This window comes from Lampetra planeri, chromosome 3, assembly GCF_965212315.1.
Source record: "Lampetra planeri chromosome 3, kcLamPlan1.2.h2, whole genome shotgun sequence".
NCBI classification, from domain to species: domain Eukaryota; kingdom Metazoa; phylum Chordata; class Hyperoartia; order Petromyzontiformes; family Petromyzontidae; genus Lampetra; species Lampetra planeri.
Genome location: NC_136109.1, coordinates 10,127,658 through 10,199,420, shown reverse-complemented (window position 1 = coordinate 10,199,420; position 71,763 = coordinate 10,127,658). Strand labels below are relative to the sequence as shown.

Genomic DNA, 71,763 nt, shown 5'->3' with positions numbered 1-71,763 from the left:
GCCGCATTTGACTCCTTACGGAATGCTCTTGTAGCAGCACCGCCCCTGGCTTACCCCGATTTCGCAAAGCCGTTTATTCTGGACACCGATGCCAGTAACACCGGGATCGGCGGGGTGCTGTCCCAAATCGTTGATGGCGTTGAGAGGGTGGTTGCCTATGGAAGCAGGGTTTTGTCCCCTGCAGAGCAACGTTATTGCGTAACCCGACGCGAGCTGCTGGCCATTGTTTACTTTATACAACAATACAGGCCATACCTATACGGTCAACAGTTTACCGTGCGCTCCGATCACTCTGCGTTACAATACGCTTTGCGCATTGACCAACCATCTGGCCAGCTCTCCCGATGGCTTGAAGTCCTCCAGGACTACAATTTTATGGTGATTTACCGTAAGGGCACACAGCACAGTAATGCGGATGCGCTATCTCGCCTCCCGTCAGAACAATGCGCCTGTTTCACGGGTTCTGGCCGGTGCAAACCGCAAATAGTACGCCCGGTTGCACCTCCTGAAACGGTTTCTGCTGCCCTTCCTTCCGATCCTGCGCCGGGTGTGGACCACGAAAATCCGCCAGCAAGTGACGACTTGCTGGGGATAACGTTGGACGAATGGGGTCGGCACCAAATGAACGATGCGTCATTGGTGCCTCTGCGTCGTCGCGCATGTGATTCGTCCTCACGTTCAAGTAAATCGAACTCTTTTGCCATGCGTCGCGGTCAGCTCATGCATTGGGATGCTGATTCTTGCCAGTACAAAATTGTAGTGCCATCGGCTTTGCGGTGTTCGGCTGTGTGCGCGGCACACGAGCGATTGTCGCACCTGGGTGTGCATAAAACCATTGGGTTGCTAAGATTACAATTTTACTGGCCGGGCATGCTTCGCGACGTAACTGATATTTTAATGGGCTGCACCCAATGTGCGCAACGTAAACCTCCAGCGAAGCCGGCATGCCCACCGCTGCAGCCCATCACGGTATCCCGTGTGAACGAGCTGGTTGCTCTCGACATTTTGGGGCCTTTTCCTACAACGCCTCGTGGTAACAAGTACCTTCTGGTTGGGGTGGAGTATTTTACACGGTGGCCTATGGCCTGGGCCCTCCCCAACCAGTCGGCAGCAGCCGTGGTGGACGCCTTTGTTCAAGGCTATGTGCTGGACAAGGGCGCTCCAGAACGGTTGCTGACCGATCAGGGAAGAAATTTTTCAAGTACCCTGCTGAGTGAGGTATGCCGCCTGTTGGGCACTAAGAAGGTGCGCACTTCGCCCTATCACCCCCAAACAGATGGCATGGTGGAGCGGTTGCATAGAACCCTCACCTCTATGCTATGCCATCAGGTTGACGAATCCCACGTAGACTGGGACCTGCAGATCCCAGGGGTCCTCGCTGCTTACCGCATGGCGCCACATGCAGCGACAGGGTTCTCCCCATTTTTCCTAATGTATGGCAGGGAGGCCATTCCCTCCGCTGATGTGCGGCTTGGGATAGAGCAGCTTCCACAGTCATCGAAGCTCACTGACCATTTGCGGTTCAACCTGCAAAAGCTGTCTGAGGCTCGTGATGCGGCGATCGAAAATTCCGCTTACCGCCAGCAGGCAAATTCGAGGTTGCAGGCCTCTCGCACGTCCGGGCATCAGTGGGCTCCAGGTGATATGGCGTGGCTTCATTGCCCCCAGGTGCCGGTGTCCACATCGGCTAAACTGCTAAAACCATGGCGAGGTCCGGTTGAGGTGGTCCAGGTAATGCGCCCACAGTGTGTTAAGATACGTTGGGGACGACGGCGCTGGTTCGTGCACCCCTCTCGTCTGAAGCCATTTGTTGCTCCGCGCGGCTCTGCGTCACACTCAAAACACGAGGACCGAGCGTGTGATATGCCCGACGAGCTGGATGTCGCCCCGTTGGTACCTAATCCATAGCGCAAACGTCTCATTCCTCCCGCAGATGATGCGGGACTGAGGGAGCCGTGCGAGCCACGAGTCTCTGCACGAAGGCCCCGTGAGCCGCCCAACATGTTTGCCAGGATGCCTGACCCGTCTACAACAAGAGTCTCTGCAAAGAGACCTTCTGACCCACCCAACATGTTTGCCAGGATGCCTGACCCGCCCAACATGTTTGCCAAAATGCCTGACCCGCCCAACATGTTTACCAGGATGCCTGACCCGCCCAACATGTTTTCCAGGCTGCCCGACCCGTCTGCTCCAAGGGTCCACGCAGAAAGGCCTCCTGCCCCTGCTGACATTTTTGCCAGGATGCCTGGTCAGCCTGCAGCCCGGAAAGGGGCACCCATCCCCTACCACGGGCCCGCGAAATACACACGGGCTAGATCGCGTCGCTTTTCTTGATTGCCCATCATTTTTTTTGCGGCAGCTGAATGCTGAATGCGTTGTGCGTCGCGAATGTTGTTATTTGTGATTGGTTCTGACCATGTACATATGTTGCGTTGTTGATGGGGGGGGGGGTATTTATAGTGGGTGTTCCTGTTCTTGTTGGATGTTCCTGTTCTTGTTGGTTGTGGCACACACACACTTTGATTCATTGATGGGGATTTTCTGCTTGTAACAGCCGGGACGGCTGAGGCTTCCGAAGGGGAGGGTGATGTAGTAGAGTTACCCACTCGATATTCACAAACTCGGAGAGCAAATCGTTAACAAGGTTTTCCCGCTCAAACTAACGGTCAGGGTCTCACAAGCTGTGAGAGCTGACCGTAAACAAGGTTTTCCCGCGTGACCAAACGGTCAGGGTCAGATAGGGTGAATTGGGATCGAAAAGCATATTGGGAACGACCAATCACAGGGTTCCACAAGGTGGCCGGGGATTGGACAACCTGGCCACGAACAAGTATAAAGCCAGAGCGCTGAGAGCTCTCGGGGGGTTGGACTACACGAAGACCCAAGACGGCGGAAGAAGCCTAGGACCCTGGACCAAGCCCTCCAGCCCTTATCAGGGCTAGGGTTCAGAATAACCAGTGGTCGGGAGACATCTCCCTAGGTCCAGTCAGAGGACACTGAAAGAGCGGGATATTAAGTAGCCTGTAGGGTACGGGGGCTTGTACGTTCAGAGTGTAACGGGTGAGGGGACCGTATACCCCTCAGTGCATAGAGACTGTGTTAATAAGACGAATAAAAGTGTGTGCTACAAAAGACGTTGAAGAGTCCGTCTGTACAACACTACAATTGTAACAAGGTAAAACTGGTGAGAAAACACAGATACAGCATCTGTTATAATCCGGAAACAGCAACACAATGAACACCACAGCATCAGAACATTGTCTTAGATGACAATAGATCCTGGACGGACCAGGCCCCTACATTACCACTGAACAACTAGACAAAAGCACAAGCCGGTGCGTTGCATACAGGCACATCGTGTATTCATCCCACTGCACCCCAAATGTACAGCATTACACATAACACTAAACTGTGGATGAGATACTTCGTCATCTTTACTCTCAGGATCGCAACATAGGCACAAGTCTGACTCGACCTACTAAATCACAAGTAACATCCACAATAAGGAAAGTCGCAGGCTTCGTTACTAACTAGGCCTCGTATTTACTACAACAACTTAACGGCACCATAAAGGCATTTACATCACTATAACGGTCATTCCAACATTAGAACAGCATTGCCAATATTATAGGAATATAAACAACTTACAGACTATGCTTCTTAAGCTCCCACAATGGACAAGTGCGGCTGTGGTCTCACTGAGATGCGATGCGTGCCGCCATCTTATCTATGTAATGGCCGACGCCGGCGTGGTACATTGGAAATCTAAAATCGTAACTTCCTGGTCACGTGACCAAAATTAGCATAAAAAAACAGGAACTTCCTGTGAACATACGCTCCACATCTGCCGTGAGGCAAGACAGGTCCAATTCCTTGAACCTTTAGCAATTCAACCCCGATTAAGCTTGGAAAACTGAAGGGAGTTCAACAGAACTCACAAACACCATGTGAAAAATCCAAAACAGATAAATAATTTTGATCTTCCACGAAGCTCATGGTCCACCTTAAAATGCATCCGCACCAACCATGGGAGATGCGGATACCTGATGTACAAATGGAAAATTAAAATCTCCAGTGTGCGACTGTGGTCATCCAGAACAGACCATACAACATATAACGATGCAATGCCCGATTCACAAATACGAAGGATACATCGCAGCGATACATATTCCAAGTTAAGATTGCTCATCTGGAAACATTCTTAAAATAAATCTTTCATCATGGCCTTGTGTATACTGTCGTCTTCAACTTTTATGCATTCAGTCTATCTGGCCTCTTTATCTGGTATGGAAAACAACCATTATCCAAAACCTTGCCGATTATATATTTTACTTTTAGGATCGTGTTATTGACGAATGTGTTGCCTTTTTGTGAAGAAGAGTTGCTGTCAAATTACCCACGTACGTGATACGATTATTTTTCGTACTCCATGTTGAAATTTGTGAGTATTGAACTGTCTTTTTGGCTGATCGACATTTCAGATGTCCCCATTGTTTTTAACAGTAGAACATTTTTAAGTGTTTTCGGGTTGTGCCACTCCGCGTTGTTCAACACGATGTCCGACGTTTCGCTCTACATGCCGGGAAATTCCCACTAACACGTGCTATGGCGAACAACACGCGGCACAACCCAAAAGTGCACGAATTGAAGAATATTCACAGCATGTGGCGTGAAATGGCACAAATGTGAAAACCTACGATGGCCTCGAAAAGATTTCCCGACAGCACCGCTAAATATTTTCCTCCACGTGCAAAAGTTGGTGGAAGCGCAGGCCGGTGGAGCGCGTGAAGGTCTGGCCACACATGTCGCAGCCATATGGCTTCTCGCCCGTGTGCGTGCGCTCGTTTGCCCTCAGGTCGGCGGGCTGTGGGATCCCGCATCCGCAGTCGCTGCAGCGGTGCAGTCTATCACCGTTGTGTATCTGCTGGTGCTGCTGGGGACTGAAACTTTGCGAGAAGCACTACAGCGGTAGGGCTTTTCGCCTCTATGCTTGCGCAGGTGGATATTCCGGTGGCAGTGCTGGCGGAACCTGTGGCCGTACACCTTTCAGCAGAACGGCTTTTCTGCGTTATGCACACTCACGGACCCAGGATAGCACACACCAATGTATCACCATAACACACTTTGAAACGGTTTACATGGTAACATCATTCACAAATGTCATCCTGCACTCGTGGAAATTCCACATTATCTTAGCGGGTGCTACTCTTTGGTTATTTCGGTAAAGTCACGTATCAAGAAAAAATAATAAATTAAATACTAGCATACGACGTTTCGATTGCAACACAAGCAATCATCATCAGGATAAATGAAATAGAATCACAAATCTAGTATACTTAGAAATGTAATGTAATGCAACATAGAGTCGGATAACATAACAGTCAACACCCTACCTGGTTGATTACGTTCTTCCTGAGAATGCTAAATTTGAGAGAGAGATAAAACACAGAACCAGAGACATATAGACAGACATATAAGCAGACAGATATCACAGAGATACATAGAGAGAGACAAACATAGGCACACAGAGAAACCATGCCTCTGTGTCGAGGCCTTAAATAGAGAGAGGCGGCGGGGGCGGAGAGAGAGGGAGGGGTTAGAGAAATTAGCATGTCAATGAGTGGCACAGTGAGTGGCACGGTGCAAAAGCTTGACAAAAATATGAGACAGGGAGAGAGACACACTGAATTAAATAACCTAGAAAAATTGTGATGCCGCCGCCACGAAGCCGTTCAGCAGGCGCCCCATCTACGACCTCGCCACCACCAAGCGATGGAGCCAACCCCGCGTCCCCCTCACCTCACCTCACATAAACACACCCGCACGCATTCCCCCCCCCCCCCATAGAGCTCCGAGGGGAGGTCACCTGGCCGACCGGTTTTTATTCGAGAAGCCCTTATCGGGATTAACTTTCACGGTTTCCGGCGACCAGGGAATTGGACGACCTCCCCCGACGCTACTTCGCACCGCGGCGCTGCGACCGGCCTTAAGATTGTATGGCCGCGGCGAGGGGCATTCGGCCACCGCGGTTGAAACGCATCCCCCACACACACCCCCATGTGTCGACGAGACAGGCAGAGGAGGGACGGGGCGGCATAGTTTAGCGTGCCAAAGCGGGCTCGAGTGCGTAGGTGCCATTGTTGGGGAAATTAAAGGGTAAAGCTGGAATTGCAAATAATCAAAGAGGCGACTCGGGCGCATAATGCGCAATTGATGGGGCAAGTGGTGGAGACATGCGGAGGCTCCGCGCTTAACTTCCACAGCAGGCCTTTGTGATGGACGCCGCCGCATAATTTGCATAACCAAGGCACCCTGCATAAGAAAGCGATTGATTAGCATATGCCGCACACATGGCAGGGGAGGGAGCGAAGAGTACGTGGGAAGGGGGGGGGCCTGAGTCCGGGAACTAGGATAAAAGGGAGCGTAGCAAGGTAGAGAGATCTCACTTCACTTCAAGAGGCCCGCGTTCAAGACGGCTCCCAGCTCTGCCCTCCGGACGTCCGCGTGACGTGTCCAGACGAGCATAGAGGAAAAGCCACAGGACGCCGAATACGTCGAACCGTGAGTAGCAAGGTGAAAGGGTATCGTAAGCCGATAAATAGGGAACAGGTCCAGGGGTAGTAGGATAGGCCAGCCTCGTCGATACGTACTGATTTAACAACAAGTCCCAGGTAGTAGACAATAATTCATTAATAGCTGATCGTGGCCTCGTGTGATCTCGTTGAGAGGTGTGTCGCGTGTGGAGCTGTCTGTGGGTGTGGAGAGGGTGTCGCGTGTGGAGCCGTGTGTGGGTTACAGGTGCGCGATTAGGAAAGGGAGGTATCGTGGTAGCGTGAAGGGGGGCATAATACTACTCGGTAACTAACCATGCCTACTACGCGGACCCGCGGTGGAGGGGAATCCTCGAGCGACGGCTCCCACACCATGGGTGAGGAACCCAGCAGTGGTTCGCCTAGCAGCGGGGGGGCGAGTAATGATGTTAGCCCGGCCGTTAGCATTATCGAGGGAGGCAACTCGGGGGCCAGCGACCCCCACAAAGTGGTGTCAGAAACGGGACGATCCCCCGCGGCCCCAAGGGATAGAGGCCCCCCAACCCAGGTTAAAGTAAAATGCACATTTACAGGCAAAGGGATTCCATCATGGAAATCGTTTGCCCGCAGCATCAGGGGGGCTAAAAAGGTTAATGGGTGGTCAGATGAAAAAGCGTTGCATCAGTTAGAGCTACATTTAGATGGGCGGGCAGCTGATTTTGTGGAAGCTTTGCCCGCAAGCGCACAAACTCAGTGGGAAAAATGAATGTGCCAACTCGAACGGCGCTTCGGCACCCATGACAAGGAGGAGGCGCAGGCAGCCTTAGAGGCACGCCGCCGCCAACCCGGCGAAGATCTGCGAGATTACGCCGAGGACGTACGCACGCTGACCCAGCTCGCGTACCCGGAGTACGAGGCAAAAATAATTGAGGGCCTCGCCGCCGGTAAAGTCCAGCGATATTTGGCACGCACCCCGTGGTGGCAGCCAAATGTAGACGGTGCACGCCTCTCCTTTAACACCCTCGTCGAGCGCGCGCGCAAATGCGAGACACTCTCGGGTGAGCACGCGCAGCCTCGAGGTAGGGGACGAGAGTGCGCCATCGCAATAAGGGGACGGGCAAGGGAGCCCCAGAGACCCAGCGGACAACCCCGGGGTGGGTAGCCGGGTTACAGACCGGGATGGGAGATATTGCTGGCCGGGTAAACCAAATGGACGGTAAGATAACCCAAGTGCAATCCTCCGTTGAGACCATCCAATCCGAAATGGGGGACCTACGCGCCACGGTAGGAGGGTTATCTGGAAGGGTAGCCCGACTAGAGGCGGAGGGTGGACAACTGCGTACTGGGGGAGGGAGAGGGAGCGGGCAGGGGGCCCGCTACGGAGCCACCACCCCCTCCCAGGACATGTTATATGTGCGATCGAAGAGGGCATCTAATGAGAGACTGTCCTGAACTCACCAGGGCTAGGTAGACGCGGGGGTTAAACTCCAATGCCCCCTAGAGCGTGGACCAACTAGGGGTGCAATCGACGCGGTCCCGATACAAATAGACGATAATGAGAAAAATGGCGAGCGAGTGATCTCCACACAGGTTCCAGCAACAACGCCCACGGAAACGGTGACTCCTGGCGACTGGCTACGGGAGCTGGTTGCGGGGATCACGGGGGCTACGTCGCTGGTGGAAGGGGAGGTAAACAGAATGTGTACCCGAATCCTGCTGGACACGGGGGCGGTGGCCTCGCTCGTGAGCACAGAGCACTGCAGCGCGATCGGGGTCGACGTGCGTCACCTGCAGGCCCCGGACCGCGTGCTGCACACGGCGAGCGGAGCCGGAATGGGGCTGCTGGGGAGAGCCACCCTAGAGGTCCGCATAGGCAGCCAGGTGTGCACCCAGGAGTTCTACGTGTCGAGTGCGTTGTGTCATGAGTGTATTGCAGGTACCGACCTCCTAGAACATCTGGGACTCAACGTGCAACCCCGCCAGCGATGCGCCACCATGGAGAGCAACGGCGAGCGGATTCCATTCCTGGGACGAGAGCCGACGCGTCCCCACTTCGCACCTGTGGCCGCTATCCTGGCGACGGCAGTCACCATCGGGCCACTCACCGAGATGCTGGTGCCCCCACCGACCCAGCGCTCCAACCATCAGGGGAGGTAATGCTAACTCCTCACCCGGAGTTGGCAAAACGGTATGGGGTCGTGGGATCCGCCACGTTGGTAAACGCAGATGAGGACCGATTGTTTATGCGGTTGTTTAACCCTCACAGTACCCCAGCGATACTGCGACGGCGCACCCCGATAGCTACCGTACACCCCCTGCACGCACGCCACTCTGACGACTCGGTGTTCGCACTCTGGGCTGAGGACCCCGGTCGTCCTGAGGGTGACCAGGACCTGGCCTGGCGAGTCGGCCCGACTCCCCGAGCCGAGGTTTTTCCCCTGCTTGACGCGTTACATGTACCATGGGCGGATTTACCTAAGGGAGAGGCCGATCGGCTGCGCGAGTTACTGCAGGAGTATGCCGACGTGTTCAGTGAACACGACTCGGACATGGGTCGGACCGACCTTGTTAAGCACCAAATTGACACCGGTGCAGCCCGACCCATCAAACTCCCTGCGTACCGAGTGGGCGCACCCGAACGCACCCAGATCAAAGAGGCGGTTGGGGACATGCTTCGCGATAACATAATTCAGCCCTCGGCGAGCCCCTGGTCAGCCCCGGTGGTACTAGTAACGAAAAAGGATGGGTCAACCCGGTTCTGCGTCGATTACCGTAAATTAAACGCAGTCACGCTCGGCGACGCCTTCCCCATACCCCGCATCGACGACACTTTTGACAGCCTCGCTGGAGCGCGATATTTTTCCACCCTCGATCTCGCATCCGGGTACTGGCAGGTGGAGATGGCGGAGGAGGATCGGCCGAAAACCGCATTCACCACCCCGATGGGACTATTCGAGTTTCGAGTACTCCCGTTTGGACTCACCAATGCGCCCGTGACGTTCCAGCGGCTGATGGAGTTGGTGATGCGGGGCTTGCAATGGGAACAGTGCCTGATTTACTTGGATGACGTGATAGTGTTCAGTAGATCTTTGTCTGAGCACTGGTCCAGGTTACGAGAGGTGTTCCAGCGACTGCGAGCGGCTAATCTCAAGCTCAAGCCACGTAAGTGTTACATCGCACAACGCGAGGTGGGGTACCTCGGGCATCGCGTCAGCGAGGCAGGCGTACGCACCGATCCGGAGAAGGTACGCGCCGTAGTGGAGTGGCCACAGCCAAGGAATCTGACGGAGATCAGTGGACGGGGGCCTGCCAGACGGCCTTCACCACTCTCAAAAACCACCTCACCCACGCCCCCACCCTCGCTTTCCCCGATTTTACCACCGATTTTATTTTGGACACCGACGCCTGCAGCAGCGGGCTGGGCGCGGTGTTGTCATAGGTGCAGGATGGGACGGAACGAGTCATCGCGTACGCCAGCCGGACCTTGAGTGGGGCCGAGCTGAACTATTGCGTGACCCGCCAAGAGTTGTACGCCGTGATTTTCGCATGTAAGCAGTTCCGGCCGTATTTGTACGGCAGGAGATGTTGCGTACGCACTGACCATTATGCTCTGCAGTTTCTTCTTACATTCAAGGAGCCGCGGGGGCAGATGGCCCGGTGGCTGGCGCAGTTGCAGGGGTACAACCTGCAAATCGAGTATTGGGCCGGACGGACGCATGCAAACGCGGACGCCTTGTCGAGGCGGCCCACGGTGTACGCCGAGACAAGGCCGGAGGAGGCCTGCACGTGTTTCACGGGGGGGACGCTGCCGGCAGGCAATGGACCCCCGAGAGGCCGCGGCCACTGATCCCCCCCCAGCGAGAGAGAGTGCAGTGTGCGCCACAGAGACCCTCACAGGTGGCACAGAGGATCCCGTCGACCGCCCGGCAAGCACGGGACCCACGGCTCGGGGCCCAGCGGACCACCCCGCCCCGATCGGACGGATCCAGGAGGATGTCGGCTGTGCCTTCCCGGGCGTGAACGACGAGCAGCTGAGACAGACCCAACAGCGGGATCCGGATCTGGTGGCGGTGGAGGCGGCACTGCGGGAGGAAAAGAGCGCCCTACTAGGACCCTCGAGCGGTTTGTATGCCCGGTTGTGTGTGCAGAACGGAGTGGTACGGGAGTTAACCGAGGCCGGCCAGCCGGGGTGCATCTGTGTTCCTGCCCAGGTGCGACCCCAGCTGCTACGGCTGGTGCATGACCATCCGCTCGGGGGCCATGACGGGGAACGACGCACTCGAGAGACCCTGCGTCGCCAGAATCTCTGGCCTGGGTACAGGGCTGCCGCGCTTGTCAGCAGTGCGGGCCGAAACCGGCATGATACCAGGTACCCCTAAGGCCGTTCCGCGTTAGCCGCACGAACCAACTGGTCGGGATCGACCTACAGGGGCCATTCCCGCGGTCCCATCGAGGCAACCGGTATATCCTAGTCGCAGTAGAGTATTTCACCCGATACCCCATGGCAGTGGCCATCCCTGATAAAACGACCCTGGTGGTGGCCCGGGCATTCGTGGAGAATTACGTACTTAAGCACGGGATCCCAGAACGAGTCCTCACCGACCAGGGTAGCGAGTTCGAGGCCGAGCTGTTCCAGGCACTGTGCCGAGAATTCGGAATCCAGAAGGACCGAACCATAGCGTACCACCCCCAAGCGAACGGTATGGTGGAGCGCATGAATCAGACCTTAGCGGGGAAACTCAAACATATGGTGGCCGCAAATCAACGGGATTGGGACGAACACCTCCCCTACGCCCTTTTCGCCTACGCCACCACCGTACACACGTCGATGGGACAAACCCCGTTTTTAATGATGTTCGGCCGTGAATCTCGTTTACCCTCAGATCTGCTGTTCGGCGTTCCTTCCCCCCAGCCGGAGGAGGGAAGCCGCCCCGTGGAACACCTGATGGAGACCCTGCGAGAAGCCCGAGGCCGAGCATACCCGCAAGGGGAAGCCGCGCATCGGTGGCAAGAACAGGGCGCCCGACCCCGCATGGAACCCCCCTTATTCCTGACCGGCGCTAAGGTATGGCTACACACTCCTCGCGTCGGGCCCGGGCAGGTGGGGAAACTGACGACCTACTGGCGAGGACCCTGGACTGTGGTGCGGCAGATCTCCCCCTGGACGGTACTAATCTATGGCGGGGAGAGGGGTCGAGAGACGGTGGTCAACGTCCACCGCTTAATACCATGGAAAGCGGCCCCGGCGAGAGAGAACCCCGTCACCCGAAGGCCCCGAAATTCCGGGGTACCCGCACCCCCCGTGTTTGGGGGCCTCACACCATACATGGGCCCCACCGGGGCCCCGACCCCGAAATGCCCCGATCCAGTCAGGAGACGGCGCGGACGACGGCTCCTAAACCCTTCTGCTTCTGAGTTTATACCCCAGCCCGCAGGTACCGAGGGACAGGGAGAGCCACTGGAGTGGAGGAGGAGGCCGCCGCAGGAGTTACAGAGGACGGAGCCACCTGCCCCGAGACCAGCCACGAGGTCCGGACGGATCCCCCGGACCCCGCAGCGTTTCCTCATGGGCGCGGCCCAAGCAAGGTGCTCCAGTCAACCCGAGACGGGGACCAGCACCTCGGGGGGCTATGTGATGCCGCTGCCATGAAGCCGTTCAGCAGGCGCCCCATCTACGACCTCGCCACCACCAAGCGACGGAGCCAACCCCACGTCCCCCTCACCTCACCTCACATAAACACACCCGCACGCATTCCCCCCCCCCTCCCCCCATAGAGCTCCGAGGGGAGGTCACCTGGCCGACCGTTTTTTGTCCGAGAAGCCCTTATCGGGATTAACTTCCACGGTTTCCGGTGACCAGGGAATTGGACGTCCTCCCCCGACGCTACTTCGCACCGTGGCGCTGCGACCGACCTTAAGATTGTATGGTCGCGGCGAGGGGCATTCGGCCACCGCGGTTGAAACGCATCCCCACACACACCCCCACGTGTCGACGAGACAGGCAGAGGAGGGACGGGGCGGCATAGTTTAGCGTGCCAAAGCGGGCACGAGTGCGTAGGTGCCATTGTTGGGGAAATTAAAGGGTAAAGCTGGAATTGCAAATAATCAAAGAGGCGACTCGGGCGCATAGTGCGCAATTGATGGGGCAATTGGTGGAGACATGCGGAGGCTCCGCGCTTAACTTCCACAGCAGGCCTTTGTGATGGACGCTGCCGCATAATTTGCATAACCAAGGCACCCTGCATAAGAAAGTGATTGATTAGCATATGCCGTACACATGGCAGGGGAGGGAGCGAAGAGTACGTGGGAAGGGGGGGGGGGGGGGGCCTGAGTCCGGGAATTAGGATAAAAGGGAGCGTAGCAAGGTAGAGAGATCTCACTTCACTTCAAGAGGCCCGCGTTCAAGACGGCTCCCAGCTCTGCCCTCCGGACGTCCGCGTGACGTGTCCAGACGAGCATAGAGGAAAAGCCACAGGACGCCGAATACGTCGAACCGTGAGTAGCAAGGTGAAAGGGTATCGTAAGCCGATAAATAAGGAATAGGTCCAGGGGTAGTAGGATAGGCCAGCCTCGTCGATACGTACTGATTTAACAACAAGTCCCAGGTAGCAGACAATAAATCATTAATAGCTGATCGTGGCCTCGTGTGATCTCTTTGAGAGGTGTGTCGCGTGTGGAGCTGTGTGTGGGTGTGGAGAGGGTGTCGCGTGTGGAGCCGTGTGTGGGTTACAGGTGCGCGATTAGGAAAGGGAGGTATCGTGGTAGCGTGAAGGGGGGCATAATACTACTCGGTAACTAACCATGCCTACTACGCGGACCCGCGGTGGAGGGGAATCCTCGAGCGACGGCTCCCACACCATGGGTGAGGAACCCAGCAGCGGTTCGCCTAGCAGCGGGGGGGGCGAGTAATGATGTTAGCCCGGCCGTTAGCATTATCGAGGGAGGGATCTCGGGGGCCAGCGACCCCCACAAAATTTCGAAATGTAATGCAACACAGAGAGTCGGTCAACACACAACGCATAGCCTGGTTGATTATGTTTTTCAAAGATTGCTAAGTTAGAAATTAAGTGTGAAATTTTAAAGAGAGACAAGACACACACGAAGAACAGACAAAAGCAGAGAGGGAGAGGGACAACAGCCGAGACACACAGAGAGAGCAGAACATAAGAACGACAAAACGAGTGGAGACAGAGAAAGTACACTATATCTTTTATCGTCTATTATACTGTCTATTATACTGTAATTTTTTTCCTTTAAAGCAACGGTGTTGTTAGTGATTAATCTTCTTGGTTCTTTCGGTAAAGTCCCGTAGAAGGGAATAATAAAATAATAAAAATAACACGTAATAAAATAATTCTCACGACGTTTTGGCCACAACGCAAGCAGCCGTCCTCAGGTGAAACCAGGTCTGTCGAGGCGACAGCGTCTGAATGAAACAGCACACGAGCTTGGAGCATATATATAAGCTGGGTTGGAAGGGGGGGGGGGGGGGAAGGGACGCCTTGACAAAAAAATTTGCATATCAAGAGGAATTTAGCATATTTATGGGAAATGCAGGTATGTGATTAGTACTACTTATGTCCGTGCATTATGCAGGATTAGCAGCATCCAAGGAAGGGGATATGGGAAATGCAGGCATGTGATTAGTACTACTTATGCCGGTGCATTATGCAGGATTAGCAGCATCAAAGGGAGGGGATATGGGAAATGCAGGTATGTGATCAGCGCTACTTTGCCCGTGCATTATGCAGGATTAGCAGCATCACAGGGAGGGGATAGGGGTAGCATTAATAAAGGGAAGAAGTGTTAATAGTATGTAGCTGCAGTAACTAAAACCACCACGTAAACAACTAAAGCATAAACTACATAGTATCATCATTATACCAAATATACTCTACAATAAGCTGAGCCACTAACAGTATTACAATTCTACGTCGTAAAAAATATAATATGCTTCCACCTAAACTTTATTCTCTTACATCACACGAGTCTACACCGTACTATATACTGCCATAGACAAACCCAACATTAAATTACATACTGTATTGCTATAAACCACCCTATATCTTATCCATTGCAATATTACACTATGTATTATTCTACCCACCCTAATGTATATCACACTGCTGTATATTCACTATACAATTACGATACTATATATTACTTTGTACATTGTATTAAGCATATACATTTTAATACTATTTGTTATTATACATTGTACCGTTGACCGTCGTGTGAAAGATACTAAGAGGAAGAAATAAAATATGTCAATGTAGCGGAGCAAAGAATCCATTCCCTGCGGAGAATACAATGCCAGTGAGTGGAACGCGGTCTGAAAGTCACCGTAAACGTGAACACAATCAGTTATGATCCGAAATGGTTTATTACGTCCTTCCAATGATTGCTAAGCCAGAATCCATCTTCTCGGTTGAAATTGTCTCTGTGTTTGTATATGTGGATCGCCTCATGAACGAATCTCTCATGGTAGCCAGATGGCTTGCAGAGAACCTCTGTCTTGGAGAAGTCAATATCATGTGAGCCCACTGAATTGTAACAGTGATCTGCCACGGCTGAGGTGTTTGTCCTACCGTGTTTCAAGTCTGCTTTATGTTCACGGATGCGGTCCGAGACATGTCGTTTGGTTTCTCCAATGTAACTGCTACCACAGAGGCAACTTAATTTGTAGACGCCAGGGTACTTTATGTCTGGAACCACATCTTTTACAGACGGGACCAGATCACGGATTTTATGTACTGTGTTGAATCGGACCTGGATCTTGTGTTTTATCAGGATTTTGGAGATCTTTTTTGTGACCCCAGAAATGTAGGGTAAGGTGATGGTCTTGAAAGGCTCCTCAACGGGATCCTTCTTGATGGTTGGAGTGATGGCTTTGCGGATTGTGTAGACGGAGTAACCATTAGCCTTAAGAGCTTGGCGTACGTGTTTGAGTTCACTGGCAATGTGTTCCTGGTCGGATATGCATTGGGCTCTATGGTATAGAGTCTTGATGAGGGAATTCTTCTGGGATGAATGGTGGTGGGAATCCGGTTTTAGGTAAGCATCCGTATGGGTGGCTTTCCTGTAGACAGAATGGCTCATTGAACCATCAGGTCTCCTTTTAATTAGGACATCCAAAAAGGGTAGCTTGCCATCTTATTCGACTTCCATGGTGAATCTGATGGCTGGGTGTATGGAATTGATGTGGTCGAGGAATTGGTCTAGAGCAGGCCGGCCATGTGGCCAGATGACAAAAGTGTCATCTACGTACCTCTTCCATAAGGTCGGGCGTAGAGTGGCAGTCTGGATGGCGTCAGTGAACTCAAACACGTACGCCAAGCTCTTAAGGCTAATGGTTTCTCCGACTACACAATCCGCAAAGCCATCACTCCAACCATCAAGAAGGATCCCGTTGAGGAGCCTTTCAAGACCATCACCTTACCCTACATTGCTGGGGTCACAAAAAAGATCTCCAAAATCCTGATAAAACACAAGATCCAGGTCCGATTCAACACAGTACATAAAATCCGTGATCTGGTCCCATCTGTAAAAGATGTGGTTCCAGACATACAGTACCCTGGCGTCTACAAATTAAGTTGCCTCTGTGGTAGCAGTTACATTGGAGAAACCAAACGACATGTCTCGGACCGCATCCGTGAACATAAAGCAGACTTGAAACACGGTAGGACAAACACCTCAGCCGTGGCAGATCACTGTTTCAATTCAGTGGGCTCACATGATATTGACTTCTCCAAGACAGAGGTTCTCTGCAAGCCATCTGGCTACCATGAGAGATTCGTTCATGAGGCGATCCACATATACAAACACAGAGACAATTTCAACCGAGAAGATGGATTCTGGCTTAGCAATCATTGGAAGGACGTAATAAACCATTTCGGATCTTAACTGATTGTGTTCACGTTTACGGTGACTTTCAGACCGCGTTCCACTCACTGGCATTGTATTCTCCGCAGGGAATGGATTCTTTGCTCCGCTGCATTGACATATTTTGTTTCTTCCTCTTAGTATCTTTCACACGACGGTCAACGGTACAATGTATAATAACAAATAGTATTAAAATGTATATGCTTAATACAATGTACAAAGTAATATATAGTATCGTAATTGTATAGTGAATATACAGCAGTGTGATATACATTAGGGTGGGTAGAATAATACATAGTGTAATATTGCAATGGATGGTTTATAGCAATACAGTATATAATTTAATGTTGGGTTTGTCTATGGCAGTATATAGTACGGTGTAGACTCGTGTGATGTAAGAGAATAAAGTTTAGGTGGAAGCATATTATATTTTTTACGACGTAGAATTGTAATGTATTACTTACTGTTAGTGGCTCAGCTTATTGTAGAGTATATTTGGTATAATGATGATACTATGTAATTTATGCTTTAGTTGTTTATGTGGTGGTTTTAGTTACTGCAGCTACATACTATTAACACTTCTTCCCTTTATTAATGCTACCCCTATCCCCTCCCTATGATGCTGCTAATCCTGCATAATGCACGGGCAAAGTAGCGCTGATCACATACCTGCATTTCCCATATCCCCTCCCTTTGATGCTGCTAATCCTGCATAATGCACGGGCATAAGTAGTACTAATCACATACCTGCATTTCCCATATCCCCTCCCTTGGATGCTGCTAATCCTGCATAATGCACGGACATAAGTAGTACTAATCACATACCTGCATTTTCCACAAATATGCTAAATTCCTCTTGATATGCAAATTTTTTTGTCAAGGCGTCCCTTTCCCCCCCCCTTCCAACCCAGCTTATATATATGCTCCAAGCACGTGTGCTGTTTCATTCAGACGCTGTCGCCTCGACAGACCTGGTTTCACCTGAGGACGGCTGCTTGCGTTGTGGCCGAAACGTCGTGAGAATTATTTTGTTATGTTTTATTTTTATTATTTTATTACTTCCCTTCTACGTGACTTTACCGAAAGAACCAAGAAGATGAATCCCTGCAGTCACGAAAGCTTTAAATCGAAATTTATTGATTAATGTTTTGAGTTTTTGTTTGTTTGTTATTGTGCTTGTGCACCACTGCCAATGCAGCAGCATTACTACATAACATAGCTGTCAACCCATACGGGTTACCCCTGTTATTCTTTTACAGGGAAAGTTAGTTTTCGGGTTCATACGGCATACAGCCGTTTCAATACAGGCAAACATTCTTTGTCTATTTGTTTGTGTTTCTCTCTTATGAGAGGATGAACGTTGAGATGGAAAGTGGCACGGGGTGACCAACAAGATCTGTAATAAGGTAGGGCACTGATAAGGGGTTGGCATGTATGAAATATTATATTTTTATTTCGCTGCAAAGGGGCCCTTGCAGTGCCATAAGTAACTGAGTGTAGCCGGTGTGAGCTCACCTGTAATGAATGACACGTGTGTGTGTGTGTTATGAATAATTGTGCACTCTGCTGGTTGCTACGGGTAGTCAGATGTGTTTAAATTTGTATTATTATGGGACCATTATTTGCATGTATCAAAGTATTAAAAATAAGAATCGGGTGTTATACATTTCTGTCAATAAAACAGGCGTTGTATTAAGATGTTCAAAACACCTTTTGCAAGGAATCGAGTTTGCATTAACCACACACAGTACTTGTTAACATGGAAACAAACATTATACTTGTCAACTCATACAATTTGCCCGTATTATTGTACAGAGTTTTCAGGTCCATACGGCGTATATCCGTTTAAATGAAGGCAAAACATTTTTATCATACGGCCAAATTAAAAAAAAGTTGTTTAACCTTTCAATTTTCTGTGTTCATTGTTTTACATGTACAACATGAGTTTGTGCATCCATATAGCAAGCAAGCAGCATCAGCATGCAAGATCACAGACCGTAAGCATGATAAGTAGCAACATTAACACCAATGATACAAATTTAGACATAAACGTTTTCGTTTAGTAACGTAATTTTTTGTCTATTTGTGATGGAACTTTGTAGGGTGAATTTTGAGATGTTTAAGGGCACGGAGTGATCAATAAAGTCTGAATTTGGCTGTAATAAGATAGGCTCTGATAAGGGATGAGTGCTTGTGGCGAACATGCAAAGTAACATGCTTTAAGACATATTTACGATCCATTGTCTATGAAAAAGGTAAAAAAAGTCTTTTTTTAACAACAAAGATTTCAGTGAATGCGATGGTGGTCATTGATTGGACGCCGAACCCCCACGTGCACAGTAGAGTACAGGGCAAGCGGCCCCATTGAGACATTTGGGCGGATTTTTTTTGCCGGTAAGCTGCATTTCACTTGAGCTCCGATAATATATAGTGTAACAGTTATTACAGTGATATCACTTGAATGTCAATCGACTTACAATGTTAATTGACTGTTTGATCGCCAGTTATCTATCGGTGGTCACGCAGATATGCGCGATTCACACTTTAACGTTAAAGTTCCATTTCATTATACAGTATATACAAATATATACTGACGACAATTGGTTCTTACATATTAACACCGGCGCTCGATTCCCGTTAACAAATTCAGCAGACGTGTTTATGATGTGTGGGGTGTTTTTGATCCGCGATTCAAGGTACGAGATGTTTACTTAAAACAAATTTTGCGCGGAAAATCGGCCTCGTGTCGAGATATTTAACTATTAAATCTCGAGCCCCAACGACTCGTTTTGTTTTTTGATCGATCCAACTCCAAGCGATCGATATACATTTGATTCGGAAGATAATTAGAGTAATTTTGTTGTGTAAAATAGGAGTTCATTTGTTGGAATAGTTTGATAAATGTTCGGTGTCTTTGCGCTGTGCATTGATTGGAGAGGCACAAAATGGCTGCCTGAGAGCTTTGTTTTAACATTGAGCACGTGCTGTGAGAGGTTCCATTATGTACGAAAGAATACTCGTTTTATACGTTTATTGTCAGTAAAATATTATTTCCCTCATATATATACACAATTTGATGTTAAATTGTGCTTCATTGGAAATTGAATAAGTACGTATTTTATACCTGGCAACCCCTTATTAGTGCCTACCTTATTCCAGAACAATTCAGACTGTACAGGTAGTCCCCGAGTTACGACACTCCAACTTACGATATTTCAATCTTACGATGGCGATAGCGATACGATAAAATTGCCATCAACAACCTAACATCGTTCAAGTATGCAGACGACGGACATAATCTTGGTGAGCACAGTACAATATGATACGTTCAATGCATATATGATACGTAGCTTTAGTGATTTCATTTTAATGTTACCACAAAACGATACGTTCAATGCATGTAAAAGTTTTTATAGCAGATAGGATTGTTTCCTGAAAAAAGTTTCTATTAAATTGCAGTTCATATAGGTAGGCTAAGAATTTCCCTTGTTTTTTTTTACTTTACATTTTACTGTGCAATACAGTATTGTAATTAATAAATACATATAGTTTATACAGTACTGTACTGTAAATTGCGCTTGTTTTGCTAAATTATCACCATTCTTTAAAACTCCTGGGTAGGCTAGGCCATCTTCGACTTACGGTATTTTAGACTTAAGATGGGGTCGTCGTAACGCATCTCCGTCGTAAGTAGAGGACTACCTGTATTGGTTTTCCCGTGCCCCTTATGAATCTCAACGTTCATCCTATACTCTACACTATACACTACACTACTTTCCACTCCGCTATACATTACACTACTATACACTACACTACTGAATACCTGTCAACCTCTTATCAGTGCCTATTACTGACCAATTCAGACCTTATTGGTTACCCCGTGCCACTTATAAATCTCAACGTTCATCCTACGTAGTCCCATCGCAAGGGAGAAACACAAACAAATAGACGAAACATGTTTGTTCGCATTGAAACGACTGTACGTCGTATGGACCTGAAAACTCAATTTCCCTGTACGAGAATACGGGGTAAACCGTATGGGGTGACAGGTATATTGTTTTGTTTAGGCAGTATTATCAGGGACTGTATAAAATTTAGGAGGCACAGCAGAGATTTGGGCGGATTTCGTGCTTGTGCGGAATTGCCTTTGTGAATAAGACTTTGAAGTACATTTTGGCCGTCTCACAAACCCCTGGTGCTCAGCTGTTGTAGAGTCGCCCACTTCTCCGGAGGACAGAAGAGACAACGCATCTCCGAACTTTATTATATTTTTGTATTGTTATCTCCTTCGACGACCTGTCCACCTCGTAAGACGGGAGGAGAGGGACAGGGCGGACCGCCTAAACTCTCACGATACAGTTATAAATTATTTTCAGGTCAAAAATATTCTCATCTATTACCTGATTAGTGTTGCTAAGATGCTTGCAGCAGTGGATAAACTAATTTTTTTACTTAATATAAATTGTACGTGACATTCACGTCATCCCTGCAGGCACTTAGAAGCACTTCTTTTCAGGGGTCAAGCAACGAAATTATTATTGAATAGTAGCCCTGAATTACGACATCCCAAACTTGAAGTTTTAATTCGTTATATTACGCATACGAGGCCTGAATAACTAGAGGAAATTGGTAATGGTTTCAAATGGCTCATGCATTGACTCATGCATTCCCTCTCACTTGTGCATTAATCTGCTAGTGATTGACCACAGCTCACTGTTCACAGCCACATAAACAGCACCTTCCACCACTGTAATTATGCCACTTTATTGACCACTTCATGTATCTGTTAGTGATAACAATTTTCGCCCACTCAGATTATTAATGCTTCTTATTTTACATGTACTCACGATGTTTTGAGTGTATGACTGTGTAGTAACGCTTACGACTCATTGACACCGGAGTTGGAGGCACACTTGTTTATTTGAATACCAACTTTGTGACATACACAATTGAGGGGGTATCGGCCCCCTCACCCGTCTATCTGAGGACACACCTCTAGGCTAACCTTAGCCTGCCTCTGAGTCCTCCACTAATGGGCTAGGGGAGGCTATCTTGGCCCGACACTGGTCAGTCGGGCCCGGTACCCAGAGTCCAGACCAGCACTGGCTCTGGCTCTGGTACCACGCCACTGGCTCGAGCCTGCGCGGTCCTGATAAGGACGGCGTACCAGGGGGAGTCCAGGGCTCTATCTCAGACGTCTTCCTCCTCCTCTTCTTTAGCTAAACATCACTCCCGAGCCTCCCGATACATTCCCCTTTTATACACCCCCCTCCCTGAGGGGTGGGGCCCCGGGGGATCGTAACGTCCGAAGCGCGGACGTCGTAGAGGGCACCTGCCCGTGCACTGACGTAGCCCCGCCCACTGTGCTTGTTTACCATAGGCTGCCATGCATAACGGGCTCTCTGTAACAGCCCTACAACTGTAAGAGTCTGTGCAGAAATGAACGTTGGGTTCAAATTCTCCGACATAATAGCCTTGAGCCAGTGGTAAAGACTCTAGATTCAAATGGCCAGGGTCAATTTATCCATGTGAGAATAACTGTTAACTTGCTGTAAAGTGGTGATAATTGTATCAGCCTTGGAGGGAAGGTGAGTCGACCCCTGACCAAGGAATTGATGTACAGCATGTAGTTGACCGTTCTTGCACAGTGTAAAGGCAACATGTTAATTTGGGGGCAAATTACGAGTGTGTGCATGACAGTGGAAACATCTTAAATGTGGAAACACTCTTTGGTTCTTTTGGTAAAGTCACATTGAAAGATAATACATTTAATAATATAATACGACGTTTCGATTGCAACACAAGCAAGCGTCATCAGGTAGAACAAAATTTGAGAGAGAGACAAAACACAGACATGGAGACACACAGACAGACACACAAGCAGAGAGAGACAACACAGACACACAGAGAGAGAGACACAGAGACCCAATGCCTCTGTGTCGACGCCTTAAATTGAGAGAAATGGGAGGGGTTGGGCAAAGAGAGAGGTGGGTCTGCTGGAGCATATAAATTAGCATGTCAATGAATCTACACCGAAGGAAAGAAGATCAAATGGCCCTATGATAGCCTGGTAAATTTTAGAGAGAGAAATAGGCAGTTTGAGAAAAAAAAATATAACATATTTTAGAAATGTAATGTAATGCAACAGAGAGTTGGCTAACACAGTTAATGCACCTCTACGGGGAGGATGTAAGTTGTTTTCTCCCTCTGTGTCTTTTGTCAAATTTCACACTTCAAATTTTGCAATCTTTGGAGATCATAATCAACCAGGCTATGCGTTAACTGTGTGTTAGCCGACTGTGTGTTGCATTACATTACATTTCCAAACGATTTGTTACGTTTTGTTTTCTCTAACTATTTCTCTCTAAAATTTACCAGGCTATCATAGGGCCATTCCATCTCCTTTCCCTCGGTCGCTTCGGGGTGGATTCATTTACATGCTAATTTTTTTGCTCCAGCACCTGCCCCAGCAGACCCACCTCTCTCTCTGCCCACCCCCCCTTTCTCTATTTAAGGCCTCGACACAGAGGCATTGGATCTCTGTGTGTCTATGTTGTGTGTCTCTCTCTGTGTGTCTGTGTTGTCTCTCTCTGCTTGTGTGTCTCGGTGTCTGTCTTTTGTCTTTCTCTCAAATTTTGTTCTACCTGATGACGGTTGCTTGTGCTGCAATAGAAACATCATACTCTATTATTTAATTTATTTTCTTTCTATGTGACTTTACCGAAAGAACCAAAGAGTAATTCCTGCAGTCACGAAATTTTCAAAATGTGGAAACACTGTATATTCCACTTCCCTTAATTCACAATTTTCTCTGCAGCCACAAAATATGGCTTTTACGGTGGCCACCCTGGTGCTGGAGCCGAACGGGGACTTCCCAGAGTGGCTTGAGGCGCAGGGCGTAAACGCGGAGGTGGCCCGGGCCATGGACTCTGAGCTGGGCATCCGGGACTACGGGGTCCTACGCGCCTGCGTCGGGGACGGCATCGTGCAGGCCGAGCTGCTGGCCACGGCGCGCGACCGCCTGCCCTTTGGCTTCTACGCCGTGCTACGGCAGGTGGTGAAGGACCTGCATGGCGCTGAGCTCCATGACGCTAGGATGCCGCACTTGGACGATGCCGCCGCCTCCTCCGCCTCTCCTGGCGACGTGATGCTGGGAGGCCTGGTGGACGTACTGGTTGCGTTGTTCAGCGGCTTGAGCAGTGAGCTGCTGATGTCCGTGAAAAGACTCGGAGCCATGGATGGTCTTAAGTATGAAATGCCTTCATCTGGTGATGCAATCGGTAATGAAATGATGATGGCTGAAATGGATCGCCCAATGGAAAATGGTAATTGATATTTAATAGCATTAAATAATAGATCTAGCTGATTGACACCATGGATAGCGCACTAAATTCACAATATTAGTCTTTGCTTAACCTGAATGTGTAATTTGCACCACTGACACAGGACCACTGATGGAGATGATACCACCATTACACACAGGCAGGGAGACACTTCAGTCAGATTCACTTCGTGCCTACGCGACTGAAACGTATTGCCCTGGTGGGTCGTCCCATTGTTTGTGATAGAGACCGCAGCTTGATTTCACCAAATATCAGATGGAATGAAATTTACCATCAACGCTTGAATTGTGTCATTTCTATTTGTGAATTACAAAAACACTGTCCTTTGATTTCAGGTGAGAGGGCAGGAACGCAACCTCCAGATGCGGATGACTCTCAACCCAACCTGCCAGTGGATCGGATTAAAATGAAGCCGTTTGGAGGTAACATCTTGTCAATGTAGTGTTGAGTGATCCAGTTCAGTAAGGGGGATAACTCAGCTTATTCGAATATCTCGAATGGGCGACCTCTAGATTCCAAGTATATTGTTCTTGATGAGCTACTATACATCTCATTGCTGTTGTTCATTGTTCGTCACTTCTCATTTCACATCAGTTTCAAACTGACACTTTGTTGAAAATCATTTCACTATTATGAGCCCTCTATGCTTGTAGATGCGGCTGACTTCACTGACAATGCAATGCTTTCTAGGACATCGGAGCATGGTTCCATGAAATGTTGTCTAATCAAATCTTGGGTAATTTGCCTTTTTTTTGCCAGTAGATATGTCCATCAATGTATGAATCATGTCGTGTCTTTTTGTGAATCAAAATACACCCTGTCCTTTGATTTCAGGTGAGACAGAAGATGTGAATGACTCTCAATCCGACCTGCCAGTGGTTCTGATAAAAAATGAATCTTTCGAAGGTAACGTTTATAAGTGTAGAGTGTTGAGTTGTCCAGTTTAGTCGGGGGTATCAATCAGCTTATTCGGATATCCCGAATGGGTGACCCCTCGATTCCAAGTATATTGTTCTTGATGAGCTACTATACATCTCATTGCTGTTGTTCATTGTTCGTCACTTCTCATTTCACATCAGTTTCAAACTGACACTTTGTTGAAAACCATTTCACCATTATGAGCCCTCTATGCTTGTAGATGCTGCTGACTTCACTGACAATGCAATGCTTCCTCGGACATCGGAGCATGGTTCCATGAAATGTTGTCTAATCAAATCTTGGGTAATTGGCCTTTTTTGCCAGTAGATATGTCCGTTAATGTATGAATCATGTCGTGTCTTTTTGTGAATCAAAATACACCCTGTCCTTTGATTTCAGGTGAGACAGAAGAAATGCCAACTCCAGATGTGGATGACTCTCAATCCGACCTGCCAGTGGAACCTTTCATAGGTAATGTCTATAAGTGTGGAGTGTTCAGTGGCCCAATTAAGTCATTGGGATAACTCGGCTTATTCGAATATCTCGAATGAGCGACCTCTAGATTCCAAGTCGACCTCTAGCTCTTAATGAGCGCAGATACATCTTATTGCTTCGGTCGTTAATCATATTGTTACTTATCAGTTCACATCAATTTCAAAGTGACACTTAAAATTATTTCACTGATATGAGCCCTCTATGCTTGTAGATGCCGCTGAATTTACTGAAAATGCAATGCTTCCTCGGACATGGGGGCATGATTACAAAAAATTATCTTCTAATACAATCTTTGGTAAGTGGCCCTTTCTTACCAGTAGATATTGTGAGGATATCAATCCAGACCTAGAGGTCATCACGGCCGACAACACAATAGCTTTTCAAATGATTTGTTTTTCATGATTGCATATTTATCTTTTGCATTATTAGTTGAGAGTAAGCATCCAATCAAAAGAATATAAAACATTTTTCAAGGCAGTTGTATATCTGGAGTCTGTCTTGAATGTGTTCATTTTAAATGTATTTAATACAACTAAAAATAGGTCAAAAGGTCATCACGGACAATAAAATATATCCCACTACATGTGGACATCTTGTCCTCAATTTTTATCCGGTCTTTCAACTGTTGCACAATGACATCCGACCTCCATGGTTTATTCTGACAGTCTCATCATCGCCACCTCTCTGATTTTAGGTATTGACTTGTTTAACAGTTGACACATACTTCAAGCACTGCTATTAGTCTCATCTCCACCTTCATTTCGTTTTATGTATTATCTACTCAAATGCCAGTGCTTATTTTTTACTTGTTCAAAAAAAAGCGCAAACTTTCAATTAGAATGCCCCCACATCTTAAGAAAAAACTTGTTTTAAATTATGCTCTCCCTTAAAGTTGCATTGGCGTCTCACACCGCTCTTATGTTCAAAGCCATGACCTCACAGCAGATCGAGGACGAGGGCTGTACGCTTGCTGTCGAGACGGCCCCCGCTCCGTGGGCACACGAGGCACAGGACGCCATTCAAAATGGAGAAGCAGCCTCCACCTGCACACGCAAGTACGTGTCACTACCACCAACGGAGGGGTTCTCCTTCGAGTCGGTAGTGGCGAGCCGAAACGGGTTACCCCTGGCAGCCGTTGCACGAAGTCTGACCATCGGAGATGGTGGCTCCAACAATCCGGGTGTGTTGCCGGGATGCGTCGTCCAGAAACCTTACCGCTGCGAGGTTTGCGGACACTGCTTCTTGAAGCGCGAGTACCTAAATATCCACCTGCGCACACACACGGGAGAGAAGCCCTACTGCTGCAAGGTGTGCGGCCAGACCTTCTCGAACCAGAGCAACCTCAAGCGGCACCACTTCAAGCACACGGGCGAGAAGCCGTACGGCTGCGAGATTTGCGGCCGGGCATTCTCGCAGTCCTACAGTATGAAGATGCACATGCGCATGCACACGGGCGAGAAGCCCTACCAGTGCGACGTGTGCGGAAAAGCATTCACGCATGGGTCCAGACTGCGCCAACACCAGCGTATTCACAGAGGGTCGGGCGCCACCACCGCCTGAGAATGGAGAGTTTTGTTTATGGTGCCGCAGACATGTTCACATGCTCCAGGCCAGAGCCCCGTTATGAATGGCCCCTATTGTAATAAAAAAAGGTTTAGTGTATAAGAGCACTCCTTTGTTTGGTCATTGGTGCAGCCCTGCAATTTCTTGCCAATGCCATTGCTGGTGGTAGGGAATCTTAATGGACAGAGCTCTAGACATGCGCAGTCGTCTTGGAAGAGGTGGGAGTACCCACACTTCACATCCACACGTGTGACACGCCGATCGACGAACTGTGGTGTACCCATTTATACAGAGGTGAGGGCGGAAGATTGAATAAACTGAGACTTTTGTTTCAACTGCCGCCCTGGGAGATCGAATCGAACCAGTGGACTTGGGATTGCAAATCCAGTATGCTAACTTACACCACGACAGCATCTTGTTTATGCTTGTTTAAAATGTATGTTTATATTGACAACACCACATGTCAAGCACAACGCTGCGGGGCTTGAAGACATTGAAGTGTTGATCAGACGTTGACAACCCAGACTCTTCACACATGTGACATGCTTGGATAAACCTATGACGTCCTAGAGCTAGCCATTTAAATTATAAAACTCTAAAGTTCACCATTAATGTCAGATCAGGTAGATGTCCCTTCTGAACCTGTTTGGGAGACCTTGCAGTCACCCTTATTATTGATCCATCAAATTGCTAATGACTCACTTGCCATATGCAAGGTTATCACAGACCAGCACAATGGACCCTCGTCCTCCATAATATGTAACTAACTTGTTAGCTGGACGGTCGTTGCACATGCTTGTAGTCCAGCACTGTAGCGTCGATGATTGGTAGAACATACGAAGTTTGTGAAACTCCCTGTGGGCGTCGAGGTTTGCCAGGAGAAGGCGATAGAGCAAAATGTGTGCTCCACCTGTTTATGGGGTAGAGCCAGAGGTGTGGACTCGAGTCATGTGACTTGGACTCGAGTCAGACTCGAGTCATGAATTTGATGACTTGCGACTCGACTTGGACTTGCATAACAATGACTTTGTCCCACCTATGAGATGTGGACTCGAGTCATGTGACTTGGACTCGAGTCAGACTCGAGTCATGAATTTGATGACTTGCGACTCGACTTGGACTTGCATAACAATGACTTTGTCCCACCTCTGGGTAGAGCAGTGTTGTTCACTAATTTTCAGAGGGAGGCCACTCTTTGCCGATAAGACATCAGTGTGAGGGCCTCCACACCGCCAGCAATGGGGTGTTTTCACATTGTCGGGGGCCGCACTAAAGGCCGTTGGTGGGCGTGGGCCTTGCAATGAAGCTCACTGCGATAAAGCGTTGCCTTTTTGCATGTGGGTTTTTTTCTGGGGACTCGTTTCCTCCCACATGTAAAGACTTAATTGACCGATAACACCTTAATATATAAAGACAATCGCAAAGCTTTGGAATTTATTGGCGGCAACTCACCGCCTCCCTGCCTTCACCGCTTGTCCGTGGTTCCTTTTCGCACCTCCGAGCCACTATCTCCGAAAGTGAGCGGATCCTGTGCAGCACGTTACAATTTTTAATTATAAATTATATGAATGTCATTCAGTGGTGGTGCTGACCTATTGGGGGCCCGATGCAGAAGTCTTATTAGGGTTGGGGAGATGCAGAAAAGATAGAGATGAGAGATTAAATAGCTTGTTAGGTTTATCTTGCTTTGAATTTGAGCTGAAATTGTATCCATCCTTATGGTTTCATGAATCCATGGTCCATTGAGCTGCTTGGTACCCGAAGCTTTTGATTGGTTTGCTCGTGCCTTCAATTGGTTCTTGTTCCTCTGAGGACGATGGTGGTTTTATGTATTTGTAATCGAGTTGTAAATTGAATGAAATAAAATTGTTTTTAACTACCGTCTCTTTGTCAATGCACTATGTTGATCATAGTTTAACCATACTTGGCCACACTTCTCATTGCAAGTTGGTGGTGGGGTAGGGGAGAGCGCTGGTAGAAGTACCAGTGCAGATATCGATAACCACTGATGTTAGCCGTAGCCTAACCGCTGCACCACTGCTCCACTCTGAAATGAGTGTGGTTTTGGTAAAACTTAATTGAAAACATTTTTGGGAGAGATTCAAAAATCCATCTGGTCACCTTACCAAACAAACATTAACCAATCAAAAAATGTGCTTCACTTTCAGTTCTGATGAAATTGGGTGCAAAAGTAATGATTTTGTAACGTGATTAATTTGGCCACAGAATTTGTTCAGTTTGATAACCGTTTTATCTAAAACCAAGATAACATTTCTTAAAATATTAAATTTGAGCATACGTCAATGAGCCCATGTATATATTTTTCTCACATTTACGGTTTTATGTTGAATGTTAACAGGGCTAACTAGTGGCCTGCTGTTGTATTGCAAGGTGTTGCAGAATATGCTTTGTAGAGCTCGGTGTAATATTAAATCACTTAAAGCTTCAGCACAACCACGTATGTATGTAGAACTTCTTTCACACCGTGCGTAGCAAACTGCTAATCGGAGGTGTGGGGAAAGGACAACGAACCAAACAGTAAAAAGTTCTAAATAAATTAGTTTTCAATCTGGATAATTTAAAACTGGATAGCTCCAGTGGCTCCCAAATATCGGAGTGAAGAGCGTTCTCGATGGCCGTCGCTCATCTGAAACCGGCCGTGTTCCGCAATGGGGGATGGATATTTTTACTTCTTTTAAACGGTGCCGTCAATATCCATTGGACATGATCAATGCCACGAATTTGTCACTGTGAAGTCATGGTGGTTACTAAAATCGTGAGTTTGAAGTTCGTGAAGTCTTGGAAATGGCTGTATAAATATTTTAGACACTTTATTGTCTTTCAAAATGTAGGGGAGGGGTGCAACCACAATTATTGTATTGTGATCGTTCCGGTAATTATTGTTCTATTCACCAACACCTTGGCCGTTCGAGTAAAAATCACCTTGGGTAAATTTGTAGCCATTGAGCCTTAACAGTTGGCTCAGCTGCAGAATGAGCATCTCGCAAACGAAAGGTGAGGTAAAATCCTGACCTAGCCCATCCTTCAAGGGTCGATAAAATAAGTGCCACTGTTGGCAAATCAACAGTCATCGTTTTATGCAAAGACTCGCTCCCTGCCATAGGAATGTGAAATTCCCACCATGTTCTCTCATGGGCTGTAAATGGGAACTGACCAGCACCTCATTACTAGCACCACATCTCATGCAGAGAGAGTCCTGACCTATACCCATCTTAGTTTTTTCGGTAAAGTCACGTCGGTAAAAAATGAAATTAAAATTAACAATAAAATTATTTTATTTTTATTAATTTTAATTTCATTCAAATGCTGAACTGCCAGATGGGTATAGTTCAAGATTTGAAGCTTTCGTGACTACAAGGATTAATATTCTTAGTTTTTTCGGTAAAGTCACTTAGGTAAAAAATGAAATTTAAATTAACAAAAATAAAATAAAAATTATTTTATTTTTTATATACATGACATGCATGACAAAGACAAAACCCCCCCGTATAGCCTTAACAGACTGTAGGGGGTAGTGGCGGCTCCTGCAAAATCTCTCAGGGGTGGCAAATGTTTGGATGATTGATAAGGATAAGGTCCACCCATGCAATGGATAAATTAACAGCTTAAGCATGTAAAGGCAACTTCACTAATTTAATATTAATGAAAAATAAAGTGACTCTTACAATACATCTCCTTGTTTGTTTCTATACTCACTATTATTACACTACTTACATCACATTACTCGCTTAATACACTGCTTACTTATACTGAAATTTTGCTCTTCTCTCTTTCAAAGTAGCAAAGTGATCAATTACTCTCATTGAAAGCAGGCATGTTCCTGACTAGTTCCCTCTCCATGGAAAGCATAGCCATTGCATTCAGACGTTCCTGTCCCATTACATTTCTCAGGAATGTCTTGATTCTCTTTAAGGTTGAGAAACACCTCTCAGCTTCAGCAGTTGTCATGGGAGTGGTTATGAGGATGTTCAACAGAGCAACAGTCTCTGAAAAAGTATCCTGGAGGTTGTACTTCAGCAAAACCTGGTACAGCGCTAGTGCACCACAGCAGCCCTTGAATTCTGGACTCTCATAAATGACAGACAGTTCAGTCTTCAGCTTCGCCTTATTTAACATAGGGTATGCCCTGACAGTGATGTTCAGAGCCTCAACAGGGAATGTATGGCCATGCTGTTGAAACATCTCTCCTTGTAGCAGCGTGGCACTTACAAGGTGGTCGGTAAAGGAGAACCTATCTTTGGTGTGCAATACAGTATGTGATTTAATGTTGGGTTTGTCTATGGCAGTATATAGTAGGGTGTAGACTCGTGTGATGTAAGAGAATAAAGTTTAGATGCAAGCATATTATATTTTTTTACGACGTAGAATTGTATTGTATTACTTACTGTTAGTAACTCAACGTATTGTAGAGTATATTTAGTATACTGATGATAATATGTAGTTTATACTTTAGTTGTTTACGTGGTGGTTTTAGTTACTGCAGCTACATACTATTAACACTCCTTCCCTTCATTAATGATACCCTTATCCCCTCCCTTTGATGCTGCTGGGTTTGTCTATGGCAGTATATAGTAGGGTGTAGACTCGTGTGATGTAAGAGAATAAAGTTTAGATGCAAGCATATTATATATATTTTTTTTTACGACGTAGAATTGTAATGTATTACTTACTGTTAGTCAGAGGTGTGGACTCGAGTCATGTGACTTGGACTCGAGTCAGACTCGAGTCATGAATTTGATGACTTGCGACTCGACTTGGACTTGCATAACAATGACTTTGTCCCACCTATGAGATGTGGACTCGAGTCATGTGACTTGGACTCGAGTCAGACTCGAGTCATGAATTTGATGACTTGCGACTCGACTTGGACTTGCATAACAATGACTTTGTCCCACCTCTGATATTTAGTATACTGATGATAATATGTAGTTTATACTTTAGTTGTTTACGTGGTGGTTTTAGTTACTGCAGCTACATACTATTAACACTCCTTCCCTTCATTAATGCTACCCTTATCCCCTCCCTTTGATGCTGCTAATCCTGCATAATGCATGGGCATATGCAGTACTAGTCACATACCTGCATTTCCCATAAATATGCTAAATTCCTCTTGATATTTCATATTCTTTTGTTAAGGCTCCCCCTTTCTTCACCCCTTCCAACCCAGCTTATATACATGCTCCAAGCACGTGTGCTGTTTCATTCAGACGCTGTCGCCTCGACAGACCTGGTTTTCACCTGAGGACGGCTACTTGCGTTGTGGCCGAAACGTCGTGAGAATTATTTTATTATGTTTTATTTTTATAATTTTATTACTTCCCTTCTACGTGACTTTACCGAAAGAACCAAGATGAATTCCTGCAGTCACGAAAGCTTTAAATCGAAATTCCACTAGGTGGCGACAAATAAAATTGTTGACTGAAACGTGCTGACATATGATGACGTAAGCACGTTAGTGCGAGCCCTCCCGGAAGCCATAGAGAATGCATTGCAGCGCCCGCCTTTCGAAAAAAATCATCTTTGAATGTAAGTCTATGGGACCACTCTGGGCGATTCTCAGCCGGAGTGAAATCGCCCAAAAAGAGGCGGTACTCCACAGAACGTGACATGACGCTGATTAGACTATATCCAGAGGCACAGTAACGGCTAGCATAGCTCTGTGGTTGAATGAGATTGTTAATGTGATTGAAAAAGTCCCTTTCACACATTGGTGGTGCATCGCCCAATCGCCCTAATGAAGAAACCACCCCTGGTAGGGGGCAAATGCTGTTAGCGAGCACCTATGAAGGCCAGCACGGCACACGAGGGGGTGGGTGGCCAACACCACGCCCGACCGCTTTTGTCTCCCCAGTGGCGATGTTTACACATAGCACCAGGTGCTCATGCATGACATGCACAACATGACATGCACAGACTCGTCGACTCGGCGTCGGTTAGCAGTCATCAGGCGGTCGTAGATACGAGTTTTTGTCGTTACTGTGGGGGTCTTACTTACTCTAAGAAAGGTCGTAAGTCGGGGGTCATCTGTATGTCGAACTTCTTTCGCACCGTACGTAGTCAACCGTGCTGATCACAGGTGCAGGGAAAAGACAACATACACAAAAAGCAGTTATAAAGAAATTAGTTTCAATCTAGATTTAAAAGTTGCATAGCTCCAGTGGCTTCCTAACATCGGAAGGAAGAGCGTTCCAGACGGCCGCGAAAGCGCATCTGAAAGAGCACAATGATGTGGTGTTTGATGGTTAAGCCAAAATCCGCTGCTGCGAGGATGACCGGAGTTTGCGTGACGCTTTATGCTCCTTGACGAGATCAGAAAGGTATTGTGGTTCAGAGTGCGACCGTACTGTGTGGATTTTCGCTTTGGCAGTGGCGGCCAAATTTGTATTATCTTCTTGCGCACGATGGCAGCAATGTGTTCAGTAGTTAAATGTCAACGTTGAGGTCTGCTGGCCACGGAAAGGGGGCTTCAGGATAAAGTTTGTGTCGTTGTGCTTTTCCTCCGTTGAAGGAGCGCAGACGATATTGGGTTTATGATATGGTCCATAGCTTGGGTTGCATGGCCACAGTCATGCTCTGGCTTGTCTTTGATCTATCTCTGTGTATGTAGCTTTATATCTCTATGTATGTATCTCATTGGGTCTCTATCTCTACGAGTCTATGTATCTTGACGTGCCTCTATTGGTCTGCTGATTTTGTACGTTTACCCACTGACAAAGAAATGATCAGTCTATCATTTTAATGGTAGGTTTATTTGAACAGTGAGAGAGAATAAAAACAAGAAAATCCAGAAAAACGCATGTCAAAAATGTTATAAATTGATTTGTATTTTAATGAGGGAAATAAGTATTTGACCCCCTCTCAATCAGCTGAGATTAGGAGCAGGGAGTGCTCCTAATCTCAGCTTGTTAGCTGTATGAAAGACACCTGGGAGCCAGAAATTTAAATATTAAAAATAAGAATCGGGTGTTACTCATTTCTAATAATTGTTTTTTTACCCTTATATCTGGCAACAAAACTGACACCTTTTTTCAACGAGTCATGTTTGCATAGACCGCAATACCTGCAGTCATAATACAAACAAAATACATAACTCTGATAATATGCACTGTCCTTGAAGTTGATTGGTCCATTTCTGTCAATAAAACAGGAGTTGTGTTAAGATGTTCAAACACCTTTTGCAAGGAATCGAGTTTGCATTAACCGCACACAGTACTTGTTAACATGGAAACAAACATTATGCCCGTCAATTCATACAAATTTCCCGTATTATTGTACAGAGTTTTCAGGTCTATACGGCGTATATCCGTTTAAATGAAGGCAAAACATTTTTTTTTTATCATACGGCCAAATGAAAAAAAGTTGTTTAACCTTTAAATTTTCTGTGTTCATTGTTTTACATGTACAACATGAGTTTGTGCATCCATATATCAAGCAAGCAGCATCAGCATGCAAGATCACAGACCGTAAACATGATAAGTAGCAACATTAACACCAATGATACAAATTTATACATGAACGTTTTCGTTTAGTAACGTAATTTTTTGTCTATTTGTGATGGAACTTTGTAGGGTGAATTTTGAGATGTTTAAGGGCACGGAGTGATCAATAAAGTCTGAATTTGTCTGTAATAAGATAGGCTCTGATAAGGGATGAGTGCTTGTGGCGAACATGCAAAGAAACATGCTTTAAGACATATTTACGATCCATTATCTATGAAAAAGGTAAAAAAAATATTTTTTTAACAACAAAGATTTCAGTGAATGCGGTGGTGGTCATTGATTGGACCCAGAGCCCCCACGTGCACAGTAGAGTACAGGGCAAGCGGCCCCATTGAGACATTTGGGCGGATTTTTTTTGCCGGTAAGCTGCATTTCGCTTGAGCTCCGATAATATATAGTGTAACAGTTATTACAGTGATATCACTTGAATGTCAATCGACTTACAATGTCAATTGACTATTTGATCGCCAGTTATCTATCGGTGGTCACGCAGATATGCGCGATTCACACTTTAACGTTAAAGTTCCATTTCACTATACAGTTCCATTTCACTATACAGTATATACAAATATATACTGACAACAATTGGTTCTTACATATTAACACCGGCGCTCGATTCCCGTTAGCGAATTCAGCAGACGTGTTTATGATGTGTGGGGTGTTTTTGATCCGCGATTCAAGGTACGAGATGTTTACTTAAAACAAATTTAGCGTAGAAAATCGGCCTCGTGTCGAGATATTTAACTATTAAATCTCGAGCCCCAACGACTCGTTTTGCTTTTTGATCGATCCAACTCCAAGCAATTGATATAAATTTTATTCGGAAGATAATTAGAGTAATTTTGTTGTGTAAAATAGGAGTTCATTTGTTGGAATAGTTTGATAAATGTTCGGTGTCTTTGCGCTGTGCATTGATTGGAGAGGCACAAAATGGCTGCCTGAGAGCTTTGTTTTAACATTGAGCACGTGGGGTGAGAGGTTCCATCATGTAAGAAAGAATACTCGTTTTATACGTTTATTGTCAGTAAAATATTATTTCCCTCATATATATACACAATTTGATGTTAAATTGTGCTTCATTAGAAATTGAATAAGTACGTATTTTATACCTGACAACCCCTTATCAGTGCCTACCTTATTCCAGAACAATTCCGACTGTACAGGTAGTCCCCGAGTTACGACACTCCAACTTACGATATTTCAATCTTACGATGGCGATAGCGATACGATAAATTGCCATCAACAACCTAACATCGTTCAAGTGTGCAGACGACGGACATAATCTTGGTGAGCACAGTACAATATGATACGTTACAATACGTTCAATGCATATATGATACGTAGCTTTAGTGATTTCATTTTAATGTTACCACGAAACGATACGTTCAATGCATGTTAAAAGTTTTTATAGCAGATAGGATTGTTTCGTGAAAAAACTTTCTATTAAATTGCAGTTCATATAGGTAGGCTAAGAATTTCCCTTGTTATTTTGTACTTTACATTTTACCGTGCAATACAGTATTGTAATTAATAAATACGTACAGTATATAGTTTATACAGTACTGTACTGTAAATTGTGCTTGTTTTGCTAAATTATCACCATTCTTTAAGACTCCTGGGTAGGCTAGGCCATCTTCGACTTACGGTATTTAAGACTTCCGATGGGGTCGTCGTAACGCATCTCCGTCGTAAGTAGAGGACTACCTGTATTGGTTTTTTCGTTCCCCTTATAAATCTCAACCTTCATCCTATATTCTACTATATACACTACACTACTTTCCACTCCGCTATACACTACACTACTATACACTACACTACTGAATACCTGTCAACCTCTTATCAGTGCCTATTTCTGACCAATTCAGACCTTATTGGTTACCCCGTGCCACTTATACATCTCAACGTTTATCCTACGTAGTCCCATCGCAAGGGAGAAACACAAACAAATAGACGAAACATATTTGCTCACATTGAAACGACTGTACGTCGTATGGACCTGAAAACTCAATTTCCCTGTACGAGAATACGGGGTAAACCGCATGGGTTGACAGGTATGATATTGTTTTGTTTAGGCAGTATTATCAGGGACTGTATAAAATTTAGGAGGCACAGCAGAGATTTGGGCGGATTTCGTGCTTGTGCGGAATTGCCTTTGTGAATAAGATTTTGAAGTACATTTTGGCCGTCTTTTGTTGTTGTGGAGTCGCCCACTTCTCCGGAGGACAGAAGAGACAACGCATCTCCGAACTTTATTATATTTTTAAATCCTTTATATTAAGCTTGCTTGCTTACGACCGTGCAAATCTTTCGGTCGTTTTTGAACCCACTTCCCGTGATCCAATCGAGCTAACATTTTCCACACAGACTCGTTGTGCGTGACAATTAATGTTCGTGAAAAATTTTTTCTAAAATTTTACACTTTTTAGCACAAAAATATTATATTTAATTACCAATTGCTTAATGGTGCAATGCAATCATCTGACCCATAGGTGGCAGCCATCTCAAGCCAGAGGACTCTAGCCGCCACGCATATAAAGGATTTATAGTGAAAAACTTTGTTTTTACGGGTTATACTTGTTGTATTGTTATTATCTACGACCTGTCCACCTCGTAAGACGGGAGGAGAGGGACAGGGCGGACCGCCTAAACTCTCACGATACAGTTATAAATTATTTTCAGGTCAAAAATAATCTCATCTATTACCTGATTAGTGTTGCTAAGATGCAGCAGTGGATAAACAAATGTTTTTGTTACTTAATATAAATTGTACGTGACATTCACGTCATCCCTGCAGGCACTTGGAAGCACTTCTTTTCAGGGGTCAAGCAACGAAATTATTATTGAATGGTAGCCCTGAATAACGACATCCCAAACTTAAAGTTTTAATTCGTTATATTACGCATACGAGGCCAGAATAACTAGAGGAAATTGGTAATGGTTTCAAATGGCTCATGCATTGACTCATGCATTCCCTCTCACTTGTGCATTAATCTGCTAGTGATTGACCACAGCTCACTGTTCACAGCCACATAAACAGCACCTGCCACCACTGTAATTATGCCACTTTATTGACCACTTCATCTATCTGTTAGTGATAACAATTTTCGCGCACTCAGATTATTAATGCTTGTTATTTTACATGTACTCACGATGTTTTGATTGTATGACTGTAAGAGTCTGCGCAGAAATGAGCGTTGGGTTCAAATTCTCCGACATAATAGCCTTGAGCCAGTGGTAAAGACTCTAGATTCAAATGGCCAGGGTCAATTTATCCATGTGAGAATAACTGTTAACTTGCTGTAAAGTGGTGATAATTTTATCAGCCTTGGAGGGAAGGTGAGTCGACCCCTGACCAAGGAATTTATATACAGCATGTAGTTGACCGTTCTTGCACAGTGTAAAGGCAACATGTTAATTTGGGGGCAAATTACGAGTGTGTGCATGACAGTGGAAACATCTTAAATGTGGAAACACTCTTTGGTTCTTTTGGTAAAGTCACATTGAAAGATAATACATTTAATAATATAATACGACGTTTCGATTGCAACACAAGCAAGCGTCATCAGGTAGAACAAAATTTGAGAGAGAGACAAAACACAGACACGGAGACACACAGACAGACACACAAGCAGAGAGAGACAACACAGACACACAGAGAGACACACACAGAGACCCAATGCCTCTGTGTCGACGCCTTAAATTGAGAGAAATGGGGGGGTTGGGCAAAGAGAGAGGTGGGTCTGCTGGAGCATATAAATTAGCATGTCAATGAATCTACACCGAAGGAAAGAAGATCAAATGGCCCTATGATAGCCTGGTAAATTTTAGAGAGAGAAATAGGCAGTTTGAGAAAAAAAATATACAGTCAAACCTTGGATTGCGAGCATAATTCGTTCCGGAAACGTGTTTGTAATCCAAAGCACTCGTATTTCAAAGCACTCGTATTTCAAAGCACTCTGATATCAGTTGTGATCACGTGACGCTCGTCTTGCAAAACACTCGCAGACCAAGTTACTCGCAATCCAAGGTTTTACTGTATAACATTTTAGAAATGTAATGTAATGCAACAGAGAGTTGGCTAACACAGTTAATGCACCTCTACGGGGAGGATGTAAGTCGTTTTCTCCCTCTGTGTCTTTGTCAAATTTCACACTAAACTTCAAATTTTGCAATCTTTGGAGATCATAATCAACCAGGCTATGCGTTAACTGTGTGTTAGCCGACTGTGTGTTGCATTACATTACATTTCCAAACTATTTGTTACATTTTGTTTTTTCTAACTATTTCTCTCTAAAATTTACCAGGCGCTCATAGGGCCATTCCATCTTCTTTCCCTCGGTCGCTTCGGGGTGGATTCATTGACATGCTAATTTTTCTGCTCCAGCACCTGCCCCAGCAGACCCACCTCTCTCTCTGCCCACCCCCCCTTTCTCTATTTAAGGCCTCGACACAGAGGCATTGGATCTCTGTGTGTCTATGTTGTGTGTCTCTCTGTGTGTCTGTGTTGTCTCTCTCTGCTTGTGTGTCTTGGTGTTTTGTGTCTCTCTCAAATTTTGTTCTACCTGATGACGGTTGCTTGTGCTGCAATCGAAACATCGTACTCTATTATTTAATTATTTTCTTTCTATTTGACTTTACCGAAAGAACCAAAGAGTAATTCCTGCAGTCACGAAATTTTCAAAATGTGGAAACACTGTATATTCCACTTCCCTTAATTCACAATTATCTCTGCAGACACAAACTATGGCATTTACGGTGGCCACCCTGGTGCTGGAGCCGAACGGGGACTTCCCAGCGTGGCTTGAGGCGCAGGGCGTAAACGCGGAGGTGGCCCGGGCCATGGACTCTGAGCTGGGCATCCGGGACTACGGGGTCCTACGCGCCTGCGTCGGGGACGGCATCGTGCGGGCCGAGCTGCTGGCCACGGCACGCGACCGCCTGCCCTTCGGCTTCTACGCCGTGCTGCGGCAGATGGTGAAGGCCCTGCGGGGCGCCGAGCTCCATGACGCCGGGATGCCGCACTCGGACGATGCCGCCGCCTCCTCCGCCTCCCCTGGCGACGTGACGCTGGGAGGCCTGGTGGACGTACTGGTCGCGTTGTTCAGCGGCTTGAGCAGTGAGCTGCTGATGTCCGTGAAAAGACTCGGAGCCATGGATGGTCTTAAGTATGAAATGCCTTCATCTGGTGATGCAATCGGTAATGAAATGATGATGGCTGAAATGGATCGCCCAATGGAGAATGGTAATTGATATTTAATAGCATTAAATAATAGATCTAGCTGATTGACACCATGGATAGCGCACTACATTCACAATATTAGTCTTTGCTTAACCTGAATGTGTAATTTGCACCACTGACACAGGACCACTGATGGAGATGATACCACCATTACACACAGGCAGGGAGACACTTGAGTCAGATTCACTTCGTGCCTACGCGACTGAAACATATTGCCCTGGTGGGTCGTCCCATTGTTTGTGATGGAGACCGCAGCTTGATTTCACCAAATATCAGATGGAATGAAATTTACCATCAACGCTTGAATTGTGTCATTTCTATTTGTGAATTACAAAAACATTGTCCTTTGATTTCAGGTGAGTTGGCAGGAACGCAACCTCCAGATGCGGATGACTCTCAACCCAACCTGCCAGTGGATCGGATTAAAATGAAGCCGTTCAGAGGTAACATCTTGTCAATGTAGAGTGTTGAGTAGCTTATTCGAATATCTCGAATGGGCGACCTCTAGATTCCAAGTCTAGTGTTCTTGATGAGCTAATATACATCTCATTGCTGTTGTTCATTATTCATCACTTCTAAGTTCACATGAGTTTCAAACTGACACTTTGTTGAAAATCATTTCACTATTATGAGCCCTCTATGCTTGTAGATGCCGCTGACTTCACTGACAATGCAATGCTTCCTAGGACATCGGAGCATGGTTCCATGAAATGTTGTCTAATCAAATCTTGGGTAATTGGCTTTTTTTTTGCCAGTAGATATGTCCGTCAATGTACGAATCATGTCGTGTCTTTTTGTGAATCAAAATACACCCTGTCCTTTGATTTCAGGTGAGACAGAAGAAACGCCAACTCCAGATGTGAATGACTCTCAATCCGACCTGCCAGTGGTTCTGATAAAAAATGAATTTTTCGGAGGTAACGTTTATAAGTGTAGAGTGTTGAGTTGTCCAGTTTAGTCAGGGGTATCAATCAGCTTATTCGGATATCCCGAATGGGTGACCCCTCGATTCCAAGTATATTGTTCTTGATGAGCTACTATACATCTCGTTGCTGTTGTTCATTGTTCGTCACTTCTAAGTTCACATCAGTTTCAAACTGACACTTTGTTGAAAATCATTTCACCATTATGAGCCCTCTATGCTTGTAGATGCCGCTGACTTCACTGACAATGCAATGCTTCCTCGGACATCGGAGCATGGTTCCATGAAATGTTGTCTAATCAAATCTTGGGTAATTGGCCTTTTTTTTGCCAGTAGATATGTCCGTCAATGTATGAATCATGTCGTGTCTTTTTGTGAATCAAAATACACCCTGTCTTTTGATTTCAGGTAAAACAGAAGAAACGCCAACTCCAGATGTGAATGACTCTCAATCCGACCTGCCAGTGGTTCTGATAAAAAATGAATCTTTCGGAGGTAACGTTTATAAGTGTAGAGTGTTGAGTTGTCCAGTTTAGTCAGGGGTATCAATCAGCTTATTCGGATATCCGGAATGGGTGACCCCTCGATTCCAAGTATATTGTTCTTGATGAGCTACTATACATCTCGTTGCTGTTGTTCATTGTTCGTCACTTATAAGTTCACATCAGTTTCAAACTGACACTTTGTTGAAAATCATTTCCCTATTATGAGCCCTCTATGCTTGTAGATGCCGCTGACTTCACTGACAATGCAATGCTTCCTCGGACATCGGAGCATGGTTCCATGAAATGTTGTCTAATCAAATCTTGGGTAATTGGTCTTTTTTTGCCAGTAGATATGTCAGTTAATGTATGAATCATGTCGTGTCTTTTTAAATCAAAATACACCCTGTCCTTTGATTTCAGGTGAGACAGAAGAAATGCCAACTCCAGATGTGGATGACTCTCAATCCGACCTGCCAGTGGAACCTTTCATAGGTAATGTCTATAAGTGTGGAGTGTTCAGTGGCCCAATTAAGTCATTGGGATAACTCGGCTTATTCGAATATCTCGAATGAGCGACCTCTAGATTCCAAGTCGACCTCTAGCTCTTAATGAGCGCAGATACATCTTATTGCTTCGGTCGTTAATCATATTGTTACTTATCAGTTCACATCAATTTCAAAGTGACACTTTACTTAAATTATTTCACTGATATGAGCCCTCTATGCTTGTAGATGCCGCTGAATTTACTGAAAATGCAATGCTTCCTCGGACATGGGGGCATGATTACACAATTATCTTCTAATACAATATTTGTTAAGTGGCCCTTTCTTACCAGTAGATATTGTGAGGATATCAATCCAGACCTAGAGGTCATCACGGCCGACAACACAATAGCTTTTCAAATGATTTGTTTTTCATGATTGCATATTTATCTTTTGCATTATTATTTGAGAGTATTTAAGCATCCAATCAAAAGAATATAAAACATTTTTCAAGGCAGAGTTGTATATCTGGAGTCTGTCTTGAATGTGTTCATTTTAAATGTATTTAATACAACTAAAAATAGGTCAAAAGGTCATCACGGCCAATAAAATATATCCCACTACATGTGGACATCTCGTCCTCATTTTTATCCGGTCTTTCAACTGTTGCACAATGACATCCGACCTCCATGGTTTATTCTGACAGTCTCATTATCGCCACCTCTCTGATTTTAGGTATTGCCTTGTTTGACAGTTGACACATACTTCAAGCACTGCTATTAGTCTCTCATCTCCACCTTCATTTCGTTTTATGTATTATCTACTCAAATGCCAGTGCTTATTTTTTACTTGTTAAAAAAAAAGCGCAAACTTTCAATTAGAATGCCCACATCTTAAGAAAAAACTTGTTTTAAATTATGCTCTCCCTTAACGTTGCATCGGAGTCTCACACAGCTCTTATGTTCAAAGCCATGACCTCACAGCAGATCGAGGACGAGGGCTGTACGCTTGCTGTCGAGACGGCCCCCGCTCCGTGGGCACACGAGGCACAGGACGCCATTAAAAATGGAGAAGCAGCCTCCACCTGCACGCAAAAGTACGTGTCACTACCACCAACGGAGGGGTTCTCCTTCGAGTCGTCAGTGGCGAGGCGAAACGGGTTACCCCTGGCAGCCGTTGCACGAAGTCTGACCATCGGAGATAGTGGCTCCAACAATCCGGGTGTGTTGCCGGGATGCGTCGTCCAGAAACCTTACCGCTGCGAGGTTTGCGGGCACTGCTTCTTGAAGCGCGAGTACCTAAAGATCCACCTGCGCACACACACGGGAGAGAAGCCCTACTGCTGCAAGGTGTGCGGCCAGACCTTCTCGGACCAGAGCAACTTCAAGCGGCACCACCGCAAGCACACGGGCGAGAAGCCGTACGGCTGCGAGGTTTGCGGCCAGGCATTCTCGCAGTCCTTCAGTATGAAGGTTCACATGCGCATGCACACGGGCGAGAAGCCCTACCAGTGCGACGTGTGCGGAAAAGCCTTCACGCATGGGTCCAAACTGCGCCACCACCAGCGTATTCACAGAGGGTCGGGCGCCACCACCGCCTGAGAATGGAGAGTTTTGTTTATGGTGCCGCAGACATGTTCACATGCTCCAGGCCAGAGCCTCGTTATGAATGACCCCTATTGTAATCAAAAAAAGTTTAGTGTATAAGAGCACTCCTTTGTTTGGTCATTGGTGCAGCCCTGCAATTCCTTGCCAATGCCATTGCTGGTGGTAGGGAATCTTAATGGACAGAGCTCTAGACATGCGCAGTCGTCTTGGAAGAGGTGGGAGTACCCACACTTTACATCCACACGTGTGACACGCCGATCGACGAACTGTGGTGTACCCATTTATACAGAGGTGAGGGCGGAAGATTGAATAAACTGAGACTTTTGTTTCAACTGCCGCCCTCGGAGATCGAATCAAACCAGCGGACTTGGGGATTGCAAATCCAGTATGCTAACTTATACCACGACAGCATCCTGTTTATGCTTGTTTAAAATGTATGTTTATATGGACAACACCACATGTCAAGCACAACGCTGCGAGGCTTGAAGACATTGAAGTGTTGATCAGACGTTGACAACCCATACTCTTCACACATGTGACATGCTTGGATAAACCTATGTCGTCCTAAAGCTAGCCATTTAAATTATAAAACTCTAAAGTTCACCATTAATGTCAGATCAGCTAGATGTCCCTTCTGAACCTGTTTGGGAGACCTCGCAGTCACCCTTATTATTGATCTATCAAATTGCCAATGACTCACTTGCCATATCCAAGGTTATCACAGACCAGCACAATGGACCCTCGTCCTCCATAATATGTAACTGACTTGTTAGCTGGACGGTCGTTGCACATGCTTGTAGACCAGCACTGTAGCGTCGATGATTGGTAGACCATACGAAGTTTGTGAAACTCCCTGTGGGCGTCGAGGCTTGCCTGGAGAAGGCGATAGAGCAAAATGTGTGCTCCACCTGTTTATGGGGTAGAGCAGTGTTCTTCACCAATTTTCAGAGGGAGGCCACTTTTGCCGATAAGACATCAGTGTGAGGGCCTCCACACCGCCAGCATGGGGTGTTTTCACATTGTCGGGGGCCGCACTAAAGGCTGCTAGTGGTCGTGGGCCTTGCAATGAAGCTCACTGAGATAGAGCGTTGCCTTTTTGCATGTGGGTTTTTTTTCTGGGGACTCGTTTCCTCCCACATGTAAAGACTTAATTGACCGATAACACCTTAATATATAAAGACAATCGCAAAGCTTTGGAATTTATTGGCGGCAACTCACCGCCTCCCTGCCTTCACCGCTTCCCTGCCTTCACCGCTTGTCCGTGATTCCTTTTCGCACCTCCGAGCCACTATCTCCGAAAGTGAGCGGATCCTGTGCAGCACGTTACAATTTGAAATTATAAATTATATGAATGTCATTCAGTGGTGGTGCTAACCTATTGGGGGCCCGATGCAGAAGTCTTATTAGGGGTGGGGAGATATTAAATGGCATTTTACGTTAAATAGCTTGTTAGGTTTATTTTGATTTGAATTTGGGCTGAAATTGTATCCATCCTTATGGTTTCATGAATCCATGGTCCATTGAGCTGCTTGGTACCCGAAGCTTTTGATTGGTTTTGTAATAAACCTTCTCGAGACGGCTTCCAGAATCAGTCCTTTTATTTTCCAACTTCCACAGTTACACACACACACTCCCCGTTGCTGACAGACAACGGAAAGCGGGCAGACTCCCAGCTAAGTCCCCACCGTGCACGTGGCACCCAGAGCCCCGTACGCGCGTGACTCCTGCTCTTTTCGTTCCTCTGTTTCTCCCCCTCTTAATCCCTGGGTCACGTGGTACCCCTAAGCCAATCCTCCGTAGTCAGCGTTGACCGTTCCAGATGGTTCCCCGTCAATCCCGGGACCACGCCTCTGATCCGGCTTCCCATTAGCTGAGGCCCCGATCGGCCAGGCCAATCACCCCTGCTAACATGCCGTGATCACGCCGAGGCCATGCTCCCTGGCTCACCCCTTATTGGCTACAAAGCGGGACCGGCAAGCCAATCCCCACGTGAGCCCTACATGGCTCTTATTACAGTTTGCTCGTGCCTTCCATTGGTTATTGTTCCTCCGAGGGCGAAGGTGGTTTTATGTATTTGTAATCGAGTTGTAAATTGTATGAAATAAAATTGTTTTTAACTACCGTCTCTTTGTCAATGCACTATGTTGATCATAGTTTAACCATACTTGGCCACACTTCTCATTGCAAGTTGGTGGGGGGGTAGGGGAGATCGCTGGTAGAAGTACCAGTGCAGATATCGATCACCACTGATGTTAGCCGTAGCCTAACCGCTGCACCACTGCTCCACTCTGAAATGAGTAGTTTTGGTAAAACTTAATTGAAAACATTTTTGGGAGAGATTCAAAAATCAATCTGGTCACCTTAACAAACATTAACCAATCAAAAAATGTGCTTCACTTTCAGTTCTGATGAAATTGGGTGCAAAAGTAATGATTTTGTAACGTGATTACTTTGGCCATATAATTTGTTCGGTTTGATAACCGTTTTATCTAAAACCAAGATAACATTTCTTAAAATATTAAATTTGAGCTCACGTCGATGAGCCCATGTATATATTTTTCTCACATTTACGGTTATATGTTGAATGTTAACAGGGCTAACTAGTGGCCTGCTGTATTGCAAGGTGTTGCAGAATATGCTTTGTAGAGCTCGGTGTAATATTAAATCCCTTAAAGCTTCAGCACATAACCACGTATGTATGTAGAACTTCTTTCACACCTTGCGTAGCAAACTATGCTAATCGGAGGTGCGGGGAAAGGACAACAAACCAAACAGTAAAAAAAGTTCTAAATAAAAGAGTTCAATCTAGATAATTTCAAATTGGATAGCTCCAGTGGCTCCCAAATATCGGAGTGAAGAGCGTTCTCGATGGCCGTCGCTCATCTGAAACCGGCCGTGTTCCGCAATCTTCTTTAGTGCTGCCTAACGGCGTGTGCGACTTCACGATGATATTGGTCTCGGTCTAGCACGGCGTGTAGAGTTTGTGCTGTTGTTAATTGTAGCCATGTTTTGATGTTACTGAGCCATGTCGTTTTTGGCCGTCCTGGTCGTTTTTTCCCTTCGATTTTTCCTTCCAGGATTAGCTTTAATAGCTGGTATTTGTGGTCGTTTCGGGCAATGTGGCCTAGGTAGTAACACTGTTCCGCAATGGGGGATGGATATTTTTAAATCCTTTATATTAAGTTCGCTTGCTTACTTAGGACCTTGCAAATCTTTCGGTCGTTTTTTAACCCACTTCCCGTGATCCAATCGAGCTGACATTTTGCACACATACTCGTTGTGCGTGACAATGTACGTGAAAATGTTTTTCCAAAATTTTACACTTTTTAGGACAAATATATTTAATTACCAATTGCTTAATGGTGCAATGCAATCATCTGACCCATAGGTGGCAGCCATCTCAAGCCAGATGACGAGAGGACTCTCGCCGCCACGCATATGAAGGATTTATAGTGAAAAACTTTGTTTTTACGGGTTAATTTTTTACTTCTTTTAAACGGTGCCGTCAATATCCATTGGACATAATCAATGCCACGAATTTGTCACAGAAGTCATGGTGGTTACTAAAATCGTGAGTTTGAAGTTCGTGAAGTCTTGGAAATGGCTGTATAAATATTTTAGACACTTTATTGTCTTTCAATATGTAGGGGAGGAGTGCAACCACAATTATTGTATTGTGATCGTTCCGTTAATTATTGTTCTTTTCACCAACACCTTGGCCGTTCGAGTAAAAATCACCTTGGGTAAATTTGTAGCCATTGAGCCATAACAGTTGGCTTAGCTGCAGAATGAGCATCTCGCAAACGAAAGGTGAGGTAAAATCCTGACCTAGCACTTCCTTCAAGGGTCGAACAAATAAGTGCCACTGTTGGCAAATCAACAGTAATCGTCCTCTTGGTTCTTTCGGTAAAGTCACGTAGAATGGAAATAATAATAAACCAATAAAATATTTCTCACGACGTTTTGGCCACAACGCAAGCAGCACTTCAGGTGGAGAGCAGGTCTGTCGAGTAGACAGAGTCTGAATGACACACTCCAGGCTTGGAGCGACTATTTAATCTGGGATGGAGGGGGGAAGGGCGCCTTGACAAGAATTTGCATATCAAGAGAAATTTAGCATATTTATGGGAAATGCAGATATGCGATTAGTGCTACTTGTGAAATGCGTAGGAGGTTTGGCGGGGGATTTAAAGTCATTATGCCCGTGCATTATGCAGGATTAGCAGCAACAAAGGGAGGGGATAGGGGTAACATTAATAAAGGGAAGGAATGTTAATAGTATGTAGCTGCAGTAACTAAACCACCACGTAAACAACTAAAGTATAAACTACATAGTTTTCGATTTAAAGCTTTCTACTATGTAGTTTATATAAAGTATAAACTACATAGTATCATCAGTATACTAAATATACTCTCCAATAAGCTCAGCTACTAACAGTAAGTAATACATTACAATTCTATGTCGCAAAAAATATAAAATGCTTCCAGCTAAACTTTATTCTCTTACATCACACGATTTGCAAATTCTTTTGTCAAGGCGCCCTGCCCCCCTCCATCCCAGCTGAAATAGTCGCTCCAAGCCTGGAGTGTGTCATTCAGACTCTGTCTACTCGACAGACCTGCTCTCCACCTGAGGACGGCTGCTTGCGTTGTGGCCGAAACGTCGTGAGAATTATTTTTTTTTATTTTTTTTACTTTATTATTTTCATTCTACGTGACTTTACCGAAAGAACCAAGAAGATGAATCCCTGCAGTCACGAAAGCTTTAAATCGAAAAGGTAATCGTCCTATGCAAAGACTCGCTCCCTGCCATAGGAATGTGCAATTCCCACCATGTTCTCTCATGGGCTGTAAATGGGAACTGACCAGAACCTCATTACTAGCACCACATCTCATGCAGAGAGAGTCCTGACCTATACCCATCTGGCAGTTCAGCATTTGTTTAAGCAAGCCTGACTGCTGATGAGATACTGTGCGTCATAACTGGTCCAGAGATTTGCTTGTAATTATACCGATTTGCAAAAAAAATGCATACTCCCAGAAGGCTGTGGGTGGCCGGTGGGATGTGTACAAATATTTGATAATAACTGACACCTTTTTTTTTTACAAGGAGTCATATTTACATAGACCACAATACCTGCAGTCATAATGCAAACAAAAAACATAACTCTGATAATGTGCACTGTCCTTGAAGTTGATTGGTCCACACCCGAGACAGACAAAAGGTGTCAGTTTTGTTGCCAGATAGAAGGGTAAAACACCAATTATATTTTTACTGGCAAATGAGGTTCCAATGGTGTAAATGCTTACCCCAAGCTCTCATACTCTGATGGTGCATTTTCTTTGAGTTGTGCGCCTTTTGGCGTCATCTGGTCCAACCCATGTGAGACTAGGCTCTAAGGAAAGCTGTCTCGGGTGTGGACCAATCAACTTCAAGGACAGTGTACATTATCAGAGTTATGTTTTTTGTTTGCATTATGACTGCAGGTATTGTGGTCTATGTAAACATGACTCCTTGTAAAAAAAAAAGGTGTCAGTTTTGTTGCCAGATAGAAGGGTAAAAAAACTATTATATTTTTACTGGCAAATGAGGTTCCAATGGTGTAAATACCCTCATTTTGTTTGCAGAAAGTACCATTCCAGGTGAAGTAAGTGTTGGTAAGGCAGTGCCTAACCAGAGTAGAAGCATCAGGGTTCAGTCTATGTTGGACTAAGTCTTCAATTATTGCTATGGTGTCAGGTACCGGAACCTTGGTGAACAGAGAAACCACATCAAAGCTGACGAGACAATCATCTGGGGACAGTGAAATGTCCTTGATTAGAGAGACCAAGTGAGCTGAGTTATATACTGCTGAGTCTTGCCAGTGAAAGGAAGCAAGGTATCAGAAAGAAAACGGGCCAGTTTGTAGGTAGGTGAGTTGATCGTGGACACGATGCGCCGAAGTGGAGTGCCTTCTTTATGGATCTTAGGAAGACCATAGAATCTGGGTGTTCTAGCAGTCGAAGGCTTTAGGGAGAGCCACTTGACTGGTTCGATTAGAGAAGTCGAACTGGTAATGATATTGTTGGTTTTTGTAGTCAGGCTGTTAGTAGGATCTTTATTGATTTTGGAGTAGCTACCATCATTGAGAAGGTCCTGGATTTTGTTGTATGTGATTTTATCCATGATAACAGTGGCATTGCCCTTGTCGGCCGAGAGGATGACTATGTCATCCCTCTTTTTCAAATTTGCGAGTTCAGACCGCTCGTCTTTGCTGATGTTACTAATGGGTTTCTTAGCATTTTTAAGGATGGTGGCAATTTCAGCTCTAGCAACGTTTGTCGGGATGTGTCCCAAGCCTTTGAGGGCTACGTCGACCTGGGAGATTATATCCTCCACTGGGATATGTTTAGGGGTAACTGCGAAATTCAATATTTTTGTTGTGCCCGTATTGAAACGGATGCACGCCGGTGTGGACCTGAAAACTCAATTTCCCTGTGACAAAGAACACGGGGTTATAAACCCCACGATGGGTTGACAGCTATGTAGTTGCGATTCATCAACCATCGGTGTTATCACCGCACGTGTCAAATGATGATGTGTGATGATTATATCACTGTGTAACAATAAAAACACGTTTTTTGTTCCTGGGTAGTGTTAATTTATAATTGCATATGCCTCAAAAGTACAGAAAATGGCTATTATTCTCCAAAAACTTTGCTTTTGTGAACAGGACAGTGATATTTTGAAATTTACCTATTTTCAATGAGACAATGTGTGCATTTGTGTCATTCCTTCACATAAAGTCCTGGTCACAAAAGCAAAGTTTGCGGATAATAGCCATTTTCTATACTTTTGAAGCATTATCAATTAAAAAATAACGCTTACTACCCAGGAACAACATTTGTGTTACATAGTGAATTAACACATTCCTGCGTAGGGAGCTGGTAGGAACGTTGGTCAATGGCCAGGGTCAACGGCGGCGTGGTGTATTCCGCAAATATGGCCGACTGTGAGGGCGGGCATAAGCCGGCGTGAGTAGGTTAAACGTTGAGTTTTATAAGGGGACCACGGGGTGACCAGCCCCTCCCCACCCAGCCCCTCCCAGCCCCTCCCCACCAGCCCCTCCCCACCCAGCCCACCCTCCCCAACCAGCCCCTCCCCACCCTCCCCTCCCCACCCTCCCCAACCAGCCCCTCCCCACCCTCCCCAACCAGCCCCTCCCCACCCAGCCCCTCCCTACCCTCCCCTCCCCACCTAGCCCCTCCCTCCCCACCCAGCCCCTCCCCACCCTCCCCACCCAGCCAACCCCACCCCTCCCATTTTTGGATGCACGACGTACGGACGGACACAATAATCCCCTGTGGGCTGGTGTAACCAGGAGGTTCCTACCATTAACATTGTTATTGTTGTGCAAATTGGCAGTGGTGCCTGACTCGGCTGAATCTGCAGCCCGGCAGCGACAGAGGAGAAGCAGCGAGAGGCCTCGTCGCTGCCTGCTATTCACTCGCTTATAGTTCTACTGTGTTCACTACATCTCTGCCGTGTTCACTACATCTGCTGTGTTCACTACATCGTGTTCACTACATCTCTACCGTGTTCACTACATCTGCTGTGTTCACTACATCGTGTTCACTACATCTCTGTCGTGTCCACTACATCTGCTGTCGTGTTCACTACATCTCTGCCGTGTTCACTACATCTGCTGTCGTGTTCACTACATCTGCTGTCGTGTTCACTACATCTCTGCCGTGTTCACTACATCTCTGCCGTGTTCACTACATCTCTGCCGTGTTCACTACATCTCTGCCGTGTTCACTAAATCTCTGCCGTGTTCACTATCATCTCTGCCGTGTTCACTACATCTCTGGCGTGTTCACTGTCATCTCTGTCGTGTTCACTACATCTCTGCCGTGTTCACTACATCGTATTCACTACCTCTGCGGCGATAACGATAGTTCGTGCGTTCTTTATAATATTCACACGCAAGTATTTCTATACATACATCTATATTTCTATATATATAATACACATACATCTCTATTTCTATATATATAATACACATACATCTCTTTCTATACACACACAAACATCTCATCCTCGCAGCAAGTCCCATCGCCCGCGAGTTGTGTGAATTCGACGAGCCGGCGTTGTCGTAAAAGGTGAGCTAAGTGATTAATAAACCCCCCCCCCCACTTAGTGTAAATAGAGATTATATAGGTTAGATTATATATCCCAACGATTGCCACTCCACTGCTGGATGAGTGCCGGGAGATTCTCCACCACCCACCCACACGCCGCTTTCTGCTGCTGCTGATCGTTGTGGAGTTATAGTGTCCATACTTCACCACGCTGGTCTCGCGTCTTCACGAGGGTCCACCACGGGGTCTTTCACCTACAGTATGTGTACAGTATAACTGGCTTTCACCTACAGTATGTGTACAGTATATGTACAGTATAACTGGCTTGCACGCACAGTATAACTCATTTACGTACAGTATAGTACTGTATAACTGTTTTTCACGTACAGTATAGTACTGTATAACTGTCTTTCGCGTACAGTATGTGCAAAGTATAACTTTCGCGTACAGTATAGTGCGGTATAACCGTCTTTCACGTACAGTACACGTACAGTATAACTGTCTTTCGCGTACAGTGTACGTACAGTATAACTGTCTTTCACATACAGTATACGTACGGTACACAGTGCACGCACAGTGTAACTACGCACAGTACGTGTACTGTACGTGCAAGACAGTATACAGCATAACTGTTCGTATACTGTACGCAAAGACAGTATACTGTATAACTGTACGTGAAAGACAGTACCACTGTACGTGAAAGACCCCGTGGTCGGTTGCCGGCAGTCCCAACGATTGCCACTCCACTGCTGGATGAGGGCCGGGAGATTCTCCGTCTCCTCCCCACGCCGCTGCTGATCACTTGGTCCATACTTCACCACTTTTGGTCGGTGGGGGGGTCAATCGCGAGTTTTGTTGGAGGAAGACGGTGACGCACGTGGATAGGGTGGTCCACATGTCTTGTGACCCCCACCCCCCTCCTTAATTACATTATCTATAACTATGTATTTTATATTCTTGGTTCTTTCGGTAAAGTCACGTAGAAGGGAAATAATAAAATGATATGAATATGAAACAATACATTCTCACGACGTTTCGACTGCAACACAAGCAAATCATCATCAGGTGTGAAATCCACAGTAAGAAAATGTGAAAAATTTGAAATTTTCTTGCTGTGGATTTCACATCTGATGATGATTGCTTGTGTTGCAGTCGAAACGTCGTGATAATTTATATTGTTTTATATTTTTATAATTTTATTTCCCTTCTACGTGACTTTACCGAAAGAACCAAGAATATGAATCCCTGAAGTCACGAAAGCTTTAAAAAAATATATATATATAATTTTAAGTAAAGTGTATTTTAAAACGTAAATGAATATGAACTAAATAATGTTAGCAGTCAGTTAATGGGGGGGGGGGGGGGGTCACAAGACTTCTGGACCACATGCAACGTTGCATAACGAATCATAACGATTGGTAGCGAATGCTACCTAATTACGGATTGTGCTTAGTTATTGTTTTTGTGATCTTTACAGGAAATATTGGGACGCGTTGCACGATACCCGTCTACGGTAAGGTATCGTTTTCGTATGTAAGAGGCCAGAATAACGAGAGGGAATTGTACTCTTTGGTTTTTTCGGTAAACAAATAAATTAAATCACGACGTTTCGAAGGCAACACAAGCCTCCGTCTTCAGGTTGCACCCGTCACAGCAAAATCACTGGATCAGTGATTTGATCCGTCACAGTGATTTGATCCGTCACAGCAAAAATCAGTGGATCAAGATGCAGTAATTTGATCCGTCACAGTGATTTGATCCGTCACAGCAAAAATCACTGGATCAAATCACTGTGATTTGATCCGTCACAGTGATTTGATCCGTCACAGCCAAAATCACTGGATCTTGATCCAGTGATTTTTGCTGTGACGGTGCCACCTTGTGTTGCCTTCGAAACGTCGTGATTTCATTTATGCTCTTAGTTTTTTCGGTAATATTTTTCTTAATTTTAATTTCATTTTTTACCTACGTGACTTTACCGAAAAAACGAAGAGTATGAATCCTTGCAGTCACGAAAGCTTCAAATCTAGAAGTCATTTAATTTATTTGTTTTTCTGTATGGATCCTTGCAGTCACGAAAGCTTCATTGGTTTCAAATGGCTCGTAGATTTACACTCGCCTTTGCATGATTAGTCTCGCGATGGGCCACATCTGCGTTCAAGCTACGTATGATAATTACGTTACTTTAATGACTCTCCACGTGTTGTTGGTAAGAATCTGCGGTTCATCTCACTCGGATTATATTATCGATGTTTGTTATTTTACGTGTGCTCACGATGTTGTGTTGCCTGTAAAAGTCTTCCTGCTGTTGGCTTGAATTTTTTTTTCTAAATCGGCAACCCCTGACCCAGTGGTAAAAACTCTACATTTAAATGGCCGGGATCAGTTTACCCATGGGGTAATCACTCTTTTAATTTGCCATAAGGCGCTGCTAATTTTGATCAACCCTTGAGGGGGAAGGTGAGTCAACACCTGAACTGGAATTGAGTTTGTACTTAACTGCTCTTGCACTGTGTAAAGGCAACAAACATGTTCATTTGGGACAAATTGTATATCCATGTTAGTGTACAAATGCTCTATGTGGAAACTATAGATTCCAATTCCCTGAATTTACAATTATTTCTACAGCCACAAAATATGGCGGCGTGTGCGGTGGCCACCCCGTTGCTGGAGCCAAGCGGGGACTTCCCGGCGTGGCTGGAGGCGCAGGGTGTGAACACGGAGGTGGCCCGGGCCATGGACTCAGAGCTGGGCATCCGGGACTACGGGGTCCTGCGCGCCTGCGTCGGGGACGGCCTCGTGCGGGCCGAGCTGCTGGCCGCGGCACGCGACCGCCTGCCCTTCGGCTTTTACGCCGTGCTGCGGCAGGTGGTGAAGGCCTTGCAGGGCGCCGAGCCCCACGACGCTGGGACGGCGCGCTGGGATGATGCCACCGCCATCAAGGCCTCCCCTGGCGACGTGACGCTGGGAGGCCTGATGGACGTGCTGCTCGCGCTGTTCAGCGGCTTGAGCCGCGAGCTGCTGATGTCCGTGCAAAGACTCGGAGCCATGGACGGTCTTAAGTATGAAGTGCCTTCTCCTTCAGCCGGTGATGCAGTCGGTAATGAAATTATGACGGCCGAAATGGATCGTTCAATGGAGAATGGTAATTGATATTTAATAGCATTAAATAATATATCTAGCTGATTGACACCATGGATTGCGCACTAAATTCACAATATTAGTTTTTGCTTAACCTGAATGTGTAATTTGCACCACTGAAACAGCAGCACTGATGGAGATGATTCCACCATTAGACCCAAGCAGGGAGACGCTTGAGTCCGATTCACTTCCTGCCCACATGACTGAAACGCATTGCCCTGGTGGTTCGCCCCATTGTTGGTGGTGGAGCCCACAGCTTGATTTAACTAAATATCAGACAGAATGAAAATATCTGTCAATGCATGAATCGTATCTTTTCTACTTGTGAATCAAAAGTGACCATGTCCCTTAATTTCAGGTGAGATTGAAGAAACGCCACCTCCAAATGTGGATGACACTCAACCCAACCTGCTAGTGGATCGGATTAAAATGGAGCCATTCGGAGGTAACATCTTGTCAATGTAGAGTGTTGAGTGGTCCAGTTCAGTAAGGGAGATAACTCAGCTTATTCGAATATCTCGAATGGGCGACCTCTAGATTCCAAGTCTAGTGTTCTTGATGAGCTCAGATACATCTTATTGCTTCTATCGTCAATCATTCATCACTTCTCAGTTCAAATGAACACTTTGTTGAAAATTATTTCACTAATATAAGCCCTCTGTGCTTGTAGATGCTGCTGAATTTCCTGACAATGCAATGCTTCCTCGGACATCGGAGCATGGTTCCATGATGTGTATTTCTAATCCGATCTTTGGTAAGTGGCCCTGTTTTACCAGTATATATTGTAAAGGTATAAATCCAGACCTACAACTTCATATTGTTTTTAAGTTATTTGTTTTTAATGCTTGCACATTTATATGTTTGCATTATTTTCATGGGTGTGTACGTGTCCAATGAACAGAATATAAAACACATTTTTCAAGGCACAGTTTTATATTTGAAGTCTGTCTAGAATTGTCTTAATTTAAAATATATTTACTGCAACTAAAAAAATAGGTCAAAAGGTCATCACGGCCAATAAAATCGCTGCCACTACATGTGGATATCTCATTTTTGTTCGGTATTTCAGCTGTTGCACAATGACACCCAACCTCCACGTTCTATTCTGACAATCTCATCATCACCACCTTCATTTAATTTTGCCTTATCTTTAGTTGTCAAGCCTTCAGGTACCTACTCAAATGCCAGTGCTTATTTTACTTGATGAACAAAAAAAGCACAAACGTTCAATCAGAATGCCCACAACTTTACAAAAAAACCTCTTGTTTAAAATCATGCTCTCCCTTAGATAAAGTTTCATTGGAGTCTCACGCCGCTCTCGCGTTCAAAGTTGTGAACTCGCAGCAGATCGAGGACGAGGGCTGTACGCTTGCTGTCGAGACGGCCCCTGCTCTGTGGGCACACGGGGCACAGGACGCTATTCTAAACGAAGAAGCGGCCTCCACCTGTGCACGTGAGTACGTGTCACTGCCGCCAACGGAGGGGTGCTCCTTCGAGCCGTCAGTGGCGAGCCGAAATGGGTTCCTCCCGGCAGCCGTTGCACGAAGTCTGACCATCGGAGGGAGTGGCTCCTACGAGCCGGGCGTGTGGTTTGCCACCGCCGAGCACTCGAGGAAGAATACAAATCTGTCGCCGGGACGCGTAGTCCAGAAACCTTACCGCTGCGAAGTATGCGGGCACTGCTTCTCGCAGGGCGGGCACCTGAAGATCCACCTGCGTACGCACACAGGGGAGAAGCCCTACCGCTGCAAGGTGTGCGGCCAGACCTTTTCGCAGCAGTGCAGCCTCAAACGGCACCATCGCAAGCACACGGGCGAGCGTCCGCACCGCTGCGGGGAGTGCGGGCGCGGCTTCTCGCAGCCCAACGACCTGCGGGCGCACGAGCGCACGCACACGGGCGAGAAGCCGTACGGCTGCCAGGTGTGCGGCCAGGCATTCTCGCGGTCCTCTAGCATGAAGATTCACATGCGCACACACACGGGCGAGAAGCCCTACCGCTGCGACGTGTGCGGACAAGCCTTCACGCGCGCGTTCAGCCTGCGCTTCCACCAGCGTACGCACGGAGGGTCGGGCGCAGCGCCGCTGCCACCACCACCGCCGCCGCCTCAGATGGGGAGTTTTGTTGATGGTGTCACAGACGTTTTTACACGATCCAGGCCAGCGACCCGCTATGAATGAGGCATATTGTCACACACAAAAATTTGTTTTGGTGTATTTTAAGAGCTTTTGAGCACTCGTTAGTTTGTTTATTTAAAAAAAGGTAAAGGTGCAATTACTTGCCCATGCCACTGCTGATGGGAGGACCTCTTCATGGACAGAGCTCTAGACATGCCCAATAGATGGTGTTTTGGCCGATTATTTCCTGCTAGCCTGATGCCTTGGAAGATGTGTGAATACTTACACTTTACCGCTGCACTTGTGTGACCTGCCGATCGACTAACTGGTGTACCCATTTATACAGGGGGGGGGATTAATAAACTTCCACAAACGGCTGCACTGTGAGATCGGATCGAACCGTTGAGCTCGAGGTTGAAACTGAGTGTGCTGATACGCCATGGCCGCATCCTGTTTATGCTTATTTTAAAATGTATGTTCATATGGACAACACAACGCAGATGTAAAGCACAACGCTCTGGAACCACCCACACTCTTCACACACGTGACACGCTTGGATGAATCCATGCCTGCTCATGATGCCCTAAAAGCTAGCCATTGACATAAAGTTCCAAATTGTACCATTAATGTGAGATCAGGCAGTTGTCCCTTGCCAACCTGGTGGGGAGACCTTGCAGTCACCCTTATTTATCCTGGATATATAAAATTGCATAAATGACTCACTTGCCATGTGCGAGGTTGTCACAGACCAACGCAATGGACCCTAGTCCGTCCAAGAAAATGAACTGACTTTTAGCCGGGTGGTAGTGGTGCATGCATGTAGGTCAGTGTTGTGGAGTCGACGGTTGGTGGATCTTCCAATGGTTTTGAAACTCTCTTCTCGTGCGCGTCAAGGTGCCATACCCTGGCGTGCCAGAAGAAGGCTATACAGCAGAATGTGGACTCTGTGTATGGGATCGAGCGTTACCCCCTTTGCATGTGTGCGTTTTCTGAAGGTTGCTCATTTCCTCCCAAATGTAATTACTTAATTGGCCGACAACACCTTCATATATATAGACAACCACAAAGCTTGGGAATTAGTTGGCGGTGGCTCACCGCCTCGCTACCTTCCCTTCTTGTCCGTGGTTCCTTTTCGCACCTGCGAGGTATTCTCTCTGTTCAAAAGTGAGCGAATACTGTGTGGCACGTTACAAGTTGATACAAATCATTATATGAACGTCATCCAGTGGTGGTGCTAGCCCATTGGGGTCCTGTAGCAGAAGTTCTATTAGGGGGTCCTCCTTTCAGTGTTTTAAATGTGAATGAGATAAGTAATTTCGACACAAATGGAGATGTAGTGAGATGGGAGAAATGTCAACATAACTAGAGATGTTGAATGAGAGATGGAGACAATTCGGGATGAGAGATTAATTGGCCTTTTAATGTTAAATAGCTTGTTAGGTTTATCTTGGTTTGAATTTGAGCTTAAATTTCATGTATCCATATGATTTCATGAAGCTGAGGTCCTTAGAGGTTCTTGGGACCATAGACTTTTGCTAGGTTTGCTCTAGCCTCCCATTCATAATTATTCCTGCGAGGTCATTGGTGGTCGTCATATGCATTTGTAATCGCGTGAAGGTTTGTAAATTGTACAAAATAAAAATTCACTGTCTCTTGTCAATCCACTGCTACGTTGGTCATCATAGTTGACAGCACTTGACAGTGCAAGTTTGTGGTGGTGGGGGGGGGAGAGTGGAAGTACCAGTGCAGATATCGGTCACCACCAGAGGTGTGGACTCGAGTCATGTGACTTGGACTCGAGTCAGACTCGAGTCATGAATTTGATGACTTGCGACTCGACTTGGACTTGCATAACAATGACTTTGTCCCACCTATGAGATGTGGACTCGAGTCATGTGACTTGGACTCGAGTCAGACTCGAGTCATGAATTTGATGACTTGCGACTCGACTTGGACTTGCATAACAATGACTTTGTCCCACCTCTGGTCACCACTGATGTTAACCATTGCTTGGAATCGAACTCGGATCGCCATCTTCACACCAAATTGCACTAACCACTTGCATCACCGCTCCACTCTCAAGTGAGTGTAGTTTTGGTCAAGCTTAGTTGAAATTAAAAAGGCGATCGGAAGAGATTCGAAAATTAATGTGGTCACCTCGCCAAACATTAACCTCAAAATGTGCTTCGCTTTCAGTTCGAATGCAATTTGGGTGCAATGAGATTGATTTAGTCACGTGATGAATTTAGTCAAGAGAGTTTTGTCGCTTTGACAACCCTTTATTTAAAACCAAGACAACAGTTCTTAAAATATGAAAGTCGAGTTTACATCGATGAGCCTATGTATATTTTTTAAAGCAAGGTTTTATTTAAAACAGACATTAATACGCAAGAGAAACAAAAAAAAGTGTTAGGGGTCAATTATTAAGAAAATAAGAATAGGTTTCACCTTTTCTGGAAATAAAACGGGATATGTGAAGATGGTCAAGCACCAAATAGAATTCCTTTTGCAAGCCTTCATCAGTGTGAGACAAGGCCATGAAGAAAGCTGCCTCTGCTGTAGTTAATGCAGAAATGATTCCTTGCAAAAGTTTTATATTTGATGTTTGAACATCTGAAACACCTACACCATTGGAACCTCATTTGCCAGTAGCAAAATATGATAATTGTTTTTTAAAGCTTTTATCTGGCAACAAAACTGACACCTTTTTTACAAGGAGTCATGTTTGCATTGACCACAATACCTGCAGTCGGAATTCAAACAAAAAAACATAACTCTGATAATGTAACATACTTGGACAGTGTATACATTATCAGAGTTATGTTTTTTGTTTGCATTCCGACCGCAGGTATTGTGGTCAATGCAAACATGACTCCTTGTTGCCAGATAAAAGGGTAAAAAAAAAATTTCAATTATCATCTGAAACACCTGTTTCATTGCCAGAAAGGGTTCAAACCTCTTATTTTTGTGACTGCCAAAAAGGTGTCATTAATTTGGCAGGGGGCGTGGCGTGGTGGGTTATGGTGGGGGCAGACCCCGTGTGCAAACTGTTCACCGCGGTCCCTGACCCTGCAATCTGCCGTTGGGAGGAAGCGGAGTTAGCTCCGCGTACGAGGGGAGAGGCTTCACATGCGTTTGGAGTCCTCGGTCCTCGCTTCGTCTTCCTCCTCCTCTTCCTCCTCATCCTTTTCCCCTGTACACGGAGACGCTTTCGTCGATTCGCTGTCATCTCCTGGGTGAGCCTCGTGCGCGAGGAGCGGTGGCGCAGCGGTCAGCGCGCCGAACTCAACCGGAGCAGCAGCAGGAGGACCCGGGTTCGATTTCTCGCTCACGGCAAAAAAACCGGTGACGATTATCCTCCCCCGTAGGTCTACTCGGCCTCAAACGAGCACTGCCTGGTGCGGTGTGCGGTCAACATCGTTACTGGGGGAGACAAAGGCGGCCGGTCGTGGTGGTGCTGGTCACCAACCCTCGTGTGCCGCGGTGCTGGCCTTCATAGGCGGTGCTCGCTGACAACCACTTGGCCCCAACAAGGATTCATACTCTTAGGTTCTTTCGATAAAGTCACGTAGGTAAAAAAAAATTATTATTATTAAAATAATAATAAATGAAAATAACTGAATTAAATGATTTGATTAAAATAAAAAATAAATTAAATCATTTAATTTAGTTATTTTCATTTATTAATATTTATTTTAATTAAAATACATGAAAATAACTACATTTAATCATTTCATTTAGTTATTTTGATTTATTTTTATTAAATCATTTTATTTAGTTATTTTCATTCATTTCTTTTTTTACCTACGTGCCTTTACCGAAAGAACCTAATATTATGAATCCTTGCAGTCACGAAAGCTTCAAATCTAGAACCCAACACATCTGTCACGGGCGACACGGGCGGTGGGGGGGGTCTTTGTCACATAGTTGCTCGTTCCATAGTCGATGGTGATGCTGATTTGTTTACATTACACAACACCCCCCCCCCCCTGGGATGGTCGGTTAAATAGGGAACCACTTTGTGTGTGGACGTCAGCGGTGGTTGTTGTCGTTGCTGGTTACGTACGGTGCGAAAGAAGTTCGACCGCACGTAACATAGATGCTTTCAAACAGGTACCGTGCTCATCCGTTACCTGTCAACCCATACGGTTTATACCCCGTGATTCTTGTACAGGTAAATTGAATTTTTCAGGTCCATACGGCGTACAGCCGTTTCAATACTGGCACATTTAAAAAATAAAATGTGTCTATTTGGTTGTGTTTCTCCCTTGTGATGGGACTTTGTGGGATGAACGTTGAGATTTATAAGGGCACGGCGTGACCAATAAGGTCTGAATTGGTCTGTAATAAGGTAGGGCACTGATAAGGGGTTGACAGGTTTGCTATACACTACTAACCACTGCATTACTATACACTGCACTATACACTACACTATACCACACCTATCAACCCATAGGGATTACCCACATTCTTGTACAGGGAAATAATGTTTTCATGTCCATACGGCGTACAGCCGTTTCAATACTGGCACATTTAAAAAATAAAATGTGTCTATTTGGTTGTGTTTCTCCCTTGTGATGGGACTTTGCGGGATGAACGTTGAGATTTATAAGTGGCACGGGGTGACCAACACGGTCTGAATTGAATTTTGATTTAAAGCTTTCGTGACTGCAGGGATTCATATTCTTGGTTCTTTCGGTAAAGTCACGTAGAAGGGAAATAAAATAATAATATAAGTAAAAAACAATAAAAATTCTCAACGATGTTTCGACTGCAACACAAGCAATCGTCATCAGGTGTTTTATTATTTCCCTTCTACGTGACTTTACCGAAACAACCAAGAGTATGGTCTGAATTGGTCTGTAATAAGGTAGGGCACTGATAATAAGGGGTTGACAGGTATGAGTACTTTATATTCCCCCCCCCCCTCCTCTTTTATGCTCCACATCTACATACAATAATTTATCAACGGTGGTGAAGTATGGTAAAATAATCCTCCCCCCCCCACTCGGCGTGGTGAGGCAGTGGATTAACCAAAGGGTTGTGCATGTTACATGGAATCCGCCTAATTCAACAGTAGCTTGGGGGTTTGTTTCGTGATTATGGCGGTTGTTATTACGCTCCTGCCCGGGTGGTTGTTTTTGTGTGTGTGTTGTCCTTCCCCCGCACCTCCAATTAGCTACGTACGGTGCGAAAGAACTTGAACGTACGTTCTGCACATAAATCCGTAACCACTTTGTGGGATGTCGGCAGTGGTTGCAATGTGGCTGCACTGGCGCCTGCCATGGGAATGTGGAATTTCCGTGAGGGCAGTTTGACATTTGTTAATGGCGTGAGCTTATGTACACGTACAGCCAGCCGGCTTGTTATTCCACTGCTGAATGAGAGGGCTCGCCACACAGTGCAGATCGTGGGGGTATTTTGACCGTACGTCACCACACGCCACGGTGCGGGTGGGTGAAGGCGGGGAGCGTGTAAGTTCAGTACAACAATTGATTTTGCTCCACTGCACCAGCAAATTGCTGATGGACTTTCATGTGTAAGAATTACTTTGAAATTCATGTGGTGATTATTTTCAGTTTTGTATTAAAATTATTTGTTACTGAGAGGCTCTTAATTGGAAGAACTGCTCCCAATATTAAAATATGACTTTGTGTCTGGGCTGAGCCACTTTAGCAGTATTTTTTTCCCATTCATTCTGACCACAGCCCTGAGACCATCATTGAACAAAAATACTGTAAAATCACCATCGGGCACTTCCTAATACAGTCACTTGCATTGGTGGATTAAAACGTGGGAGAATTTCCTCACTTATGTCACGCTTGACCCCAATGTAACATTATTTGTTAACCAAAGTTTACTTTGATCGCGGTGACATGCCTAATCGTGTCTGAACAGAGAATGGCGTGCGCGGTGGCCACCCCGATTCTGGAGCCGAGCGGGGACTTCCCGGCGTGGCTGGAGGCGCAGGGTGTGAACGAGGAAGTGGCCCGGGCCATGGACTCGGAGCTGGGCATCCGGGACTACGGGGTCCTGCGCGCCTGCGTCAGGGACGGCCTCGTGCGGGCCGAGTTGCTGGCCACGGCGCGCGACCGCCTGCCCTTCGGCTTCTACGCCGTGCTGCGGCAGGTGGTGAAGGCCCTGCAGGATTCCGAACCCCACGACGCTGAGACGCCGCGATGGGACGACGCCGCTTCCTCCCCTGGCGACGTGACCCTGGGAGGCCTGGTGGAGGTGCTGCTCGCTCTGTTCAGTGGCTTGAGCCGGGAGCTACTGCTGTCTGTGCAGAGGCTGGGCGAGTGGGATGGATTAAAGTTGGGAACAGTTGCTGGCAGTTTTGAAGATGAGACCACTGAAATGGATCGTCATGTCGAAAATGGTACGAAACTCTTAAACCTCTCATCATTTCAGTAGAATAGTTCACAGAGTGGAAACTTAATACTTGAGTTTGAGGAATAAAGTATCGTGATACCAGCTGCAAATACGACGAACAATGCCGCACTTGCGTTTTGTTCCTGTATAGCGCATTGAGATAACACGATTCATTCGAAATCATGATGCAGCTTGTTTGCTGCCGCATGCTCCCTGCCATCATCAGCCCACAATGAACGAATTTGGTGAAGTGTGGTAAAATAACCAGCATGATCCGCACGGCCTGGAGAGTCTTTCATCCAGCAGTGGAATGGCAAGGACAAGTGCAATTTAATAACTGTCCCCAAGTGCAATTTAATAACTGTCCCCTTTCCAGCATTGAGCTGTCATGCCTCTGATTAAGCATTGTTAGCTGCTTACCGTGCGAAAGAAGTTTAACATAAACACATACCTCATTCGAGATCTTGAGCCATTGATGGAAACTCCACTTTCCTGTGATGGGGACCGCATCCTTCCTGAGATGCCATTGTTAACTATACAACAGCGGTGCCTGTTTTATTGACCCTGGATCGATGAGTCAACCCCCGAGTGAGTTTGAACTTGAGCCTTCCCACTTGCAAGTCGACCACTCCCTTAAGATACTAGGTTTATCCCAGTTTTTCTTAACACCTGTTTTGTTGCCAGAAAAAAGGGGAAAAACCTATTGTCATATTTTGGTACTGGCAAAGGAGGTCCCATGGTGTAGACACTCCCTTAAGCTCTGCCACTTAGCCAGTTTGACTATGGAAGCGGTTCCATGATTTCGGATTTGTAGATTTTCAACATTTTAAAAGGTGTGGGTAATCCTTGGTGTAATCGCAAAGTGGATCTTACTTGGGCGTAGTGTGTTGACTATTCGGAACTGCATTTCAGATGGACATACCGTCCACCTTGCTGGATAAGGGAGAAATTTTCATGCTGCGGTGTCGGATGTACGAAGACTGAGCTGACTTTTTCACCCACACTGGGATAGTGATGCAGCATTCCGTTTCACGTTTGTGTCTTATCGCTGACGTATTCTGTAATTAAGCCATGTTCACCAAACTGGTCAATTTCCCCCAAAACGACACATCGTACGTATTGTGTACGAGTACTGCCCAAATGTGTCAATCAACTCCTGGATGAGGGCCTCTCCATGCCTGTGTGGATTCTGGGCATTATTTGACCGTACACGACCACACCGGTCACTGTGTGTATAATGGCAATTGCGACATTTTGAAAGTTGAGATTTGCCTGATTTGTCGAATTGCCTTATCATGAGATCACATATTGGGTGATCCATTGATATATGAACCTGATGGCGGGACCCCGGGGTTCCCATAAGCCCCCGGCTCTCGCATAAACTGCGTTGTCTGTTGAAGACGAACGATATGGCAATATATTCCTCTCGACGAGCTCTACACGATGCGCTTGTCAAAGTTTCAAAGTTTTGTTTCTTCTGCGCATTCGTCCTCGCTGCTGCACTTGGACGACATGACAACAGAATGATCCGCGCCAGGTGGGTCGCGGCGTTCATGTGTGCGGTGGGACGGAGTCGCCAAAAATCAATTAATTTATTACGATTTTGACTTCCGTTTATTTGGGACCATGAGGTCCCACCCTAAGGTTCATATATGCACCCCACTATTTCAAAGCTTTTATGTGGCTCTCGCCACACTCAATACACTTCATGAATCCATTTGACATTTTCCTTTGTCATATATGCAGCCATCGGTTTCACCAATATTCAATCACCCTTTCGAGAAGACTTGTTATTAAAACATCACAGGTGTATCTATACAGTGATCGTCCTGAGTACAACATGTACACGTACAGCCCTTCAAAAATGTATTTGGTTACTCTTCCATCTATTTTACAATTTAATGCAGAACGGCTGATTCTGTATAATATCTTCGCTTGCAGTTGTATTTGACACGTCATTTTTACATTCGAGTGAAATAATTACCCTAATCCCCTGTTAATGTTTGCGTCACTACATTTTGCTGTGAATGGTTTTAAATGTAATTTGTCAGAAGCCAACCTTTGTTAAAAGAAATTAATAGAGTTTAATATTGATTTATATCCGTGCATTCTTTTTGTTATTCCATCTGTGACGCTATTGCTTGTTTGCTCTGATTTATCTTTACTTCGGAGTTGCACGTGATCATTTGTTATTTGCTTTTGTAATTTTGATGACTCGGGGTCTGAGGTCGCAATCGGGTACCCGATACCCGTACCCTACCCGATACCCGGCTACCCGTACCCGGCCAGGTACGGGTAGCCGTTTGCGACCCTGGTGCGGCCGGGTACAGATAGGCCGTGAGTCACTGGTGAGTAACCGTTTGTCACTCATTTCCCAACGTCTTGTCTCTTCTCACAATTCAAGTTTTTAGAATCAACCCACCCGCGCCTGCAACATGGCTTCATCCCAGAGGTCGCAATCGGGTACCCGATACCCGTACCGTACCCGATACCCGGCTACCTGTACCCGTACCCGGCCGGGTACGGGTACCCGTTTGCGACCCTGGTGCGGCCGGGTACGGGTAAGGAATCAAAACCCGTTTGTGACCTCTGCTCGGGGTCCACTCTTGCAAATGAATCTTTCGGTCTCTCGAGGATTCACCTGCTCATTAGAAATTAGTGGAGTGCCTACAAATTTGATGACCCTGTACATACTCTGTATTGATGACTTGTATGTGTCAGTGGCTTATACGCGTGTTGATGCAGTGGCTTTGTATATGTGCAGATAAGCCAGACGAGAGGTCCACTCCAGTCATGGATGCCTCCTATGGCAGCATAGCAGCGGATCATGTTAAAATGGAGTCCTATGAAGGTACGGCTTGAACACCATTGTGTATAGAATATCACCATATTCATTGCAAGTTATGTTAACTATTTTACTGTTACTTTATGTTACTGTTTATATGTTATCCATAATAGAGGTTATTTTGAGCTAGATCGTGTAAATAAAAATGTGTCGTTAAACCCGCCAGCACCCAACATGTCCAATTAATAAGGTTTGTCACGTCAACAAAACTGTACTCGAATTGTAAATGTTGTGGTTTTACTCTCCAACACACACCGGTGTGCTGAACTAGTAACTAATTGGCATGTTCTGTTTACCTAACAAACATTACTAATTAGCTGTGTCAGGTGGTAGCGGGCTTTAACGACACATTCATATTTACACGATCTAACCCAAAAGCCTCCATCATGGATAATATTGGTCGCGAAAGCCTACGTGTTAAACTGTTTATATGTTATTTAAAATATCCCATTTATTCGTAGTGTTATATTGCGGAACAATATTTTGTTGTGTCGATGTTATTGTAATGTAGCCCTACCACCGCACACCCGTGCTTGGTCACTGTCGGTTGGTAAAGGAACCATTTAGATGTCACTTGCCGCTGATGGTAGCCGTGACCGCGAATCAAAGTCGTGTCGCGGGTTCAGTATGCAGGGCAAGAACCACCGCACTACCGTTCTTCATTTTTAGAAAGGACGTTAATCGATGACATGTCACAGGGTCATTCGTGCAAAAGTGACCGATGCAGCGATAACTTTGCCTGACACCAGTTTCGTTTGAACACTTGACCGCTTGTTTTCCCCACTTTCAGATGACGATGCTTATTTCTCGAATTCCATACTGGTTCCTCAATTGACAGAGCAAGACTCCGTGGAGTACACTACAAAGAAACGCTTTGGTAAGTGTGAGTCGAAACAGTGGATGTTTAAAACAAATGCTGATGGCACCAATGAATGCATGCAAAAAACCCGTCATCAAATTTGGTTCTTCGCTCAATTTGAATAATTTATAGTTTCCGTGAGATTTTTTTTTAAATACCAATGTGACGAATGCGAACACCATTTCTGTAATATGCCATTTTAATGCTCTGCATTTATACCCTGTCGCTTGGCCACGTTACTTCTCTTTCAACTGATTAATTAGCCAGGTCGACACTAACTTTCATTTCTACTTTATTCGCTTTAAACGCGTAACAGCAATGCGACTGGCGCATCTTCTGCTGCAGGTAAACGTCTGCTGGAGAGCCATCCAGATCTCATCATTGAAGGCGTGACCTCGCTGCCCAATGCGTACGAGGTAGGTGCTGGCCAATACGCTTTGACAGAGTCGGAGAAAGGCGAAATGACCGAAGCAGAAGAAGAAATCGCCGCCGCCACCGCCGTCGTGAAGACTGCAGCCCAGCCGCTGAGGGGGCGACGCTCATTCCCGCGCAGGCAAACCATCGGCAGGAGGGTCTCGGCAAAGCGTCGGCAGAAGCCCTCCGGTGGAGATACCGAGCCGTACGAGCGCAAGTGCTCGCTGACGAATGCAGCAGCCGCCGCAGCCGACAAGCCGCACCGCTGCAAGTTGTGCGGGCAGGTCTTCGCGCAGAGCAGCCAGCTGAAGGCCCACGCACGCACGCACGTGGGCGAGAAGTCCTACCGCTGCAAGGTGTGCGGTCAGGTGTTCGCGCAGGCGTTTGGCCTGCGGCGCCACCTGCAGATGCACTCGGGTGAGAAGCCGTTCTGCTGCGATGTGTGCGGCCACGGCTTCTCGCAAGCGTTCGGCCTCAAGCGGCACCAACAGATCCACACGGGCGAGCGGCCTCACCGCTGCCAGCTGTGCGGCAGCGGGTTCTCGCAGCCATGCGACCTCAAGATCCACCTGCGCAAGCACACGGGAGAGAAGCCCTTCTGCTGCAAGGTGTGCGGCCACGGCTTCTCCCAGCGCTGCCACCTGAAGATCCACCTGCGGAAGCACACGGGCGAGAAGCCCTACCGCTGCAAGGTGTGCGGCCAGTGCTTCTCGCAGAGCTTCAGCCTCAAGCGGCACCAGCAGATGCACACCGGCGATAGGCCGCACCGCTGCACCGAGTGCGGGCGCGGTTTCTCGCAGCCCGGCGACCTGAGGGCACACGAGCGCACGCACACGGGCGAGAAGCCGTATAGCTGCGACGTGTGTGGCCAGACCTTCACGCGCTCCACTGGCCTGCGCTTCCACCAGCGTATGCACGTGGAGGAAAGTGGTGCTGTGGGGGAAACTTTTTGAGGCTGCCATCGTTGTATTCCAGCTGAGGTCGTAGGTTTTTCGCATTTGTGCCGTACTGTTTGGCACGATGTCCCCAATGCTTCACGCCACGCGCTGGTAAGGTTTTTCAGTTCGTGCACTTTTGGGTTGTGCCGCGTGTTGTTAGCCTCAGCGCGTGTTAGTCGGAAGCTCCCGGCACATGGAGCGAAACGTCGGACGTTGTGTTGAACAACGCGTAGTGGCACAACCTGAAACCACGTCAAAATATTTTACTGTTAAGAACGATGGAGTACGAAAAAAAAATGGCCGGAGTAGATCAGGGGCCAGAGTACTTCTCTGGCGCTGCTGAAAACCTAGGTTCAAATCCAGCTTTCAGTTTCTGTTCTCAAGTGGAGTGAGTTGACAGTCTTGGCCTGGTCACAAATGACTGCACAAGACCCCACCGCGTTGAATTTGCCTTTCGCTTTATTTGGCTGAACATTTATCTTTATCGGGACGAATGGGAAAGTGCACCCCCTAGTGTATGGATGAAATTCAGTCGCTGAAACAGTTCTCAGAAGTCATTCTATGATGTCATTTTTTGCGGGCAGTTTTTATAACATGCGAGTGAGTGAGACTTTGGGAGACTTGGGGTCTCCCAAGTCTCACTTGTGAAAGAGGTGTGCTATTTCAATATGCTCTTTTCATCTGGTTATAGTCAGAAAGAGCATCGCAAGCAGCAGTCATGTTATGAGACCGGATCAAAATACAACTCGTAAGATTTTAGACAATGCCAGTAGACAAAGAGCAGATTTCAAACCACGCTTATTAAGGTGAGCTAATCAGGTATCTTGTTTCGGAGAATAGGTGCGTGTTTAGTGTTAATTTTTTTGGCACAGTTCTTGGTACTGGGTTTAAATAACCAGATAAGAGTTTTGAATAAGGTTATGCGGCGAAGTCGAGGTTTAAGGTAAACGCACAGATACATGGCATGCCGAATTGTTAGTAGCAGACACACTACTACGAATTGTCAGAGGCAGCAGCTGAAGCAAGAGCAGCTGTACAAATGTGTTGTCAATGCTTGTGGAATTCTTATCTAGTACAAACCATCCTGGTGTAGCGAGAGCACTGTGGATAGTGCGCTGTGCTGAGAACTTGGCAAACCTGAGTTCTATTTCTGGCCACAGCTAATATCGCTTGCAGATTTGTATCTGTGCCGCTCCTGGGTTCCAACCACATCAACCCGGCACTGACCAGCACGGTGAAGGATGGTCAAACAATCCCCCAGAGTCAGCGCACTGGGGGAGGCCTTCATCCAGCAGTGGATGGACGAAGGGTTGTAAATTACTATTTGTTTTTATTACTCACGGATATAGCCTCAAGACTGATGGCTTTTGTGACTCAACAGCCACAATCACCAGTGACAACACGTGCCGAGTCACACTTACATTGTCTCATATGAACGCGTGGAAACTTGCACTGGCAAAGTCAACAAAGCCATATTGCCACCCTTCTCAGACAAATATGAGGTCGCACTAGTTGGTAGAAATTCCAATTGTTTTATGATGGGGGGGGGGGGCTTTCTTTCCATGGAGCTTGTTGACCCACAAGGTGGTACTCGATCGATTCATCACAGAGGGATAATGGTAGGCCAGGGTTGATCTCCAACCAATATTTAAACTTGCAACTTTTTTATACCCCTTTTACACCGTACAACTGAGCCGTGCCAAATCAGCCTGTCGTGACTCAGGAGGCACCGGTTACATTTTTTCTACCCCACCCATGGTCCTGCTTGGCCCCAAGACATATTCAGTTGTCTTGTGAGGCCAGAGTTGCTTTTGGCTCAGCTCTGCAAATATCCAGTGGGATCCACACACACACACATATGCTGAGAGCCGTGCGCTGGTGCAGCTCATATGTGTTCGGCTGGATCAGGCAATTTACTTGGTTTTGAGAAAGCTTCCTGGCGCTGTCAAATGCTCTTTAAGTTCGTGCATAAATGTGTTTGGCTTTTGAAGGCCAATGTAGTTCATGCTGAATTCACTGTTGGTGAAAAGTTTAATTTTTTTAATAAAAAATAAATAAAAATTCTCAACCCGGAAAATGTCAAACGCAGCATCGAAATCATCCTCGGCATCACTAGCATTCATCGCCAAGGCCATCTGCAAACATTGTGATGTAATTTACATGTGTAGTGACGCCGACACATGTTGTGACTGTTAAGAACCTTTATTCAGACACAGCACTAACGATGCCCAGGATTGGTTCTTCAGGCTTGACCTTCATCTCTCGATTGTCCCCCGATCTCTGTGCTGGTCTTCTTTCATACCTCCCAAGCCCCCTCTCTGGAAGCTTCTTTCACCCCCCACTCCCTTCGGCCAATCCTGACCCTTCCCCACCAACGGTTCTCCACTGTCCTCCAGTCCACCACTTACTTTTCCTGCCTTTTTACCTTTCAAATATTTCCTCCAAAACCTTTCAATCTTGCCTCCCGACCAATCACAGTGGAGGCATCTGCACCAATGGGGGGAGGCATTGGCTTACGTCATGATTGTCAGACCGTACACTTGTGTCAGGTAAGCGGTCTGTTATCTCGGTCATTACACATGTAAAGCATGCTGGGTTTGGGCTTTGAAGACAGATTCATGCATATGTAATTTGCGTTCATCGTTATCCAATGTGGCAATGCAACTCAAGTTATGTACCACATGAGAAAGTGCTACGACCTATAACAGCAACGAGTTCAAATCAGTGTGCCTGAAGAAACCCATGCATGCCTGCAAAGGACCAACATGCAAAACTCTTGCAGAGATACATCAGCCTACTTAATGCCCTGGATTTGACAAACACCAAATTAATGAAGCATTCTCCAACTCACAGCATCGCGAGAGAGATGATGACGGCTCGGAGAGGACTTTATCCAACATGGCTGCTGCTGATCTTTCGTAAGGCTGCAGATGTGGATGCAGAGCCACAACTACAATTTCACATTCAGGTCAGATAGCCACATCAGAAGCAGCGGAGTGTATCACGTCATGTCTCCTTCGTATTTGTGGATCGGGCATTGCTTCATATGCTGGATGGTCCGTTCTGGATGATCACAATCGCACACTGGAGAGTTTTAATTTTGCAGGTATCCGCATCTGCCATGGTTTGTGCAGATGCGGTTTAGGGTGGACCATGAGCTTCGTGGAAGATCAAAACAATTGATCCGCGTTGGATTTTTCACAAGGTGTTTGTGAGTTCTGAAATCCCTTAACATTTTCCAAGCTTCATCGGGGTTAAATTCGCATTGTTAAAGGTTAAGGGAATGGGACCACAATGGCTTGCGTGACTTCCCCAGGTTGTGATTGCCAGTTTGTGGACCAGGTTGACCCTTGTTTTCGTTTTGGCGGCTACCTTTTTCATTTAGTCGCGAAAGGTTCGCGTACGGTCCAGCTTCATACCGACATAGGTTGGAGTGGGGTTGTTGTTTCACAGTGTTGCCGGAGAAGGTCACTTTCAGAGTGTGCTGATGATACGACAGCTGCTGCTGATGATATGACAACTATTTCAGGTCGGATACTTTTCAGTGTACATCAGATAATACAAATCTGGCAAATTATTTTAAGGAACACAAAAAATGAGTTTCATCTACTGAATGGAATGCGGCTGAGATATTGTCCGCCGAGAAGATAAGAGTGATGAACTCTGAGCATGTGCAGATGCTGAATGTTTTCGCTGCGTTAAAGGCGAACTGGAAAACGTCCTTCACCCATTACGGTCCACCACACCACTTGCTGTAAGACCACGTACACGTGCTCCCCGACTCCCTCTACCTCTTGTTTACCACACGATCCGTGATGGGGACCAGCGGGAGCGAGGTTGAAGAGTTTCCCCACTAGCCGTGCTGGCCACTTACTGCCAGGGAAATTCATCTAGCGCATGGCCTCTGCCTGCCACGCTTATTCTCGAGCCTACCCTCTCCACGCTACTCAACATGCACACAATGTCAATGCC

At 46.2% G+C, this 71,763-nt stretch overlaps 3 protein-coding genes across 9 annotated transcripts; all 3 read left to right on the top strand.

Annotated features, from left to right (window-relative positions):
- Positions 1-18,722: 18,722 nt before the first annotated feature.
- LOC144717296 (uncharacterized) lies at positions 18,723-28,611 on the top strand. 5 transcript variants are annotated; one of them, XM_078592753.1, is made up of 7 exons: positions 18,723-18,806; positions 23,230-23,737; positions 24,091-24,177; positions 24,590-24,661; positions 25,073-25,144; positions 25,380-25,463; positions 26,097-28,611. In XM_078592753.1, the coding sequence occupies exons 2-7, from the start codon at positions 23,239-23,241 to the stop codon at positions 26,726-26,728; spliced, it is 1,446 nt and encodes a 481-aa protein (XP_078448879.1). In that variant the 5' UTR covers positions 18,723-18,806; positions 23,230-23,238; the 3' UTR covers positions 26,729-28,611. The 5 variants fall into 5 exon arrangements, with proteins under 5 accessions (XP_078448879.1, XP_078448880.1, XP_078448878.1 ...); XM_078592754.1 differs by lacking the exon at positions 18,723-18,806 and adding an exon at positions 18,857-19,108; XM_078592752.1 differs by lacking the exon at positions 18,723-18,806 and adding an exon at positions 19,562-19,715.
- Positions 28,612-34,519: 5,908 nt separating this feature from the next.
- Positions 34,520-44,565, top strand: LOC144717298 (uncharacterized). Of its 3 annotated transcripts, XM_078592761.1 has the most exons (8): positions 34,529-34,612; positions 35,396-35,538; positions 38,986-39,493; positions 39,847-39,933; positions 40,321-40,407; positions 40,821-40,907; positions 41,318-41,389; positions 42,349-44,565. In XM_078592761.1, the coding sequence occupies exons 3-8, from the start codon at positions 38,995-38,997 to the stop codon at positions 42,978-42,980; spliced, it is 1,464 nt and encodes a 487-aa protein (XP_078448887.1). In that variant the 5' UTR covers positions 34,529-34,612; positions 35,396-35,538; positions 38,986-38,994; the 3' UTR covers positions 42,981-44,565. The 3 variants fall into 3 exon arrangements, with proteins under 3 accessions (XP_078448888.1, XP_078448889.1, XP_078448887.1); XM_078592762.1 differs by lacking the exon at positions 35,396-35,538 and having other exon boundaries at positions 34,520-34,612; XM_078592763.1 differs by lacking the exon at positions 40,321-40,407 and having other exon boundaries at positions 34,528-34,612.
- A 5,731-nt stretch (positions 44,566-50,296) lies between these two features.
- LOC144734594 (uncharacterized) lies at positions 50,297-71,458 on the top strand. The gene is made up of 10 exons (XM_078616854.1): positions 50,297-51,128; positions 53,736-54,252; positions 54,607-54,693; positions 54,919-55,002; positions 55,537-56,424; positions 59,397-59,677; positions 62,262-62,742; positions 65,500-65,586; positions 66,371-66,457; positions 66,785-71,458. Exons 2-10 carry the CDS (start codon positions 53,745-53,747, stop codon positions 67,804-67,806), a joined length of 3,525 nt encoding a protein of 1,174 aa, XP_078472980.1. The 5' UTR covers positions 50,297-51,128; positions 53,736-53,744; the 3' UTR covers positions 67,807-71,458.
- Positions 71,459-71,763: the final 305 nt, after the last annotated feature.

What these genes read in the sequence shown, in the direction of transcription:
- LOC144717296 (XM_078592752.1), top strand. Translation starts at nt 19,692, where the DNA reads ATGCAGACGACGGACATAATCTTG. An exon ending in GGATCGCCCAATGGAAAATG is followed by an intron (nt 23,738 to 24,090) that starts GTAATTGATATT and finishes CTTTGATTTCAG; the next exon opens with GTGAGAGGGCAGGAACGCAA. An exon ending in ATCTTCTAATACAATCTTTG is followed by an intron (nt 25,464 to 26,096) that starts GTAAGTGGCCCT and finishes TTATGTTCAAAG; the next exon opens with CCATGACCTCACAGCAGATC.
- LOC144717298 (XM_078592762.1), top strand. Translation starts at nt 38,995, where the DNA reads ATGGCATTTACGGTGGCCACCCTGGTGCTGGAGCCGAACGGGGACTTC. An exon ending in TAAAATGAAGCCGTTCAGAG is followed by an intron (nt 39,934 to 40,320) that starts GTAACATCTTGT and finishes CTTTGATTTCAG; the next exon opens with GTGAGACAGAAGAAACGCCA. An exon ending in AAAAAATGAATTTTTCGGAG is followed by an intron (nt 40,408 to 40,820) that starts GTAACGTTTATA and finishes TTTTGATTTCAG; the next exon opens with GTAAAACAGAAGAAACGCCA.
- LOC144734594 (XM_078616854.1), top strand. Translation starts at nt 53,745, where the DNA reads ATGGCGGCGTGTGCGGTGGCCACCCCGTTGCTGGAGCCAAGCGGGGAC. An exon ending in TAAAATGGAGTCCTATGAAG is followed by an intron (nt 65,587 to 66,370) that starts GTACGGCTTGAA and finishes CCCCACTTTCAG; the next exon opens with ATGACGATGCTTATTTCTCG. An exon ending in CACTACAAAGAAACGCTTTG is followed by an intron (nt 66,458 to 66,784) that starts GTAAGTGTGAGT and finishes CTTCTGCTGCAG; the next exon opens with GTAAACGTCTGCTGGAGAGC.